This window comes from Takifugu flavidus, chromosome 3, assembly GCF_003711565.1.
Source record: "Takifugu flavidus isolate HTHZ2018 chromosome 3, ASM371156v2, whole genome shotgun sequence".
NCBI classification, from domain to species: Eukaryota; Metazoa; Chordata; class Actinopteri; order Tetraodontiformes; family Tetraodontidae; genus Takifugu; species Takifugu flavidus.
In genome coordinates, this window is record NC_079522.1 from 11,442,368 (window position 1) to 11,505,947 (window position 63,580).

At 44.5% G+C, this 63,580-nt stretch overlaps 1 protein-coding gene and 2 long non-coding RNA genes across 4 annotated transcripts; 2 read left to right on the forward strand and 1 right to left on the reverse strand.

The window, feature by feature from the left end:
- The first annotated feature begins 18,937 nt into the window (after positions 1–18,937).
- Positions 18,938–20,668, forward strand: LOC130522932 (uncharacterized). The gene is made up of 2 exons (XR_008949739.1): positions 18,938–19,011; positions 20,014–20,668. It is a non-coding gene; the product is annotated as an uncharacterized LOC130522932 (long non-coding RNA).
- A 1,231-nt stretch (positions 20,669–21,899) lies between these two features.
- Positions 21,900–44,343, reverse strand: LOC130522933 (uncharacterized). The gene is made up of 3 exons (XR_008949740.1): positions 44,234–44,343; positions 28,123–28,197; positions 21,900–22,517 (listed from the first exon to the last, which is right to left on the reverse strand). It is a non-coding gene; the product is annotated as an uncharacterized LOC130522933 (long non-coding RNA).
- LOC130522930 (prospero homeobox protein 1-like) lies at positions 35,387–56,858 on the forward strand. Of its 2 annotated transcripts, XM_057027820.1 has the most exons (8): positions 35,387–35,706; positions 37,217–37,622; positions 37,778–38,128; positions 38,171–38,389; positions 38,479–39,654; positions 42,967–43,074; positions 48,280–48,474; positions 55,256–56,858. In XM_057027820.1, the coding sequence occupies exons 2-8, from the start codon at positions 37,284–37,286 to the stop codon at positions 55,439–55,441; spliced, it is 2,574 nt and encodes an 857-aa protein (XP_056883800.1). In that variant the 5' UTR covers positions 35,387–35,706; positions 37,217–37,283; the 3' UTR covers positions 55,442–56,858. The 2 variants fall into 2 exon arrangements, with proteins under 2 accessions (XP_056883800.1, XP_056883799.1); XM_057027819.1 differs by having other exon boundaries at positions 37,778–38,389.
- Positions 56,859–63,580: the final 6,722 nt, after the last annotated feature.

Genomic DNA, 63,580 nt, shown 5'->3' on the forward strand with positions numbered 1-63,580 from the left:
CAAGTCCTTCCTGTTTGGAGCCGCTCCAGCGTGAGACAGCTTGCCTCCACACATACACCAACACACAGACAAACACATAAAGCTGAAGAAAGGTTTCGCTCTACTCGATGAACCATGAGAGAGAAAGTATCGGTGAGGGTCACGTGTGCCTTCTGCTGGCTGAAATACGTGCAGGCAAAAACTGGATTTAATTCATTTATTCTTCAATTTGATTCACTTGAAATATTGCATTACAAACTGAATTTGAATTTGTATTGGTTCATTTCAGTTACTGCATTAAAAAACAGAAACTGAAAGTAATAATTTGAAAGTGAATTTACTCGTTGGGAATGTATATATTTTTACAGTCAGCTTTTACAATTCCAGTTCTGGTTTTAAAATTCCAATTCAGTTGACTGTATCCGACGTCATTCACCATTCATCCTATAAACCATTTTTCTACAACTTCAATGAGATCAGAAACATTATATTAAGGTTGAAAAAATATATGGTGGTGCTGTGAGGTACGACTGCCTCCATGGTCCTCCTATTTTCTTTCATGACTTTATAGATGATATCATCATGAAATAACCTTCACCTCGCTGTGGCCACATGAACCCGTTTTAACTCGAAATGGTTTAGTTTCTTTTGGAGAAAGTTCAGAGCAGCACGTCAGCATCTTCCTCTTTAGAAACTCTTCCTCATCTCACCTCATAATGTATGAAAGATCAACAATAAATGAATCACGAGTCGTATGAATAAAAACAAAGACGGTGTGACCGGTGCCTCCCCGGACAAACCGCTGCCTGCACGTGCGCGTGTGTGTGTTGCCTCTGCTCACTGCGTGCTGCATGCTTATGTGAATGTGGATGTGGTAGTGGTGGTGGTGGGGTGCTGTGGTGCAGAAGCGTGCCACAACAGGGGCCCTTGCTGGGCGTTGAAGCCTGGGGCCTTGCCTGAAGGCACAGCCCGTCTGGAGGAGCCCTTGGCTGGGCAGCAGCTAAATAAAAGATGGGAGGGAAGTGTCAGTCTGGAAGGCCACTCGTGCTGGGAGGCCCCACATCTCAACGCTGAAGACAAGCAGATGTTAGATGAGACAGGAAGGACAGAAGGAAAAAAAACAGCTGAAGGATAAAAAGTAGATTTATATCATTTTATCCAGCCGCTTTACTTCAAAATGAACTTTCTGAGCTTTGTCCAGCATTTATTATATTGTGGACTAATTTTCTCCGAAGGTTGAACATGTCTGAGCCATTTTAATTCATATATTAATATTTTGCCCTGTATAAATATACAAATGGATATTTTTAACCCCACATTACTATAAATTCAGTTGTGAGATGCCCTGGTATTCCTAGATTGTAGGTTACTATTGCAGCCATTACCACAACCAAACATCTAGAAACACTAATCACTTTCATCAGTTGTTGGAGATTTTTGCCTATTCCTCCTTGCATAACTAAGCCAGATGAGCCAGGTGGAAGGGACATCTGAGATTATTGTCAAAAATTCACTATACCAGAGAACTTGTAGTTTGTTGGAAAAAATGGAGCTGTCCAGGAGCATCATTGGATACATTGATGGGTCAGCATTCATGAACACCCCCCCTCCCAGCCAGTTATGCTTGAATCTGATGTTATCAACTTCCTCTGTGATACCAATCTTGTGACTATCTAAAAGCTGCTAGTTCGGAAGCCTGCACCACGTTGGGACAGAAATGGGGAAGTTGGTGACACACCCAGCCATCAACTTTCAGTTGAAAAGCTGAAAGTTTCTCATTCTTATTAGGTCTCATTGTACCATAGCTACAAGTGAGGCCATAGAACCCAAAAGGTCGAGATGAGACCATGCACGACCATGAGACCATTTCTGAAGTAGGAGAGGAACACACACACTCTCTCTCCCTCTGCCTGTCCATCAGCATGGCTCTGAAAGAGACAGAGTCTGTGTCCAGCTAGTGAGATTTCTTTAGAGATTTCTTTCTCCACAGCCTGAGCTGAGATCCCACTTGAAACTGAATCCACCATGCAGTTGAATTTGGGTGGATGGGAGGTAAACTGCATTCTACAAGCTTTAAGAACTGTTTCCAGCACACAAGGATTGGCTGTCATTGCTTGAACCTTCTCACTTGATTGAAGATTACAGCAACGGTGCCCTGTGCTGGAGAAGAGGGTAGCCATAAAGGCGGGGGTGAGAGCCTCGATGAAGGGCTTTGATTCAGGTTTGTTTTTGGTTTTTCCTGAATGGCTTTTACTCTCCTGGTAAGGAGATTGAGAGAGGAGGGTTGGCAGTGGAGGCAGCAACAATATGTAGCCTCCTCTCCAGTGTTATCGCTAGTGATGCATGACTCGGGGTTAGTGAGGGCATTTTTGGTGGCCATACTTACGATGCAGAGTCGGTGACAGAATGACAGAAAAGATTATTGACAGAAATGGGGAAAAAAACCACACCACTGGGCAAGAGTGGGAGGGCACCTCTTTATTTTTTACCACTGCTAACACAGGCCCAAGACATCAGCCACGCTACCACAGAGGTGAGCTGTGAAGCCGACAGCCACCACTCCCAGTAGCAGGTGTAGCCCTGCCAGCAGAAGAGAAAGCTTGAGGGGCTGTCCTAGACCAAGAAGAGAAAGCTCGAGGGGCTGTTCTAGACCAATCGAAGGAAGGCTTCCCAGGGTTAAGCTACCAGTCCTTAGAAGGAGTTACCTCATCAACAAGAGGACTGTTAAGCAGGCAATGGATCCAGTTGACTGAGGTGAGCTTATGTGTAATTCATTGCCTACACTGCCTTGTATATATAGAGAGGGGGGTTCTCTAGTCATTGGTCTGTCTCTGACAGTTGGGTTGTCATTGGAGCGTCTGTATTTCAATTGCTGAGAGCACTTTCCCACAGGCTGAGATACATGCAAACATAGTTAGAATGAGAACAATCTAAAATTGAATCAAGGAGAACACATGAACTTTAAATGAACTTAAGGTAAAATGTAAATGAACGCTTGTGTTTGTGTCGCGTATTTAGGGTGGTCATTCATTCTCGCTCCTCTGTTCCTCCATCGAGCACACCTGCTTGATCTCGAGACATCACTCGAACGCCATACTTTTTTGTAGTTGCAGTACCGCGAGTGACCACTGGGAAACATAGACACGAGGTTGAGAATGGACACTGAGTTATTCTACATTTCTACTTTGATCAAATTAAAAAAAGAAAAAAATAAAAAACGAATTGTAGGTTAAAGCTTGATTTAGGTGTTTACTGTCTGATCGCCATCACTTTTCCTGATGTTAGAAAGTGTGCGAACAGATGAGAAGCTACAGTGTGTCTGTTTGCTTTGTATCTGAATGGAACTTGAAGAGCATTGTGATGTTCCAGGAACACTCTGATCTCCATTATTCTCTGACCTCTTCAGGAGCATTCACGTGTATTCATGAATGCGCCATCAGGTGTCAAAAATAACAAGGTTGCCAATTCTTTTCACACTGTTAAAAGCTAACCTGTGCTGGCGTTCATTTTGTTCACACAATGTTCAGCTGCTGTCGTGAACAACCACAACAGGAAGAATTTATAAAATGTAATGAAATCAGGAAATTTGGGGTTAATCTGCTGATAATCCTCAAAATCGTGAAATTTACTGAGTGATAACCACTAAAAAGTAAACTCCAAATGGAGGCAGGGAAGTATGGAGGGAAGCACAGCGGGAATCTCTACAGAAGACAGAAAGTGGACAATGGAACTGCATTAGTTATCTCATCCTCTCAGTGTTAGCTGAAAGAATTGAAGGGTTTAGTATATATGCAAATCATTGACACAGGCACCGGATTATCACTGCGCTCTGCCAAGAGTCCTCTCTGCCCAACCAATCTCTCCTTTACCTTTTCTCTCATCACTGAGAAATCCCTCTTTATCTACACAATCCCCCCTTTCTCATTTCTTGGGGTGTCTCTGTACATCCGTGCCCTGCCACTGTATCAATGAACACTGAAGAAGACACACGTGCAGGTTTACATCTGTACTGCAAGCTAATGACAAATGATTGGCAATCATAGTCAGAAAGCTGAATAATTAATTTAACAGGAGGTATAAAGGATGAATGTTTAAGAGAGTGAGTGAGGGATGAATTTAGAGGTGTGTGTGTGTGAGAGAGAGAGCGAGAGAGAGAGAGAGAGAGAGAGACGCCACTGTTTCCAGCACAGTGGGGGGAACAAATTCAAGCTCTGAGGTTATCTCGCTCATCCACAGTGGCTGCTGTGTAAATATTTAACTAAAGATTTCACACACACACACACACACACACACCACACACACACACACCACACACACACACACACACACACACACACACACACACACACACACACACACTCCTCTCCCTCTCTCTCTCTCTCTGTATCCGCTGTCCCAGCTGAGGCTCTGGTTTGTGGATATGAAGCCTTCAGCCAGATCCTGGATCTCTGCTGGTTGAGTGAGGACCAGGACCAGGCATCAGACGCGTTTTCTGTTTTACTGGGCAACATCTTCATCTTTGTGTTATAAACAAATATGAGGCCATTCCTCAAATCAAGCAGTCAAATCTCTCAACATTTTGAGATTTAGTGACTTGCATCAAACACCGATTTGCGAATGAATGCAAACCATCTATCAACCACAACTTTTCAAATTATGGGGGAGCTAGAGTGTCCAGTGACCCTTGGCTGAGTCCTGCCCTAGAACCGCCACTGACTCATCCCATGTAAGCAATGGTAACTAAGGGAGGAGTTACTGGCAAGCTTTCACTTCTGAAGCGAAATGTCCGATGAAAGGCATTCGCTGGCTGAATCTGTCAACATGAACAGTGAGCATCTTCAATTCTAATGTGCTCTTTGTCAACATTACTCTAAAGGATGATGTGACTATATTTCTCAAATGCAGTCCTTTCTGTCGAGTTCTCCTTGATGATTTCCAACAGAAACTTGTCATGATTTCCTTCAGAATAACTTTTATGAAAATTGCTGAGAAAGCCATGTTTACACATCCATGGGAATAAACCGGCAAAGAGAGCTTGCCAGGCCTAGCAACTGTAACCATGCAGGGGCGGGAGTTTGGACTCAATTTAGAGTTCCTGATGACTGAGGGAGGTACACAGAGAAACCCCACAGAGCCACGGGGGGGTCATGCAAATCCCTGGACTCTGAACCAGAACCCTCTTGCTATAGGAGGCAAGTAAAATTAGGAAGACTGCTACATTGTGTGCGCCTTTTTCTTTTGTATATCATATTGTTAAGTCTTTAGTGATTAACAGACATCAAGTCAAAATGGTCAGTGAAGATTCCCTGTTATAGTTTTTAGAATCCACATATGTCAAACTCAGTCCTCGAGGGCCACGATCCAACCTGGTTTTCTGTCCTACCAGGTTGAAAATGCATTCAGTGGGATGGAAAACCCGGCTGGATCGTGGCCCTCGAGGACTGAGTTTGACATGCCTGGTTGACACATTGGATAGTATGACTTTCCTCAGTCACAACACAGCTCCAGGCTATTTCAAGTCATATGGATATAAGTAATTGTACAGTAAAGAGTATTTATAAATATGTGGATAATTTTAATCCCCTTTGATTATAGGAGATGATCTAACATGCGAATGCAGGCTCAGATACTTTTGCTCGTTATTATTCCTCGCCCAGCCTCAGGCTATCGTCTCCTGCGAGACGCTACCTTAAACATCAGCCGTAATTGCCTCTGAACGATCATTTATGCACGCATAAAACAGAAAAACAAATCTTGACCTATTAATGTCTGTCTAGGTTTAATGTGTCCATCTCTGCTATGAGTTTTGGCTTCTCTCAAGGCTCAAGCATCACATGCAGATTGGCTACAACAGGATGTGTGTGTGTGTGTGTGTGTGCATTCACAGGAGTAGAAAAAGTGATTGTTAACAAGAATGAGGAATCACACTGGAACTAGTTCCCCACAAATAAAGACATCTTTACCTCCAAGATCTGCATCCAAAATGGTTTTGGTCATTGATGGTAGTTTATGGAAGTATTAATAATATATCTTGCAGTGCCAGATATATCTGGAGTCATTTTAAAAGACTCTAACCAAACGGGATGTGTTGCATCTAAGGGCACTTTTGCATGGGGATAGAATCAGTTTGATTGTGTTGCCCAAAACGAGCACTGATAAGGAAGAATGAAGCACAGAGGAAAAAAACATAGCTCATCGATCTGCAAGAACCCTAAAAAGTGAACCATTCCCCTTCACCACATCTCCCATCTTCTCTTCGATTCATTCAATAATCCCTTCGCATTCACATTACACGCTCACCGAACCAGGATTCACTTGCAACACAACAGCCACGTTTTTAGAAGGAGCAGATTTTGCTGGTTTGATCTGCACCAATGTTGGGATGAGCCTTCACGCTAAATGCCTCCTCATTATGAAAAATGAAGCAAGACACTTAGTTTGCAGAGGTTGATAACAGCATCCGATTACAAACACGTCCTGTTGCCCAGTTCATCTATTGGTAAGGCCTCAGATGATCGTCATTCTGCCAGAATATGAGTTGGAACTTAGACCTCTGGATGTGTATGTTACAGTGTTTGATGGAATTAAAGCATGACAGAGTTGATACAGGCCATTTTCATTAAGCACATTTAGCATTTTTCTGTGTGTGCGCACAATGACATAAACATGAGAAACACAAGCAAAACCACAACACTTCACTTCAAGAGTGATTTCAAAAATATGCAAACTGTAGGATGTTTTTGTCATTTCTCTGTTTGATCTAATCATTATACTGTGCATAAAAAACAGTGTGATAGAAACGCGGCTTCTGTCTCTCTCTTTCACAGCCAGGCTATGTCTCTCTCCCTCCTTGCAGATCCTGGTGTGAGGTCACAGGCAGTCGTCTTGTAGCATATGGAGCCATTTCCTTCCAAGAAAACCCGAGCCAGATGAGACCACGCAGGCATCAGAGCAGGCACACACTCCAGGATGAAGAAGAGGCACAAACACACTCACGCGGTAACAGGAGTGCTATCTGATCTCCCTAGTCGCCTTCGCTGTGACCCAGAAGGCTCAATCTACTCGACTTGGAGTAATCTTGGTGTTAGGACACACACTTGTTCAATATGCTGTTAATCCACCATAGAGCAGCTGAAGAAGAAGACGAGGAAGGAGTGTTTAAGCACACACACACAGACACACACACACACGCGCGTGCGTGCACATACACACGCTTTGACGGATCGTCGTAATCTTAAATCTTATTTCTCAAAGACACGAGTTAAATGATATTGAGTAATCTTCAGCAGGCTACAGTTTGAGCTCTTGGACACACACCCATGAGCATATGCAAGACATACACACACACACACACACACACACACACACACGCGCGTGCGTGCACATACACACGCTTTGACGGATCGTCGTAATCTTAAATCTTATTTCTCAAAGACACGAGTTAAATGATATTGAGTAATCTTCAGCAGGCTACAGTTTGAGCTCTTGGACACACACCCATGAGCATATGCAAGACATACACACACACACAAACACACACACGGAGCTGGTAATCTTCCAGCCAGCTGAAGTGTAATCAAGAAGGGGACAGCCATATGTCTGAGGGTGCTGAGCTTTGGCCTCTCCTCCTCCTCCTCCTCAGTGGCCCAGCAGCCTTTTCCTTCTCGATGAAGCTCCAGATTGTATCCATCCTCGGACATTTTACCCATTTCTGTAGCCTTTTTTTCACCCCCCCCCACCACCCCCCATTCCCCCCACCAGGATTATGCTGACAATTATGTGACGGTGAACTCAAAAGTGTGCGATTCTGCTGAGGACAAAGATGTAAAAAGTGCAGTTTGATACGTGTTGCTTTTCTTTAGCAGTGGTATCGCTCCGACCAGTTCCCTATTTCATTTTCAGGAATGCAAAATATGAACAGATTTGTCTTTTTTGAGGCCGTTTTAGGTCCTTGAAGGTTTCAAATGGGGAAATAAATAAAACAAAGGCCGTTCAATCTGGGACTGAGCAGGAGTTCCACTTTTGTTGTCATTCAAATGTATTAGGTCAACTCATAAATAGTCCCTGATTGTAAAGCTTTAGTTCAATTCGGTAAAAGCCAAGAGCCAAAATGACTTTCAGGCGTGTCCTCCGGCCTATCCCTCAATCCCCCTTTCTATCACTGTTTCTTATCATCTATTTCACCCTTTCCTCTTTCAGTCCTTTCTTAATCCTCCACCCATCCACTCCCCCCTGTCTAATGAAATGACCATATCTAATCCTCGGGTCCCCTTGGGAGAGATGTAACTGTATTAAGACACTAAATCCATGTCCTTACAACTGCTACAGATGTCTTTCTTTATTATCCCCTCTTTCTCTTTCTATCACTCTCTCCCTGGGCCTCCTCACATCTTTCCCTTAAATCTTCTAAATCTCTCCTTCCTAATCTTGCGTTTGATTTTTCTGAGCTCCTAAAATGGTACATTTATAATCTCACATTATGTTTTCGTGGATTTGCTTTGTCTTTTGTCTCTTTCCTAATTCCTTACAGTTTAAGTCTCCTGGCGATTATACGGCAAAGAGCTTTCCGGGAATAAAATATCTGCATATTAATCTCAAACATTCACACAGTTGGCCTGAGTAAACTAAACATTCTCTTTTTTTCTTCTTCAATGATTCATCAAAATGTTAGAAAGTCACCTGAAAATGCAACACCATTACTTTTCAGCCACAGATTTGATCTCTGACTGTGTTAAAGTAATGGCTGAACATGGTAGTTATGGCTTAAACATCCTGAATCCACCCAGCTAAAACCAGGTCTCTGGTTGGTGCCTCAGCCCCACCGTAACCGCCGTGTGCCAGACTGCAGTGTCACTTCTGCTGGGTTCTGTGTCACATCGGGCTCTAAATTTAGCCAATTAGTCCTGAGTTAACCTCAAGCCCCATGCAGGAGTCGTTCTTGACCAATCTAAGTACTTAGCTTGGAGCAAGGACTAGGCCTGGTGAAAGTTCCTGTATATGGCTGTTTGAGGGAGGATCCTGCACATCCCGAGACTGTAACATGACTCTGAAGTTTCTGCAGTGGAAACGCAGCTTTTCAGAACTTTAAGAGAAAGTTTGGGGTGGGGAATTTTGATGGGATTCTGCAAGGACTCTCAAAATCTTGGGTAAATGATAAAGGTTCCTTTTTTATTTGGCAGAGTGCTTAATTGTTGCACAAGCAGCTCTGGTGGATGAGGCCAAACACAACTATAGCTGGAGACGTGCTGAGATTTCGAGAGCTCGCCTGGCTGTTCATGTCTCCCTTCCATGCTTCCAAGAACACAGCAGCTACGTGCAGATGTGCCTTTTCTCCTTCATTACACATTAGTTGCTCATCCTGTTGGACACCGTGCATGTGTGTATGTGAGTGTGTGTTTCCTTTGGAGTCCTTCCAGGTGCCTCAATGCCACCCTGCTGATCAGACAAGCAGAAGAAAAGCTCGGTGTTTTTCTGCTCCAATGGCTGCAGTCGCTGTTTCACTCCTGTGAGCAGGTGCCAAAGCTCAAAGATCTGCTGTAAACCCTATTTTTCAATCTTATCGACTTATTTAAAGGCAGGAGGGATCCGTTTGATCTGTGGGCGCCGGCTTCTCAGTCTTCACCAAGCGCTACTCAAGAAAACCCATCGAATTCTCAATAACATTGAAGACTTTTTGTAGTAGCTAAATAGCGTGAAGGTTTCTTATCGTGCCGGTTGGCACGCGGCCGACGCTGCGGGACTTTCATCGCCGCAGTAACTTGGCCAGATAGATGCACCCAACAGAAGCACACGCTTGGAAGGGGCACCAGAGGTTAAACAAGGAGAAAAGAGCAGCTACTAACTTTTCACAGAGGCTTGCAGGCATGAAGACAGACAGGGAGGAGATGGAGGGCGTAAATGATGAAAGACCGCGTGCTTTCTCAAAGAAGCAGCAAGCGCCCCGTTCTCATCAGAGCATCGCGACATCCACTCAAGTTCAGAAGGTATGAACCTGCTTTCTCACTGGCCTTGTCCTCGTGCTCCCCCTTCATTGGTGTCCTCAAAATAGCCAAAACACACATCTGCTGGTCCACTTCAGGGCGCCGACACAGTCAGAATTACCAGAGAACACGGACCGAGTTAGACTGGAGAGTTTTGGTGGGGAGACATATTTTACAGCATCTCATCGGCCAGTTTCACATGCAGAAAGGAAGTGAGCGTGGCTTTGGTTGGCGCTCGCTCCCCTGCTTACAAACCATTTTAAATGATCTCTCTCTGATCTTAAGGACCCTGCCTGGAGACGCATTGACAGGAAATGGAATGACGTACAAGAACATCAGAGACAAACACAAGTTACACACACCACGAGTTAAACAGTACAGTCGGATTCCCTGGTGCTCAAGTGTTCACACCCAGGCAGCACTTCAAGAAAGACTGCCTCATCTTGGAACCACCTCCCAAACTAGTTAGCAAGTACAAACCAGACATGTTACTCTGTCAGAGTCATGTCTCCTCCAGTCTTTGGTCTTAGTTTACCAGTTTGGTTTGAGAACCTTTGTGTTTTAAGGACATCGCTCATAGAAAAAAATCTGTCAACGCTGACAATGCTGTTTCCGTTTCTAATTTGTGATGATTTTGTGCCTCAATGCTTGATAACACTGGAAACTGCTGAGGAGCTTCCTGTGGGATTGTCAAAATTCAAATGAACTCTGGTTATCCTCTGGCCTGGTGTCGGGCTGAACTGCCCTGAGCTCGCTGAGCAAAGGAAATTACGTGAGGACATGAAAGTTGGATTAGCATTTGGTTACCTGAACCACCCGACTTTTAGGTTGACGTAATCATTTGTCAAAGCTAAAACCAGCTGTGGACACTCTATCCTGGTTACTTCCTGACACAGAAGTGTATAATAGGCGCAGACAGATTTACACTTCCTGCCATTTAAGAAAATAAGAATGAGTGCCACACCTAAAGAAACGTCCACGCACACACATAGAGTCATGTACAAACCTCAGTATTTCATCCTGGAACAAGACATCTGACCTGCTAAAGTTGTGGTAATACCCCTGGGAAATATCACTTTTATTGTCCTCCAACCACTTCCTATTCAAGGTCAGACCCTGCGGTGAAGCAACATTCACTTCCTGGGTCAAAGGGCGAGGGCAGGTGGAGGACTACACTGCAGCTGCATCCACGAGGACACGGACAATCACCAGTTTGGTCTCAAGGTACGTGTGTGTGCTTTTAAATAATAACACACACACACACACACACCAGGTTGCTCACCATTTGTGACTGACTACATCTACCATCTTTGAATAGGTCACTGGAGGAAGTCCACAAGAATACATGTGAATGTTCTCAGTCATCCAGGGTGAAGAACTGTTCAGCTTGAACTGGATCAGCTGGACTTCCTTCTGCTACTACAGCACTTCAGACCTGACGATGCTTCTTGGATGAGAGGACACATGTCTTCAAAAAACCACAAGGAAGTCCAGCTGACCTATTTCAAACTACATGATAACACACACACACACACACACCACACACACACACACACACACACACACACACACACACACAGACACACACACACACACACACGCACACACAGACTCCCATTGATTGAACCAACTCAATACACTCAGACTGTGTCGGCTTGAAGCAGGAGGATACAGCCTGTGGCAAGGTGATGACAAATGCTCCGTGTGTGTGTGTGTGTGTGTGTGTGTGAGCGTGTGTGTGTGTGTGTGTATTCGCTGGCAAGATCAAATCCATCCATCCATCCATCCATCCATCCATCCATCCATCCATCCATCCATCCATCCATCCATCCATCATCCATCCATCCATCCATCCATCCATCCATCCATCCATCCATCATCCTACCATCATCCATCCATCCGTCAGTCCGTCCGTCCATCCATCCATCCATCCATCCATCCATCCATCCAACCATCATCCATCCATCCATCCATCCATCCATCCGTCAGTCCATCCAACCATCATCCATCCATCCATCCATCCATCCATCCATCCAACCATCATCCATCCATCCATCCATCCATCCGTCAGTCTATCCATCCATCCATCCATCCATCCATCCATCCATCCATCCATCCATCCATCCATCCGTCCATCCGTCCATCCATCCATCCATCCATCCATCCATCCATCCATCCATAACAACTGTGTTTCCATGAAACTATAATAAAGTTTCAAGCACATGTCTCAAGCTTTGCCACTGCTGTAGGAGGGATCGGGAAAGTTTCACTCATTTGATCTAAAAAACAAAACAACCCCAAATACAGCGCTGAGAAAATGAAATTTTAACAGGTTTTTGTGGTTATAAGAAAAACCACTGTAAAACTCAAGGGCAGGTGAAAATCAAACCATCCAAGACTTCACTGTTCTCATCAGGATCGTCATCAGTGGCGAAAGAACGGGGCTGCTGCACATCAGTTGCGGCCGTAGTGAAGCTCTGGGCAAAGGGAAGTGAAGGACACTGCTAGCTCAAGGCAAAGCCCAGCAATTAACGGCTCTTATAATACAAATAAACACACACACCAGCGTCTTCTCCCTTACACACTGGCTGCATTTCAGTTTCCATGGTTTTTTAACCATTTTTAGGGAAATTAAGCTGATTGTTGCGCCAGTCGCACAAGTGTGGCGTCTACCGCAGTCTAAATAAGAAATACATTCCAGGCCTGAACGTCTACGCTGTGCTTTACCATTTGTGTTGTTCAGTGTGGATGAACACTGCTGCAGATAACTGAGATAATTATGCTAATGCTAAACGCACTGCTAGCCTTCCTGGGTTCAGGGTGTCATGTGAACCGAGACACTGCGAAATGTCAGCCTCCGTTTTGTGTGTCTGAACGTGTGTTGAAGAGAAATGGCTCGAGATAAAGGAAAAGTGCGCATTTGCATGCCTTAACACACACACACACACACACACACACACACACACACACACACACACACACACACACACACACACACACCAAGCTCAGATATTAATTAAAGTTCATTGCTTCAGTAATTAGCAGGGAGGGATAATAAGGATATGTGACTTATTGCACCCTCAGGTTCAGCTCTTCCTCGAACTTTAATTGAATGAGCGACATTAAAAACTTCAGAGGCCATTTTCCAAGGTTGACTAAACAGTCGTAAACACTAAAGGAAACATTGGAAACACAAGCAACCGGCTTCTCTGTGTCCTCTTCACCTCCAGGGAAGTTGTAATTGATCAGAAGTTTACGTTGGAGGTTTTGGTTAATGAAGACGTTCATCTACGACCTTAAAGAACCCCCAGCACTGTGTTTAGAGGAGAATGTTTTTTGGTCATCATGGTAACGACCTTAGCTCCAATTTTTTGAACTGTGTCCGGTGTCATGGTTACCGCTGATTTTCTTCATCTGCAACATAATTACACATCTCTGACGTCCTCGGTTCAATGTCAAAATATCAATGTTGTTTTTGAAAAACAGGCCTCTCTGGTTATTTATACTTAAATATGTTTGATTCTCCATCATTCACTGCTCCCTCTCACCATTGAACAATCAATCATCATGCCGTTTGTGGTTTGGCTGTCCGAAAAACCACACACAGACACACACACACACACACACACACACAGACACACAGACACACACACACACAGACACATACAGGTTCTGCACTACCTTTGTGCTCCTTTAACCTTGAGGTCTGCAAATGCCCAACTGTGATAATCTCTTAGACTGCCTTCATTACTGGTATTGGACACACACAGACACATGCACGCACACTCACACACACATGCCTGAACACAAACACAGTCGTGGTCAGAGCTGGAACATTAAAAGCCATTTTTTCCTCACTTCTGACTTGGATCAGTATTAGGCTCATCAGATAGTCAGAGAGAAAGTGTGTGTGCACACGGGTGGTGTGGTGTGTGTGTGTGTGTGTGTGTTATTGGCTGTCCTCCCGCTAACTGGCTAGACGAACACAGCCTCCAGGAATGTCAAACCTCCAACCTGCATTCTGATGTGGGCACGAGCAGTTAGATGTACACTGTCGCCCACCGTTCAGCAGTGTGTGCAAGAGAAAGAGTGTGCACGTGCTTGTGTACTTGTGCACACTATACCCAACTTATTACACTAAGTTTGTTCACAGGCATACAGGAAAACCGGTCTGTGTTAGCTCAATTATATAAAATGCACAATAGCTTGACAAAGATCGACCCAGAGTAGTCGGATGTAGCCGGACTCCCGCTCCCATATCGATCGGTTGTGAGTCGACTTAATGTAGACATGTGGACAGCGAGCTGGCCTACGCCATCCGTGCATGTGTGGCGTTTTGCTTATGTTTTCCTGACCTGGTAGCTAAAGTGAACCAGAGGAAAGTATTTGTGGAAAGACGCTGAGACCACCGCGATGCTGATTCATGGATGAGCTGCTGACACCTAAAATCGTCCAAAGCTGCTGTTGATTTAGCTGCAGCCGTTCCCTCACAGGCTAATGTCGTTATAGAGTGCGGTGTGACGTTAAAGGTCAACCAGTGTGGCCCAACAGTAACAAAGTGAAACAGTGCTAATCGCCACCGAGCAGGAGGGGAATATGGCTCGACCCCACCTATAATCTGACAACTCATAACAGAGACTTCAGTTGCATGAATTTTTCATACCAATCCAGCCAGTCTGATTTGGATGTGCATGTAAATGATGTCTAGTTGACAGGCCCTGGGTGTCATGGCAACAGCACACGATAGAAATAAACAGAAATAAAGTGGACAGATGAGGAGGACAATATTAAGACAATATCATTAAGGTGTGTGTGTGTGTTTGCGTGCGTGTGTGTGTCCTCTCAGTGCCACTGACAGGAGTTTGGCATGCGATCTGCTCTGGCACTCAGTCACCCTGGTGTTCTGTTTTTCACTTTCATTTGCACTTTTTCCTGCCTTTCATCCCTCCATTCCCTCTGCAACACATCCTGTGGTTTTGGAGAAAGTTTTCAATGATGGACTCTTTCATCTTTTACCTCTGTGTGTGTGTGTGTGTGTGTGTGTGTGTGTGTGTGTGAGGGAGAGAGACAGAGACTCTCAATTACGTGTGTCGTGGAGTTTAAAAAAACAAAAAAACCTTGACATTTTCTCCAACTTTCAAGTTTAAATTCAGCACCGAACAAAAACATGAACCAACGCTGCAAATCACTATCAAAAATCAAAATGGAAGAAGCAACAAGGTTACGACCTGACGTGATTGTGCAGCATTAATACAAAGGTGTTAAGGCAGAGGTCTGAAGCATGGCAGAGATTTCTCTTTCTTTTTTTTTGGAATGATAATTCCACATCATAGTAAAGCCACTGCTGGATCGCTTGAGTTAAATGTGCAAGAAAGTTGACAACGGCAGCAGCAAATTTATCTTCATCGAAGTGAGGAAAAAATTAGGAAAGCAGGTAAAGGCTTGAGAAGAAAGGCCTGCCGATGCTCAGTAACCTGAACTCTAAATGAAAGCAACACCAAAGACAGAAAGAGCTAATTACAACTCGTGAGCGGGTGTTCAAATTGAAATTTTGAAGCAAAGTTGGCAAAATAAGAAATGTGCCTGCACATTTTTCTCCAGCAGAAGCTGCACCTTTTGTCTTTTATGCATCCAATATGTCTGAGGAAAATCAGCGTGCCGAAAGCCGAATAATGAATCTCCGATAAACAAAAACATTTAAAAAAAACCCCATCCAGAATGAGTGAACAGAAAATGACTACCATTTTCTCAATGCCCTTGCTGCATCCTTGGAAAGATTTCATTTTCCCTCAAGTGTCAACCTCCTGGCTCTTAGGAAACTATGTTGTCGCTTCGCCACAAGGTCCCTCCCCCACTCGGAGGAAGCATCTCTCTTCAGTCGGCGTTCAAGTGTCTAATCTTCTGTGTCTCAAGGTTGGCATTTGTGCACACTCTTAAGGTTCCAGATTTTTTTAAAAAGCCAGGGAAGAAAAATTAATCGGGGTGATGTAGGAACATTTGGACAAGTGACATGTGTGCGTGCATGTGTGTGTCTGTGTGTGTATCAGTCAGAATGCAAATGACTGTGTGTTTGTGTGACTAAGTGGAGGCAGAGCTCAGCTGCTCGAGTTCCGGACCTGAGGGGACCGAGCAAGGGATGAAAGGGACAGATAAAAAAGATGGGATGAGGAAAGGTGGAGGAGGGAGACGGATCAGTGCACAGAGAGCAACCTTGTTCCTCTGACGTGCATAAGACTAAATAAGTTTACAGGCAGATTTAAATCGGACTACATTTGTCATTTGATTAGGGGGCATAATTTATGCAACCAGACTTCTGTCTTCAAAGGACTTGACAGTAACCAGATTGTGGGTGGAGCCAAACCAGCTTCCCCCGCTAGGTGGCGACTTGTACTATTTTACCTTGTTGTTCTTGAGCCACAACAATCTTTATAGAAGTTAGCCAGCAAGGTAGCAGCGACAGCTAAATCAACAGCAGTGTTGGACACAGCTCCCATGTATTCACTTTGAAATATGTCAGATTTATAAGTATTGCAGCAGTCTCCACGTCCTTCCAGTAATGCATGGCCACATTTGGTCAGTACCGGTTGCTGTTTGTAAAGCTTCTGCTTCCAGGTCTCCAAAATATAAGCTAAATGTAGCGCATGTGCAGAACAAATAGCCCAACTGGCCGTACACGCGCTCTCGTAAGTCCACTCGCAGCCAAGTTATCTGGAGGTGAGTCCGGTTACATCCAGACTACTCTGGGCATCCTCATTCATTTACGTTACCAATCTACCACAAGAATTTTGTTAGAATTTTGTTTCCTTGTTTGCATGCAAACACACCGGATGTTTCTGTGCCTTTGACCTGGAAAACACATGAAGGCATTTGTGGAATTTTAGGAGCCAAGACTAACATCGGACCTCACTTCGTTGGGTGGTTTTCTCATGGAATCTTTTAATCTTTTCTGTCCACCGACCCCACCCGGAGTAGCATCCTGGAAATGTGCGGTAGAAATGTTGAAGCTCATAAACTATGTTTTAATGCTTTAAAAAGTGCAAATGGTGGAGACGTAGATGAAAACCTCAATTCAAATGTTTCTCCACTTTGGCTTCAGCTACATTTGCTTTGATCTTCCGCCTTTCTGCTAACGTCTGCTGAACGTTATGATCCACATTACCTAGAAACCGAACTACAAGTTCCACCAACTTGTCATTCACCAAAGTCGTTTTCTTTAATTGATATTAAAAATTAAATACCGGTTAATTGAGACCTCCTTTGTTCATCCATAATAAGGATGAAATTTTAATAAAACAGAGGTGTGGGGCGAGGCAGAACAGGAGGAGCCCTGTTTTCATCTGTCACCCGCCCCTCTCTTCCACCTCTCCACTGTTTTATCCTCTGTTCCCGTCACATCTATTATTCACCCCATTTGGCAGCCAAGTTCACACCTAAATGAACCCCCCCTTCTCATTTCATCCACAACAGTTCATGGAATCGTTCCTCTCTTCCATCCAATCCCTTGTGCTTGTTGGACATCTGAAAATAGAAGCCGATCAAACAAATGAATTTGCAGACTTTCTAACGACAGTGTTTGTATTAAAATCGTAATAAAAAACTTCACAATTTCCGATTATCTTCAAAGAAAATCTAAACACCATTGCAGTGAAAACATGCTGATCATCAGATATCAAGGTTGACGGTGTTTTAGGCACTTGGTTACCTAGACAGCAGAATCCCATGAAGCAACACTTTTTGATGCTACCCTATAGGACTGAACTGCGATGTTATCCCTGACAAACCTGCTGGCACGTCAAAGTGTCACATTCTCCACTAACACCAGGTTTTCCCACATGTGCCGACTCCAGATGGCCTCAAAGAGACAATGGGCGATGCCAACATCACATGCAGCAAAAGTGTTGCCCCACTCCCGAGACCCTTCAGACCGGGTTTCATGTGAAGATCAAAGGCAAAAACGAACAGGAAAGTGGCCGTATCAAAGGCTACAATAAGAGGAGGAACGGGGGGATGGCGGCATCAAAGAGTGACGGCACGTGCCACCTATTCAACCTGTTTCAGAGGTTTTATTGTGGAATAAATGTGATCGTTTTGTTTAGTTTGGAAGTTGGAAGACTTTTTTCGGCTCTTTGTTAGCGACATCTCTAAACATGAACTTCAACTAACAACAACAGAAGACCCGACCCATCGGCTCGGCAACGATAAGCTGCTGTGATGACAGCCATGAAGGTTGGGAGGTCTCCACTGATACCTTTCTGGTGCACCCTAGCTCTGCCTCCAAATCCTTCACCCTCGAGATGATGCAGTATTAGAAGGATCAGGATCAAAGCTTGAGCTTTTAGAGTCGTATGTTACGCTGAAGTCACTGGTGGGAATTACCAAATTTACACTTGTTACAGTAATTTGGGTGAAGGTGCGAGGTCATAGAAACAAAAGGCTATAGCAGCTCTAACGTCTTGTCAGGTAGCACTTAGCTAATAAACACCTGCCTCACCTAAATCAAAAGCAAGATTTTTACAGGAATAATTTTGCAATCATAAATATCTATTTAAAATGTTGAGATCCTGAGTAAGATTAGCATGATTTTGTTTTTTAACATCTGCACGTAAAGCCCCATCAGCTCCCATCAGTATTCAAGTTGTTTCCCCTCACAGGACTTCTGAGAAAAGGCATTTGTGGGGGTGTTGTGACCTCACCGAGCTGCTAAAGAAGAGAGAACGTTAAATGACAATTATAATTATTTCACCCTCGGTCCACTCACTCGGTCACTCCATCATCCCTCCCAACTTCCCTGCTTTCCATCACTTCTTCTAATTTTTCTCAATTACTCTCTCCTTATGCTCTGTGTGTGCAAGTGTGTGTGTGTGTGTGTGTGTGAGAGAGAGAGAGAGAGAGGGGAGAGAGACCTCCCTGAACTCTGTGGTCATTTATGGAGATTAGCTAAAGTTGGCCTCTTGCGTGACTCATTGGCATGCATTACGCGGAGAACAACAATGCGCTCGCGCATGTCCACAGGATGACCGTCTTAAATCAGAAAAATAGGCACAAATTAAAGGTAAAAGCGCTCTTGATTTTCTTCTTTTCTGTTTGACGAAAAGCCACATTCAGAGTCCCATCCCTCCTTTCTAATGGATTTTTGATTTTTACAGCGCATGCAACACCATCAGCTCATCTTTCTTTCTTTTTTATTAATGACACATTTTATCTTTTCTTTTCCCTCGCTGTTGTTTTTTTTAAACTAAATTGAAGAGGTCTTAAAAGGGCACGCTGTGCACGTTGGTTTTCCATAAAAGTATATGTGAATTTGTTTAGAGTAAAATTACACACAAATAAAGACCCGAAATCCATTTTTTTAAAACATTAGAAGTCGACATTAACAAAAACAAGCTGATAAATTTTGCTTTTGCTTCCTTTTTAGTGGAAGGTTTTATTATTGGATGTCTTATAAAGTTAACAGTCAGTAACAGTCAGAAAGTCAGAAAAGTTCATTTGGTTCAGGAGAAACTGAGTATTAGTTAGCATTAGTTAGCAATCTTACATGAAGAAGGTGTGATATCATCTCTATGAGCCTCACAGTTAATGCTAGCAGCTGCAGCAGGCGGTTTTCTAGGTTAGCTAATGAAGCTAATTGGCTAATTGGTGAGATTTAATCTTTTTCAGCTCCTCATTTGTTTGGGAGAAATGATGTGTCCTGAAGCTGTTGTCATTTTTTGCCAAATTGCATGATTTTGTTGGACCCAAACTCTGGGATGAAGGTCTGCAAACATAAATAATAACACCTGAACGTAGAAAACCCAGCGTAACGATTTATCTCGGTATGTTTTGTTTACCATTTTGTTTACCCAGAGGTTTCGAGTGCTCCCACCTGTTCCACTCTTAATGTGCTGCACCTCTCTTGGCCTTGGCTGAAGAGTTTGTCTCCGTGCAGCACTATATAATTCACCCTCCCCATCTGCTTCAGTTGTACCAGCATCTTTTGGTCCTCACGCCTTTTCCCATTTTCCTTTTCCCTCTCTTCATTGTTGCTGTCCTTCACTCCGGTTCTTTTCACCCCCAGGTGCACCTCCCTCATTCCGTCACGGGCGACATTTGACAGGCATCGAGGTGCAACGGCACAAATTAAATCAAGGGGAGATCCATCCCAGCCCAGCTGCCTGCTTCCTCGCCAAGCCAGAAAATGCCCCATACTGCTACTGTGCCATGGAAGGACTTCCAGGCACAGAAAGGCAGAGCGGCCGACGTAAAATCCCTCTCAATGACCAGATGCTCGCCTCTTCCTGACATATGCCTTTGAGTTGCAGAGGGGTGGGTGGGAATCAAAGTGAGTGTGGAAGGTGGGGAAAGGAGGGTTTTGTCTAGGAGAGGCAGGCCAACATGGAAAAAGAGCAATCTTGGTTTTCCTAAAATTATTTGGTGAAAGTCCAATTTTGCCAAGAGAAAACCCTCGACGTGCCCACAAGATCAGGTCAGACTGAGGGAGAAAAAGGCCTGGGAAATAATAATTGAACTTAAAATACAATGTGGATTGGATCTAGATAAAAATGACACTGAATGTAGGTTATGGTTGATTACAGATATTCACGTTCTCTGGGGTTCACACCTGACATCGTGTCTGATCTAAGGTGGTAAAGTTGCAGAACTGGGTTGACCGCTCCATCCATTGCGTTTATTTCCATGATACATGATTATAATAAACATTATCATAAACTCTGTTTGGGAATGAATGTCAGGAATATTTTGTCACACTGGAGTTGCATAATTGACCAAAAGAGACACATTCATGGCTGGACATGATGCAAGAGAGAAGATTTCCTATGTTCTAATGTTCTGAACAGTGCCCTACTAGGGTGGTTCTCTAGTCCTTCAGGTCCTGGTGGGTCACATCGGACACTCATACACTGATACTAACACTGATACATTAAGATGAAAGAAAACCATGAGAACCAAACCCGGAAATCATGACTCAACATACTACTAGTGAGCCACTGGCTTTTAGATTGTAAATGAATGGCAAAAAGCATCCAAACTCAATTGATTGCTCCTATTGAAGGGTTAGGTAAGGGTTAGTTTTGATAAGCTGCCAATTCTATGTGTGGAGCACATTCAATCCTCCCAATATTTTAGAACATTCAGTCAATCTCACAGCATCAAATCTACACAGTAGCTACTAATCAATGGCGACTAAAAATAATTCACATATGCAATTTTCTTTGTTCTGATAAAAAGTTCTGATCCCAAGTAAAAGTTGTACACAAATATATATTTGGTTTGGTTTTTTGTTGACATTGGAAGTGGAAGTCATCCATATTGAGATAAGGCCAGGTGCCGCAAAAAGGGGAATTATATTTTAGTTTGTATTTTTTAATTGCTTGTTGACACATAATCACAAAGCTTAGCTTTCCTTTTGTCAAGATGATCTCGTCCATCTTGTGTTATCATAAGATTTTATTTGCATCTCTCTCATATACACGCACAAACACACTACAAGTTGCTTACATAAACCCTCTCCAAAGACAGCACTGTTACAAGGTGAAATATTTTCATTAAAGCAAGCAAACAACCCCCCCCCCCCACACACACACACACACAGGGACCATAAGCAGCAATTCTAAGTCTCATTAATATGCAGAAGAATTTAATTAAAGGCTATTGATAAGGGTTGTCTGTCTTAAGGACATGTTTGTTTGTGAATATGGAGAAGTGCGTCTGTGGATCTTGAGGACACGCTCGTTATACAGTCATTATACTGCGATGTTCCTGATTCATCAAGTGAGTAGAAAGGGAACACAGACACAACTGCACACACACGCACACGTGCACGTGCACACGCACACTCTGCAGCTGCTGTGGTGGAGGATATGAACAGTGTGTGTTGACAGATTAGATGGGAGTTTTTAATCATCTTCATTAGGTCTAATTGTTATTTGTTGAATGTGTGGCATTTATGAAGTGCAGCGAAACACAAAAGCTTGTAGAGTATTAATTAAAACTCAAGAAGTGTTTTATTGCAAGAATCCGTTAAGAAGCCAGGGATGATCCACGGAGGTTGAAGAGAAGTGCGCCAGCAGATACGCAGCAGGAATTCAGTGCAATTACTACAGAAGCCGATGCTGTCATTGTCCAAAATTGTACAATACGTCACCACACATATGACAATTTTACCCTCCAAATTTGGACTGAGAGCACTTATTAATTGTGAGAACAATTTGCAGCTAATAGGCTCAAATCCAACCCCAGTAAAAAGGTTGGTACAAACTCCAACCTGTGCTTGGTTAGAATATGAGTAGCTGTCATTTGTTGCTCAAAGTGGGACGCAAACGTGACAAAAACCTTATCATTCTTGGTCAAGGTCACAACTGAAGCTTTCAGTACATGAGAGGGTGTGGAGAAAAAAAAGAAAATATTTCTTCCACCACATTATTCACAACGAGGTCTGCGGGTAACAACAGGGCCTGGACTTCACCGGTTGGGATGAGGTTTTCTTTTCTGTGGGTCTGTTTCGCTCATCAGGTGCCTCCTCTACTTTAACACAGGAAAACCTCTTTGACAGATGCCACCAAACTGGAGAAAAAGTGTGGAAATAACCCAGTTCAGATAGATTAAATACATTTTAGCTGTGAATTTTCTTTAGTAAAGCTCACTTCCTGCTCTCGTGCTGAGGTGGAAGATTCCACTCACGCTGCCACGCCCCCCCTCCTCCACACCCATCTGATCAGCTTTCATCAGTTTCACCTGTTGCTCCCTCTTGGGCACATTTATGCCACTGCTGGACATTCATGTCTTGCCAGATTGGCATTGCTCCATGCCTGATTTTCCAGCACATAGTCTGATTGGACTTCTTGGTTTTGACCCTGCCTATCTTGGACTTTTCCTCTACATCTCTGCCCTGGTGAATCTGACAACCTTCTGTTCCCGAATAAGAGTTTTGCTGTGTGTTTATTCAGACTGTTGCCCTCCCGAGACTGTGGTGTGTTTTTTCCATTCCAGGGAGGCCTGTGATTGTGTGCTGTTACCTTCAAGTATTCAATAAAGCTGTTAAAACTGTCCAGAACTGCCGTGTTGCAAGTGGATCCCACCACATACGTGTCAAGTAAACACAACCTTGCCAGCCGCTAGGCTATATTGCAAACAAGTCACTATCGAAAAATGAGTTTATTCTAAAGTGAATGTTGTGTGAAGAAAGTGTTTTTTGACTCTAGCTTCCCACAGACACACACATTTGGACTTCTATTGTGACAAAACTCAGTCCTTGTTCCAAGATGGCCTCACTTCACACAATGACCTTCCTTTATAATTCAATTCAGTTTATCTTTACTGAAATAACATTTATTACAACCAAAGTTGTGTCCATGCACTTTACAGAAACCCAGGGCCTGACCCCCAACAATCATTGAGGCAGGGAAAAACCTACTTTTAACAGGAAGAAATCTTGAGCATCACTAGGCTCATGTGGGGAATCCTCCTGCTAATGGCTGGCTGGGTAAAGAAAAAGGAGATTGGAAATGACAGAGGAAAGAGGAGGAGAGAGAGAAGAGGAATCCCTCTAGAGCTGAGTGGGTCAGTAGGATTAGTTGGCAGATCTGCGCACAACTGTGGGGTCAGCAGTACTGATAGAATGATACAGAGGGGCCGAGCAGAGGCCAGAAATGGTTACCAGGAGAGCACAGGGGAACGTGTGGACATAAACATGATATCCAGAGAAGCTAAAACCACCAGAGACCTGACAATCGAGAAAGGAAGTGGTACGAACAGGAATGTTTCTCTTTTCATAGAAAGTCAAAGAAGTGCTAGAAACAAATTGATGTTATTTAAGGCACCGACCAACTCAACTCGGCCACAAAGTTGTAACAAGCTAGACAAAGGTCGAGAGTGTTCTTTGACTTTCTGCATTTTTTGCATTACTATTCTATTCATGGTGAACTCACATTGAACATATACTGTAATTTCCGGACTATAAGCAGCTACTTTTTTCCTACACTTTAAACACTGCGGCTTATTCTACGGTGCGGCTTATTTATGTATTTTTTCTATCGGCCGCTAGGGGCGCTCGATCAGAAAAGGTAAGAGAGACCGGTGGAATATATGTGTCGAGGAAGACGCAAGTTTAATGTAACTTCGTGCTTTGTGTATGAATAAAATTAGCATAAACAGACCCTCATCATGGAAAATTGAAGAAGAAATTTTACCGGTATGTTTTTTTAACCAGCCCTGTTGGTGCTGTGTTACTGCCGCGTCACAGGCACCGTTTGAAAAGAAAAGCAAAGGTAGTGTAGCGTGTTGGGGAGGGTCAGTGTGAGAATTTCCCAGCATGCTTTGTGGCAATGTGTCTGTGGGTTCGGGTTGGTGTTAACCCTGTTTTTGTTCGTTGTAAATGTTATCTTTTGCAACTTTCAATGTTAGTGTTCTATTTATTGAGTTCTGGTTGTTGATGTATTTAATTACTGTTTTAATTACTGTTTGCACCTGCACACCATAAGACAGGTTATGTGTGTGATTGAAGACCTCCCTTTGTTGACGTGTCGTCCGTTCAGTGTTTAATAAAGTGGCTCTTTCTACAGTTGAACTGCAGAATAAGCTGGCAGAAGTCTGAGTTGTTCTGCGACCTATGTTTCAATGCGGTATAGACAGCGGCTTTTAATCAGGTGCGCTCTATAGACCAAGAAAAGTTGTTGTTTCTGGTAAGAAGACAATGAGCTTGTTAGCCACCAGTGTTACCTTCTTCTGCTTGCATGTGGCCATGGGCCAAGGTGAGCATTGCTAAATTTACAACCCTGTTCTAAGTATGATAATTAGTCTGAATGGAATAATGCTTCAAACTACAGAATTACATTTCTGAAAGAGGAAGGTTTTAAGTCTAATGTTAACAGTAGATATGGAGTCAGCCTCCCCTACCTGGACAGGGACATGACAGCTGAATGCTCTGCCAACGCTCCTCTAGATAGGATGGAGATTGTCCGCTCTTACTCTCTGAACAAAACTGTTTTAATTTGCAATTAAGGCGAAAACAAACAACCTCATCAAAGAACTCAGATATGGTGGGGAGAGCTATCGTTTAGTTTTGTCCCCAATGCCAGTTTATTTGAATGAGGAGAAAGAATAATGACTATCTAAGTGCAGCTGGTAATAGGGCTCGATGGTTTCCATGATCATGCAATTGTCATTGAAATCCCTTTGTTGGTGAACTAAAACGGAAATTTAAATTTGGTGCAGAATATCCTGGAAATTGGTGTGATTTCACTAAAGTTTTTTCCATACAAGCTCTAGAGGAATACTAGGCCCTGTGTCTGAGGAAAATTGCACGGAGGGATGCAGATTTAGGTGGCACATCCGGCATCGTTTTGGTGAACGTGCACCCCCCCCCCCCCCCCCCCCTTCCAAACGCGGTGAAGCGGCTGCTCACAGCTCCGTCCTCATCGTCAATGAAAAAAAATAAAAAAAGAAATCCGACGCCTTGTTATGTTCTGCTTAACCTTTTGCACCATGATTTCTGTTTTTTTTCCACTGACGATGTTTATCATTTATGCTTCTGCAGACTGTCATCTTCTTCTCTGTGCCACCACCTCAGTTTAGATCCCAACGAGCGAGGGGGCAACATTCATTACTTATATTTACAGTCAATTTTTTTCAATTTAATTACAAAGTGTTTGGTTAGCAAAAAGCCCACACAAGACATTGCTTTTAGAATAAATAGCAGGAAAAAATATGATGTTCCATTTGTCATTTCGCTCAAATGGGTCTATGTGGCCAGTGTTTTTGTTTCTTTTAAATTGATAGCGGATGAATTTAGATCCCTCTGGCTACTGATGCTATGCTACTCATAAGCCATGCAGACGCAAAAGCAGGGCAAACAGTTCCCAAGTGACTTTTATGTGGCAGGTAAATTATTGTTTTGTAATTCTAGCATTCTGTTGATTGAAGATGTAAACTTAATAGGGCTCTAGAGTAAGCAGCAGGGGATTGACTGGGGAACCATCTGAGTGTTGGTGTGAAGAGAACTTAAGAGAAGATATCTTTCCTTAGTGTGGGTACGTGGTGTTTCTATGTAAATGTACATACCTGGGAGCAAAAGGAAGACCTTTGAAGAATAATGTGTTTTAGGGGAGTTATCACCTTTGCCCAAAGGGTACGAAATCACTCAAATCTGTCAATGTAATCATGACAATAAGGGAGACTCAATACATGTTTACCAGGACTGCCAATTTTGGCGTGCCAAGCCAAATTTCCCCAAGAGGATGAATCTCTTGCCTTCCAGGCCAAGCATCAACAAGCCATAAATTCTGCTCATGGGACATTTTGACTGCTCATTGCCACAGGCCCTGTACAAGTCCAACAGTGTTCTAAGGACCCGGTGGTGGAGGCAAAAGCCAGGAGCTAGCTGAAAACTTCTGGTCAACCTTCATCCAACAGTACTTGCCAAGGGCTTGTTGGATGATGGTCCAGACGGCTTTCCTTCAGAATTCAAATGTGCTCAGAATGGACATTAATTTACACTGTACAAACTGTTTTTGTCCATGGATGCCAAACACAGGATAATATACAGTGCTCAGAGCAATTTTGTTTCAATGAAAAATCAATTAGCAATTTTAAAACAAACTATAGAAAGAAGCAAGATAAATGGCCTCACTGATAGCATAAGAATGGAAAGATCCACACTTCAGGGATGCCATCGATCAAAAACCCTCTTTGCACTTCATTTGTAACACAAAATAACATTCTGATGTACGTCGATGATGTTTTGCTATATATTACAACCCCCGATCTCCTTGACACATTTGGCACAAATGCAGACAATAAAGTCAATATTCAGAAAACCCAAGTAACAATGTTTTATTATAACCCTTCATCTGAACTCAAAGAATACCAAGTGATTGGTCTCAAAAAGCAACTAAACATATGGGAGTTTGGCTACCGCACTGTCGTAAAGATTTATATCAGAAAAACTATTAAACTGTAAACAAGAATAGTTGTTTCCAAATACTGGTATCTAGCTTATTCGACTAAGATACCAGACAATGCAAATGGAAATCATCACAACGCCCCACGCTGGCATATGGCCTTGCAACTAAAATCATCACTCAATATTACCATAAACACAAGGGACAGCGTGCATGTCATCTGCACAATAAGTACCGTGCACATCATATATATAAGATGAAAAAAACTGAACAAATTCCGACAAGAGAACAAAGTCCATTTTTGAGCACAGCTCACTCAAACTGTGCAAGTAAAGGTACTGACTGAGTAACTGAGGGATTAGAATATCCAACTGACAAATGGGAAGCGTGAATTTACGTGATTTTTAATTTTGGTAGGTCCGCAACAACAGTTTTGCAAAGATTAACTTTAAGTGAATCCCAATACCAACACAGTGCTCCGACAATACCTAAATCTGAGTAAACAGGAAGTGACACCATACGTTACCATGAGCAGCAGTCAGACAGGACTGGCAGGTTTCAATGCCTTCCGGTCCTCACTATGTACTATATAAAAGAATAATAATAAAAGAACACAGGCACGATACATCGTGAGGACTCAAGACATTTAACTGACTGACTGCTGCCTGTGGTAACCTGTGGTGCTTCTGTCTGGCTGCACTGGAGCAAGTTAACCAGAGCAAAAGAAGCCTTTTTTTTTTATAATTACTAATTGTATTTAGTCTATTTTAAAATAAACACAATTCCATGATTAAATTATTAGTTATCTTTTCATGAGGATGACTTTTCTTTGAGTGACAGTTCCTAACCTGACGACACATCACATAAAATATACCTGTTTCCTCCATTAGCAGGTTAGCTCATATACTGTGTCCAGGTTTCATTAGTCTCTCAGATCAATTTCCTCCTAAATTGTCTCATTTTTACCATGTTGAATGAAAAACAGCTGTTGATTTATGTTCAGACAGATGTGTAAACAGGTACGGGGGGGTGCTGTTGGTGTGCAGCTGTGCATCCGTTTGTGCAAGTTCACAGTCTCTTGGAGTTTCACGTGCTTTAACATTAACAAAACGCCTCATTAACACAAACACACACATGTTTAGCAGGTTCTCCCAGTGGAAAACACACACACACGTTTGCACAAACCTCCGGAGATCCAAAAGAAATCACAGAAGGACAGAAGATGGAAGAACGGGAGGAGGTGGGGCGTGCTGATGGGGGAGGAGACACACCTGTTATTAGCTTTTTGCAGACGTTCGGATGGAAGACGGCAGTGGAAGGAAGGAGGATGATGGCAGAAGGAGATCCTGGGAGAGAACAAGGGGTGTTGTTAGGCATGAATAATGGATGGAGGATCCTTAGAGACCTTGTTAAGACATTAATAATGGATCATACTCATCTGGAGGGATCAGAAGAGAAAAGAGGACCCTCAAGAAAGTTCTGATGATCCATTACTGATGAAGAAATCATTCATGACTATTGTGTTTTGATATGATACAGGTGGTAGGAGACACTAAAACCCTCTTTAAAGGGAACTTGGTGGAAATTTTGTCATCTCACATCTACGTGTGAAATGAGCTGTATGGAAATGACCAGAGAAAACACTTCACATTAAAATCAGATCAAAAAACCAAACGTTTCCAAAAAGTCCAGAGTTCAAGTTGAGTTTAACCGATTTAGACACCAGCAGGAAAATCAAAACTGAGCAAGATAAATAAGACAAGGAGAGAGCGGACACACACACACACACACACACACGCACACGCACATTTTGTCTCATATTTGTTTCACACACAGACCAATGAGCAACCTGTCATTTTGCAACATTTTGCATTCTCTCTCTCTCTCTCTCTCTCTCTCTCTCTCTCTCTCTCTCTCTCACACACACACACACACACACACACACACACATACACACACACACACACACACACACACACACATGCACACTCTCCGCCACACTCACACAGGCAGTATGGGTTTATAATTACACTAAATGAAGCAGGAGAGGAACAATTGCACAGGCTGCTTCTTTTTAGTTTTTTCAAATTAATAAACAGGCAAACAAACAACATGGAGGGGGGGGGGAGCAGGTCAGACCATGGCCTCAATCTGGATACACCCCCACCTCACCCCTCTTCTTCTCATTACAGATACGACAACATTTCACTTGTTTTGACACTGTGAACTGGAAATGTCTTACACGTGAATTGGCAAATTTGGGAATCAGTGGTGATTGCCGTTAGCGTTGCTAGCTAAACAGCACCTGGCTTTCTGCCTTCATCTAACATTGCTAAAATATTCACAGGGCTTTAATTTTCTGTCTTGTAAAACTATCCTTCAAAACCATCTGATTTTAACAACAAATGCCTCGCGGTGTACTTGCACTCCTTTTCGGGTTAAAAACATCTGTTCCCACCAAAATTTTAACAAGTTTTGCATGACCACCATCCACCAGCAGCACCTGAAGTGAAGCTAAATGGAGCGGAGGCTCTACTGGTGCATTTAGTGGTTTTACTGGTGCCGTGATTGCGGGGTGCAGCTCAGGCGGAAATAAGTCTAGCTTGTTTTCGAATGATCAGGCAGCAGGTGGCAAGTTAGTGCGTTGCTTCTTGACCCACATGGAGAAGAGGGGTGGACACGAACAGTGAGCTTTTACTTGTGAAACCTGTGCGGAGAACGATGACGAGAAGTTCCTGAGTCACGTGACAAATGTGTGCTTGCATAGGAGAAGGTGGCTGAATTCAGAAAATCTAGGATGTCTTCCTCTGAAAAAAGTTCTAATCACAAACTGGCTGCCCTCTTCTTCCACCTGGAGCTTTACCTCCACCCTCAGCACATTTAGCTAGAGACCATTTTTCTGACCACGGACTGAGACACAGAATCCTGCTGAAGCTTGAGAGACGCGATCATTAGCGACAGCATTAGATATGTTCCTTCCAGACATGTTTACTTCAGCTCGACTGAGCTTCAGTGTAATTTCCCTCTTACTTCAGCTCGTGTGTCTCCGGCCATGTGTTTCATACTGCCTTATTACTTGACTCTTTTTCTTACCTAAAAGTTCTTTGTCATTGGTTAAATAGGAGAACAGCTCAGCCTTCTATCTGCCCCGAGTGGCTTCTTATGTCGCAAGGGGCAGGAGGTAGAATTCTCTAATTCAATTTCAATTAAAGGAGTGAAGGTTTTAATTGATTTTGTGTTTTGTGTGTGTGTGTGTCTGCTTGGGTGTGTGTTTGGCTGACACACAGAGAGATGTCCTACTTTCTCCCGACTTATTATACTCAGCTTCTCTCTATCAGGCTGGCGTGGGGGGGGGGGGGGGGGGGGGGGGGGGGGGTTGTCAATACTGTCATATACTTGATGTGTTGGGAGAAATACAAATCCCATGTTAACAACTTTTATTTACCGTGTTAAAAAAAATGTTGTTCGATGTGATTACATAAAATCTGCTCCAAGGTTAATTCGGCTTTTATTGAATAAAACAAGTAAACAAACGGACTGTTTAGGCGACTTCCTGCATCCAAAGCTTACCCTGACACGCTCGAGGCTATCATTATAATACCCCTCGCAAATATGGCAACGTTATTACACTGATCCCCAAAGTGATGGCCGACTCAAAACGACACGGGTCAATGAGTAGACGGCAGAAAAAGGGCTAAACATAAAAGTTTGTTTTAGCTCTTTTTTTGTCTTTTTGTCCTTTGTCTGTACTTGTGCTGGGGCTTTAGACTCTGCGTCTCCTCATCCCTGGGATTCTGGGTTTTGGCTCAACTACAAGGCGCTAATGAATGTGTTTCAGGCAAACATGTTGATTTTTGTTTCCATGGGGACCCCAAAACGCCCGGTAGTGTCTCAGAGGCTTCGGTCAGCCGACTGGTGGAAAACACTGCCGCCATTCTCCCACCTTTATTGTCACTTTGTCTCTGGATTTGTGCGTCTACCTCCCTATGTCTTTGTTAGCTTGGTCTTTAAATTTTCTCCAACTGTCGTCGCCCATGACTATTTGTTTTCTGACTTTATACTGCCTGCCGCCTTTTTTCCTTTGTTGTCCTCTACATGTGAAGAGCTGCGATAAATAAAGACAAACAGAGCAGGACGCATGTTTTTGTGTGTTGAGAGATGGACGCCAGCCCTCTGATAGCATTGTTAGCCTCTCAACCTCTCCTCACTCCACTGCACATTCGGCTGAGGGCTTTCTTCTTCTGCTCTCCATCCATCCAGGCTCCTTGCCAGGAAGGCGGCATCGGGGCCAAATCGGGATGGGACAGAGGCGGCGGTGTGGGGATGTAAGGGGGCGTCAGTGCTGGACAACCGGGGATCCGGGCCAAAGCTCCGTACCCAAGACCCTTACTTGCCTGCCAGCCAGCCCACCAAAGGGCCTCGGTGGCTGGGCACAACATCAGGCCAAGAGGGGAGACAGAGGCTGGAGGTCTCAGCAGCAGTAATGGCAATGGGCAGATTAAGACCTTTTTTTAGAATCACCACAATAGAGGAGGTCTACAGCAGGGCGCACGCACGCATGCATGCACGCACGTGTGTACACGTAGACACACACAAAGACACACAAGCTCTATTCAGGTTAGTCCATCAGAGGCAGAAAAAACATGAATAAATACATGAGCAGTGTGGGGCTCTACAGGACTGATAAAAAGGAAGAAAACATAAATTACAGGGACTGAAAGAAAGAGTCACAAATTGAAAAGAAATGAACAGATGAATAATTTGGATGTTTTGTACGACAGTAATTGTAATGACAGAAAAAAAGAGCCCGATGAATTATGAAAATCCTTCAAGTCCCAGAGTTCAGGAAATGGAATAATTAGGAGAAGTTGAAGAGCCAAATTTGGAAGTAGATGAAAAAAAAGGTTTTGAAACCTTCAGTCAGTATCCAGCGAGGAGACAAAACGGAGAAACCTAGAAACACTTGAAGACTCCGGGCGGGTTCTTCTGTTCCCAAGGTTTGTTCCAGACTTACTGGTAATGTTTCTGTTCGTAGAGCTCAACTTTTTCAGCTTTTCCTGCCACATGATATCCAATAATTTGCTTAAGTCAAAACTTCCTGTTTTTGAAGCAGCAGAATGGTTGAGGACGGTCTTTGTACCGCCTGTTAGCTTTGGTGGGGGAGAATTTTTAGAAGACTGTGGTGTGTTTCATTTTTCTTTTTCTTTTTAAACACCAATAGCTTAAGAAAATAATGCAGTTGAGTCACGTTCAGTCGTAATAACTCTACAACTGGGATATTCACAATCAGGAACGCTGACACACCCTAAAGGCAACACGAATATTCAAGAGCTACTCATAAAAACAAAGAAGTCATCGACAAACCTCTTGATAAAGTAAATCTTACATTCAAAATTTCCACAAAGCACAAACAAACACAAATGAATATAAAACATGCTTGGCGACACTGTAGAGCTCCAGTTCTTGAAGAACCTGGATAATAAAAAGATATTCTGCTATTTCTGGGATTGTTTGGGTCCAATCGGGATGGAACCCAAAGACCCCTTGAGTTCATCCATTAAACACCTCCTCACTCCAGTAATGTAGGAAAATTCTCCACCTACTTGGACACATTTGCAGCTATTACAAGAGCAGCTGGAGGAAAGAGAAACTGACAAAAGCAGGGAACAATGTCAAAGTTCACAACGTATAAATGAAACCACGAGGATGGTTTGCTTCTCTTTACGTCAGCAAATGTTCGTGTTGTCGACCGCCGCGGAGAGGATCAGGGGCTAATACCTGCAATAAGACCTCTTTGCCTCCACTATATGAGGTAATCCAGGTGTGTGTGTGTGTGTGCGCGTGCATGTGTGGTGGCTCTCAGAAAGGACCCTGGGACCTTCCTCAACAGTGAGAGCTTTTAGCTCTTCGTCGCTAATGTCCTGAATAATGGCATTTTGATGGAAAGAGTAGGTAAAAAAGAGAAAGTGGGAGAAAAGAGGGGGATGGTGCAGGAAAGACGGGAAAAGAAAGCTCAATGTCCATCTATTTCTCCCTCCAGATCCCATCAGCACCATTATTCTGTCTCCACTTTTTTTTGTCTTCATTATTCCTTTTTGCTCTGTTTTCAGTCTCATGGAGAACCTTTCAGGTGACAGAAATTTCTGCCACCTCTGGTGAAGCAAAAAAAGAGGGGGAATTCTGCTTTTAGCAACATTGAAGAACACGCAGGGTCTCTCGGTTCTGCCACTAGATGGCAGCACAGCAGAAACTCCGGCAGTCGGAGAGTCATACAATAAAGTTTTTAGTTCCAGGGTCGTTCTGCTCTGATGGACGTTCCTCTTTGACTGAGACCTTCGTTCACACTATTCTAGTTGCCATTTGTGGGTTCAACCATTCATGGTTTTAGTTCCGATTCAAACCTCGATCATCAGAGCTGGAACAGCGACATCTCACCTGTTTTTGGCCTAATCTTATTTTCACTGCCCCCTGTTGGATTGGGGTTATAGTGCAGCTTTCCTTTCATTTTTACCAAGTACAGAGTTCTCTTTGTTTCAGGTCTACCTGTGGTTCTATGTGAAACTGGCATCTCCTCAAACAGCGTCAGGCTTTAGCTACAAACCAGCCAAGTGCGGCAGTTTCAAAATGGCAGCAGCAAAAGTGTACAGTCGTCAAGTGCTCTTTCTCTCCTCCTCCTCCTTTCTGAGGATGAAGAGTGTCAGCTAAATGTCAGACGTGGCTCCTGCTTGTTTGGATTTGGCTCTTTGGTTAAATCCTGTCATGTAGGCAGTGATTAAACCCTCAGTGCCGGCTAAGGGTCACTCTGGGATGAATCCTGCGGGGACAGTTCACACACACACACACACACACACACACACACACACACACACACACACACACACACACAAGCGCACACACGCAAGCTCAGGGTGAATGGCCCATCAGGCAGGCTAACACAGAACATCAACAAGTTAAACATTGATACATTTACGCCCCCCATGGTGAAAATGAGCCTGAATCTCAGAAAAAGCACATAATTATGTCAGAAACACAAATAAACCTCATTTCCAGCCTGTTTTATTCTCGCCAATGTCTGTTTTCCATGTCTTTCATCGTGTTGAAAACTAACCGCCTTCTTTCTATTTTCTGTCCATCTTAAAATAATTTAAAGTGCCGTTTTAAACAGTTTCAGTGGCCTGATGATCTAAAATCAGTGCTTGCGCCAGAATCAATTTTCTGAATATTGCGATCATCTCGGGCGGCTGCACCGGTGGGTTTTTGAAACTTTTGGAGCCAGGACCCGGGCCTCTGGCTCGGCGAGCATCCTGGGCGCAGCCACCACCTCCAGAGGAAATGTCATCACATTTCACCCTCTTCCCGGACACGCACAGCTGGAGCGCGCTCGTCATGATGCTCAGTCTGGAAGAGAGGCTGCGGTGCGTAAATCCGCGCGCGGATCCTCTCGTGTTGGAGAAATTGCGCTGATGTTTAACAGGATGAATATGGAACAAGGAAAGATGGACTGAAACAAAACCAACTCATAAAAGCAACATTTATTTATCGGCACACATCCTCGTCATTTGTTGCGCGCATATAAAAATATATATATATTAAAAAAAATACATTTTTTAGCAAAATTACGATTATCCCTGAAAGAGTTTTTGCCATATTTAGGCTGGATTTTAAACACAGAAGTCTCTGTACGCACATTTCTCTTGCACTCCTCCATTTTTATCACTTCATACATTTTTATTCGATCTCGCTGTTTGGGTGAGAGTCCTGGAGGGCCGATCCTGCCTTTTTTTAATCAAACAGGCAGTTGTGCTATTGCTGGAATGCGCCTGAACTCAGAACACCGGCACGCGCAAACCGAATCTCGGCTGATCGGAATTTTACAGACAGACAAAAGTGTTTACATGAAATATAAAATATTAACAGTCAGAATGCGTGTTTCGTCTGAGGCCGAGTGAAAATTTGAATTTAAATTCTCCCCAAATGTTTGGATTTCATTCCTCTGCTAACCCAAATACGACCACTAATAGATTATTTCTCACTTCTGATTTACTTTTTCAGCTTTAATTGATGAAAACGAGCCGGTGGGTCTAATAATCGTACCAATTAAATATTTATTCTTTTTTTACATTGTCGGATACAGGAATATAAAAAGCATTTCGGAGTTTAATAAACCGGCCGCGCTGCAGTTTAAGGCGCGCCCTCAGCAGAACAGTTTAAATCTATTTAACTGTTGGCGGTAAACTAATTTTGCTTTATCTGCTTGAAAATGGTTTCATCTGAGTTTAGCTCAAAGAGAAGAGCAGAAAGCGGCAGAAGTTGAAGTACAGCTAAAACTCGTTGTTTCCCCGGGACTCGGAAGCTTTAACTTGCACCTAACTGTCGGCTTCGCGCTCCGCTCCTGCGCGTCTCCGTCCTTATAAATTGAACCCGCCATCCGCGGCTCTTCTCCCTCATTGGTCAGGTGGGGCCGTTACCTCACTCGCGGGCCAGTGACGCAACGTCTTAGCTTGTCCTTCATGTGCGCCTCTTCTTGCACCTTAGCGAGACTCTTGTCGGCGGTCAGGAGGAGACGGTGCCGGACGGAGCGAGTGCGTTGGAAACTCAACACTTCTCATCCCGGGAGAGGAGCGGCGCACACGAGCAACGTCTATCTCTCTCTCTCGCTCTCTCTCCCTCTCTCTCTCCGTGCCTCTCTCTCTCTTTCTCTCTCTCTCTCTGACGCACGCCTTCTCCGTCTCTCTCACGCACACCCGCGTCCGCGCACTCCACGTCCGTTTCCTCTCCGTTGATCTTAACGGCGTGCTCGAATCTGCTTCTTTCTTTCTTCAGCGCGGCCACTTGGAGAAACCCTCGACGGAGAAGTAAGTCTGAACACATTGGTAGTCGAACCTCAGCCGAAACCGTTCGTGCGTGTGTGTGAGAGTGTGTGAGTGAATTGTCCCGCAACATCGTTCTGACGCGTCCAGGCGCCTGTGCTCGTTTACCGAAACTACTTTTACTTTGCGCGCACCTTTTGTCAGCATGATTTCATTTTTTGCTTGTTCTTAAACTCGAAGGTGTCATCATTGTGGGTTTTCGTTTGTTTTGCTGCTTTTCTTTGCTTTGAATTGAACTTTTCACACCTGCCACCGTGTGGGCTCCGCTCGCTGCCCACGGAGTGGCTCAGCCGAAAACATTCAGATCAAATCAAAGGATCTCAAACATGGCATCGGTTTACCGTTTTGGCCGTCCAGCTGACCCGACATCTTATCGGAAAGAACTTTAAAATCTACTTTTTGACCGTTTTGTTCTTATTGTTGCAGACTCGCAGAAATGAGATACATTTTATTTTCGTGCGTAAAAGTTGAACTTTCTTCTCTTCATCACTAAACCCTCGCAGCCTGTTTTACTTTTGTCCACGCAGTCTTTTTTAAATCGTGATTTTTTTGGGGGGGGGGAATTCCTCTTACCTGTTTCAAATCTTCCGTGAACTCGGTTTACGACACATGATTAAAAGGGAAATATGAGTGTTTTGTCACAATCACTTCTCATTTCGCTTCCTTGAACCTGCTGTCCACAGCCAGACACTCTCACATCACCTTTTCTGCGTCACCTTAGGACTTTTTTTTAGGCTGGAAAAGTTGAACAAAAATCAACCACCCGTGCGGCTGCTGGAAGCTGACCTCAGACCCGCATTTCAAAACCGTCTGCAGGATCTTTGGACCCCTTGATCTGAACCCTTGCTCTCTTTCTCTCTGTATTTGTGTGTGTGTGTGTGTGTTTTGGCCGCTAGTTGGTTCTCCGAGGTTCCCCGTTCTCTTTCCCGTCCTCTGCGTTCTCTCCGGCCCTGAAGTGTTGCGGGACGCTGCTCTAATTTGTCAGATATTTGCTTCCCTGCGCTCCGCACGCATTTGCAAAACAGATGCAAACGCGAGCGGCGGATGCTTATTTTCATGTGTGAATATATCAGCAGCTTCACGCAGGCTTTCACTGATGGCTATTTTTTTTTGTTCACATTAAAAGAAGAGGAGAAAGCGGGGCGACCCCTGAGTGGAGGGGGAGAGAGCCGAGTACAAGCGCGGCTTGTTCGACTTCTCTGTGGGAAAATATTATTTTTTATCAGAGTGAAACGCGCACGGAAGAAATATTGTCTGAAATATTAACGATATTGTGTGTAACTGATACCCATCAGATTTCTGACAAATGATTTTCTTTTTTTTGTGCTTGTGTTTTTTGGGATGAAAAATTATTTTCATCAAGCTCCAGAAAATAATTTTAATGATATTATCCTTTTTATTTAGACCAATTTAGAAAAATAAATTCCACAGAAATATATAATTTGGCATTGTCCTCGCACTTTTTATGAGTGAATGGTTAAATTTTGTCCGGCAGGTGCCTCCTCTCATCCTGAGTGTGTCTGCAAGGACCCCTGGTCATGCCCATTTAGCACCCCTGCGGGATGCCTGATCATGACAGCGCCGCCCTCCTAACCAGACAGACCAAACGCCGACGAGTCGATATAGGGGTGAAAAGGACTGTGGGTAGCGTGATATTCACCCGTGCCAGGGAGACCCTGCTGGACAGCATGAACCAATCACACAGTGTGGATCAGGACGGGGACTGCTCGCTGGTCACCCAGGGTGGCGCCAATGGGGAGAAGTCCAACGTTTTGAGGAAGCTTCTGAAGAGGGCCAACTCATATGAAGAGACCATGATGCCCTTCCCCGGCGCCACCATCATCTCCCAGCTGCTAAAGAACAACATGGGGAAGAATGGAGGGAGTGACTCAGGTTTCCAGGTACACACACCATATTCTGTTCAGTTCAGTCTCATAGAAGCTGTGACCTTTGCTGGCTGCCGCGATGACAGGAAACGTGTGATTCAGAAAACGTATGAGCACAATTATTTAACGATGACCGATCATCGTCATCATCCTCCTCTCTTGCTCTTCAGGGAAGTGGTAATCTGTCCAGTGGTGGATCAGAGATCCAGGCTGAAGATGGATGCAGCAACTCCTCCCGGGAACGCGACAGCCCATCCGACTGCCTCTCCCCCGGGCCTCCTCTTCCTCCTCCACCTTCCTCCTCATCTTTTCGTCCTCCCTCGAACCACAACTCCCACGCTGCCCCTCAGCCGCTTTCTATCTCCTCCTTTGACCTGGACAGACTCACAGATGAACACCTCCGTGCCAAGCGTGCGCGTGTCGAGAACATCATCAGAGGCATGAGTCACTCGCCCCTCGTGCGGCCCAGTGGCGCTGAGCACGGCCAGGAAGGCGGCGGCGAAAATGAAAACGGCAACGGAGGCAGCAGTGACCGCAGAGGTGACGGCAGCAGCCACGGCATCGGCAGCCATGACCACCGGCGGAGCGACGGCCCCGCCTCTCTTCTGGGGTCCCCGGGTTCACGGGGCGTCGGGGGGAACGCCGGCGAGGTTTACCGGGAGAACAAGAGGAAGCAGCGGCTGCCTCAGCAGCAGCACAGCTTCACCCAGATGGTGTGTTCAAGGCAGGAGCAGCGTCAGGAGGAGAGGCGGCAACTCAAGCTGCAGTTGGAGGACATGCAGGTAGAAACACACAGACCCGACTGTAGTGGTACAAGAATGTCTGGCCTCATCCGGTAACTTCTTCTTCTTCTTCTACTTCTCTTTTTCAGAAACAACTTCGTCAACTTCAGGAGAAGTTCTACCAAATCTACGACTCCGAAACGGAGGAAGAGGAAGATAATGGGGAGGCCGATCGAGGTCGTGACAGAGAAGAGGACGGAAACTTGTCAGAAGACAGTATCCGCTCCGATGGGCTGGAGGAGCGGCATCGAGACAGGCAGCGGAACGGCCACGACGACCTGTCAGAATTGGACCCAGGCCTGTTTCTGGACCGGGCCAGGGCCCTCCTTCGAGAACAAGCCCTGATAGACAGAGACATGGAGGATATAGACGGCAGGGAGGAGGAGGAGAGAAACGGAGAGAGGGTGATGAAGCGCAGAGGAGGAAAGCAGCTGGCAGAGACGCTGAAGCAGGAGCTGAACTGTGCCGTGTCCCAGGTCGTCGACACTGTCGTCAAAGGGTTTTCGTCCCCAAAGCAGCCTGGCATCCACCATGGCGGCTGCCACACCAGTACACCAGCTGCACCCTCCTCATCCTCCAACTCCTCTTCCTCCTGTCCGCCACCTTATGCGCCCCTCCCCTCTCTCACCCCAGACTCACGCTTTGGAAGCAGCGTGCTGGCCCTCAGTCTGAACAGTGACGGCAGTCCCACGTCCAACTACCACGCCCCCAGTCAGAGACTGCACTGCTTCGGTGACGTCATTGTCCCAAGCCCACTGGATTCCTTCAGTGGTCTGAGTGGTGTGCCAACACCCAATGACCAGACAGAGGCGCTACCCCTGGTGGTCCGCAAGAGTGGGGGAGGTGAGAACACCAACATCTCCTCCTCTCTCCCTCCTCCTCCTCCACCTCCTCACCACCCTTCCCTCCATCCTCCCCTCGCAGCCTCGCTTGGCTTTAGCCCCCCATCCTTTCGACATCCGTTCCCCCTCCCCCTCATGGGTTACCCCTTTCAGAACCCCCTGGGTGGAGGAGATGGCTACTCTGCAGGGCCCAAGGACCACCATCGTTCTTCTCCCGACTGCATGGACATGACCCGGGAAACTGTGAGCCTCCGAACCAAGATGGCGTCCCTCAATGGGGGTCACCTCATGCACCATCACCACCACCACAGACAGAGCTCTCCGAATCAGCACGGACCAGACGGTTTGTCTCTGTCCCACATCAAGTCTGAGTGCGGAGACCTGCAAGACATGTCCGACATATCACCCTACTCCAGCAACACTGTATCCTTCCACCGTTAACCATATTTAGTGTCTAGTGCAAGCACTGTGAGTTGTTGTTGCTGACAAGTTTCCTAAAACAACAGCTTGTCAGTTTCAACATGTAGTTGCCATCCATTTTTAAAAAAAAACTTATTTCCTGTTGTCCAGCTAGCTCCAGCATCTGCCCAATTTTTAAATCTAGTCTTATCTCGATGTCTGTCTTTGCTGTCGATGACAAAAGTCATAATTATTTAATTCGGTAATTGAATATTTGCTGCGTTCCACTTGTGCACAACACTGCCCTCATAGTCGCCAGAGGGAAAATGTGCCAACAGACACAAAATATAGCTCAATAGCATTATTTCTAATGCCATCAATCACATCAGGGCCACTCACATGCACCAGCACCAAGCAGTGGCCCTTTGATATCGATTAATCTGCATTAATTGTCTCCTCGTCCGACCCCTTTGTTTCTGACCCAAGTGGGGACACATGAAACGGCGCGCAAAAGGGGGAAGATTAAACAGGTTGCACGCTGTTCTCTCAAGTTCTTTTAAGTCTGTGCAGCAGGTCGTGGTGTGTAAAGGTGTAGAGAAGTGGGTCAGAGAGCTCTCACTTTAACACACACGCACACACACACACACACACACACACAGACGGACAGGGACACGTGCTGGTAGCTTCTCTTTCATCACAAAGACTTTGTACATAAATGCTCAAAGCAAATCATATTTACCTGTGTGTGTGTGTGTGTGTGTGTGAAGAGTAGGACCTCACACATAGTAGCTCAAAGCTAATCATGTTTCAAAGAGCTGACTGATGAAGCTCTCGTGTATCTCAGGGTTTTTTTAATGTCCACGAGCTCTTCTTTAAGGTTCTCCGGTTGTCTTCATTTGTTGGCCTTCGCCCTCAGTTGCTTGGCAGCAACTGTGTGTGCTTTGCTACCTTTCATATCTCTCCCTCTCACACCCACACACACACACACACACACACACACACACATATATATATATATATACACACACACACACACTTTTCACAGGTGTTTGCAGGTACCTGTTTATCTTCTTACGTTCCTAACCTTTTCATATGAAGAGGGCTTCTCCCAGATACACACTTTGACTGGCAAACAAATCGGCATGAACAACAAAGTAAAGGGAAAAATAAGACTTTGAACCTGGCAGCTCGGAACTCCTTGCAGCTGCATTGGTCGTGATCACAGTGTTGCCTTCAAAGCCAATTTAAATGTAAAAGAAAAGAAGGAAATATTTGACACGCCTCTTGATCCCGCTGAGCCGTTTCATTCCGAAATGCTTTTCCATTCATCCAAAGAAGAAAACAAGTCTTTGAAATGGAACATTAGTATTTCAAAGATACTGATCAGCCTTCAACCCCCCCCCCCCCCACCACTGTCGCTCTATAATGGCTAATTAAGTGTGAGAAATTGTTGTTTTCTCATAGAAAATTTGTAGTTTAATAAGAAGAATTTTTAAAAATCCAGCATTTCTAATTAAATTTATAATGTTTCAGTTCACAAACACAAGTGACTGTGACAAAATGCTAACCCTGAACTGCTGCCTAGCATTAAAATTTTAATTTACCGCACTTTATTGTCACACTTGCCGCACGCTAAAGGCGGGGTGTGTTTCATTTGGAAATTGGATTAGTTAGATGTTTTGTCCAGGCGGTTCCTGTCTATTTTAGCGAGCTCAATCAGGACTGACACAAACATCTCCAGTGGAAGAACATAAAAATGGAGGTTCACTTCTGGCATTTGCTCTCCAACGTTTAAGGCAGGGCGCTAAAACGAGGGCGATGCCTTCGCTGGTCTGCAGGTGACACCACAGGGGCCCTTTATTTATGGAACCACGGTCACTGATTTTATCTGTAAAGTCTAGACCCGCCATCAGCCATTTTCCTGCCGGTCCTGCAGGTTCAGCTAAATTGAGCAGAAACTGAGCAGATTAGACAAATCAGATATTTTTTTATATGCAAATAAAACAATTGAACATCACAAATGACGGGAAATATTCAAATTTGACTGTCAACAGTTCGCCGTTGTGATTTATGATTTTCTGTGGTGTATAAATGGTGAAGCACTGTTACTAGATTAGGACAGACCAGGGTTTTTATCATTTACACACACACACAGATACACACACACACACACCCTCTGCTTTAGGTCTGTGTATCTTTAATCCTTTGTACAAAGCTGAGCAGATGTCCCCCATTCATTTATGAATTTATCCCCCCCCCACATCCCAATCTATTCGCGTGCACATGTATGCACGCACGCACACATACAGACGCACATTAACACATACACACACCTGGTAGCAAGGTCAAGTTACGGCTGATACAGTGCACCCTCCATGAAACGCACACGCGCACACACACACACACACACACAACTGTGGTCACAGATGTTGAACAGGATGAACACACTGTGACAGGAAAAAGAGAGGAGTGGAAAAGTTACTTTGTTTATTCACTGACTCATTAGTTACTACAACACACACACGCGCGCACACACACACACACACACAGGCAGGCAGTGACAGGTTGCTATGAATGTTAAGCAGTCGATGGTGTTGTTGCGGTGGCCCTGAGGTACCGGCCGCTGCCAACCGATAAATAGCCGATAAATAATACACAACGACCGCCACTTCATGTTTCAGCCCCCAGAAGAACAAACCTGTGATTGTGGCCTCAGCGATCAGCCGCAGCCAATAATCAGATCACTTCTTATAACTGAACCTACTTCTACTACTTCCTGACTTGTTCTGATGGTCTTCACTGCTGTTTCCAGTGTGTGTGTGTGTGTGTGTGTGTTTTGTTTGCCTGCGCACTAATTGACCTTGCAGGGGGTTTCATTGATTGCTTCATCTTCTCCAATAGATTACAGGGCTGGTAATGTGGTGAGGAAATGGCAGCATGGTGGGGCACAGCTGCTGTCACACACACACAGCCACAGCCATAGACATAGACACACGCGCGCACGCACACACATGCACACACAGACACATAAGCACAGTATTTGGGATTTGATCCAACGCTAGCAGGTGCTTGTATTCTTGCTCCAGGTGTAAAACACACCTGCTTTGCTCTGATTTCCTGTCATTCCAACATTTTGATTTCCTGTCATTGTGCTCCCTTCGACCACCATCTCTGGTACGAGACACTTTTATCGAGGTGGATTTTAAATCAATCGCAAATCATGAAACAATGATTTGAACAGATTAGCAATCATTGAGGAAACCAAGGTTGGGCTAAATGGTGCTATTGTCACTAAAATTGATCCCAGATCTGCTTCCTTAATACTCTTCCCATCAGATTCAGGAGGGTTTGTCTCCCAACCACCTGAAGAAGGCCAAGCTGATGTTCTTTTACACCCGCTACCCGTCCTCCAACATGCTCAAAATGTTCTTCTCCGATGTCAAGGTAAGACCTTTCTGCGTATTAGGTGATGCACCTGGCTGATGTATATTGCAATGGGCCTGCGGAGGATACAGTCGCTCCGCAGTTATCAAAAACAAATCCTACCGGGTCACTACCGGAAAGCTTCCGCTTCCAATTCAGTGAAATGTAGGAGAAATGGAGCACATGCACAGAGTGTATAGGCCAGCTTCTGATCCGCATCTGGTCACATTTCATGTGATCAAACTATTGCAGGAATTTGGTATTATTGTGTGCATGTAAACACACTTAATGAATGGGTGGCTGTCCATGCCCACTCTCCCTCTCACACACCCGTCCACACACACCCACCAACCTCCATCTCCCTTTCACCCAAAACACACACACACACACGCACTCACATACACACACACACATGCAAACTGCTTCTTTCTCTTCTCTCAGCCTGTCGGGGCTTTATTTTTATTTTAAATGCAGGAGCTTAAATCAGCAGGTAGGAGGAAAATGAAACCAGAACAATACGGCGTGGATGGTGCGTGCGCATGTGTCGGGAGTAGATGACAGAGGGAGCGAGGGGAGGGGAAGACAAACAAGTGACAACAGAACAACAGATTTGAAACAAAGACACTGATTGTTTTGTGCTTTACAGGCTGTTTGCAAAGGAGCATACGGCTCCTCTGCGGATTCAGGACGCTGTATCCAAATGAGCAGTGCACACACACACACACACACACACACACACACACACACACACACACACACACACCAGCTGCCCTTTCTGGTCTGTGGTGACCACTTCCTCGTACCAGCGCCACATCCTCATCACCGACTGCAGGCAAATGCATGTTGCCATGCCGACCTGCTCCCAGCATGGGCTGGACTGATCCAGTTCTCAAGGTGGTAAAAATGGAGGTCGTGACCCCAGTAATTTACTATAGACAAAAAGATTAAGTCTATCCTGAAGAATACATATTTTAAATCGATACAAATAATGAAGAAAGTTTCAGTAAAATATTCATCAGCCAGGAGAAAAGATTTTTTCTGGAGCTCTTTTTTCCTGTTGCTTAAGGAAAATGATTAAAAAACCTCTTCAGCAGGTTTGTTCACTAGCATTTTGGCTAATGACTGTGCTCATTTCGGACTAATAGACTGAGAGTGTGCACGCGGCAGAGACTGACATTACCTTTTAGCTGAATCTGTGGCTTTATCTTGGTGAATTAGGTTTAGGAGACAAGGCATGTGGAGAGTTTGGAACCTCACTTTCCAAGACAGATGGACAGATGCACATGTCCGTCTGTAACGGAGGCCAGAAAAACAGGTTTAATTTGAAGTCAACAGCGTTTTCTGATAAAGAAAAGCATAACTCGTACAATGGAAATTCTGTCCAAATCAGCGTTGATTGTGGCTAATTTAGCTCAGCGCACTAACTCTAAATGGAGATTTTAATGTTAGCTTTACAGTGATCACAAACTGAAACGCTAATTCAATCAATTAAGTCCAGTAAGCTCTGCTATCACCAGTAAAACAAGCAGTTAAATCAACAACTGATCCCCAACTAAAATGACACCACCTAGTGGTCAGCAGTCCCAACTTAGCTACTCCTCAGTGGCTCCGAAGTTTTGAACCTACTTTCCAATCTTAACACAGTAGTTTGGCTACTTTATTGCCTGTTGTTATCAGGAAAACTGGATATTTTATTTGGTTTCCTGGTAAACAAAACAAGAAACAAGAACAAATAAAGCAACAATAAAAACAATTCCCAACCAAACATTCGGCTCAAAATGGGACAAATTGAACTATTTTATTCTGTGGACGAATACACATTTGTTGCTTTATTATTTCCAGAAAGAGGGGAAATTATTATTGGAAAATATCAGCCATTGTAACGCCATCCCGCAGTGTTGTGGACAGTGTTGCTGGGGCCACCAAGCAAGGCGACACCTCTGGAAATGTGACAGCATCCTCCAAGAACAAAACTCCTCATTATCCGCGTCTCATGCTAACAGTTGTTTACACAAATTTTCGTGAATATTGCATGGTAATCCCACCTAATCCAGCATATTCAAGCAACTGCTGATATTATGGGGCTTAATGAATCGTGGGTAATCCTGTTTGTGATGAGTGCTGATGCTGTCTGTCTCTGGATGTGTGCGTCTCACTGTCCCGCCGCATTCATTACCGTCATCATTACCATATTTCCGAAATCCGGGTCAGCGCCCGCCCCCACAATAAGTAGCATGTGTTAGGAGGATCAGGGATATTCACTGTAAGGGAATTAGGTCCCTAATTGGGCTTGAATGGACTCTGTCTACAAGAAAACTGGTTCTTAAGGATGGGCCTCTTACCCGTGTGGGAAGTGGGTTGAGCTGATGACTGTTTTAGATGCACACACACACACACACACACACACACACACACACCACACACACACACACACACACACACAGCGCTCTTGCCTTCTGACCAGACACTCATCCGTTAGCGTGTTGCTCAGCGGCCCCTGCGCTCTCGTCTTGAGAGAGTCAGTGGGAGTAATTAAGACCTCGTTAAGACTGGAGCAGTGAGAATTAATTAGACGGTCCCCAGCTCAGGGAGTTCCTTCTGACGTGCACTCGCTCGCTGCCAGCTGATGTTCTTTTTTTCCTGCGCGGAAATATTTATCAGGGAAAGCCTGAAGATTCCGCCTAATCGCCGCCGCGATCGTCTCAGCGGGAATCAATTAGCTTTCGAGCTGCCTCTGACCCTCCTCGTCAATTACAGCTACACTGCCAATTTCGCCACGGCGGGAAGAAGCAGCGGTGCCTCCACCCTGCCTAGAAATCCAGAACAACTCCAAGCTAACCTGTAGTCATGCACACGGGCTAAACTTTCCAACCCCTGAAAGCCTGGAAACGGCTCAAAAACTCCGCCTAAGCAACTTTCCTGCCGCGTTTTCTGTCGAGTGAGGCAGAAACGGGACGTCTATCCTTCCTGGACCCACAGGAAACTTTCACTCATTCAACTGGTAGATTTGTGTCGATGGTGCACATTTACAATGTGCAAACTGCAACGATTGCGGCTGGAGTGGGCAGACTCTTCAAGGATGTGGCTGCCCTTCCGACATGGCCTGGGGGCGCTGACAACACCCGGGAAAAAGGGAGAGTGGGGGGAGGGGGGGGGGGGCACACTGTCTGATGCCTCTTTGGTTCTAAACACAAAATGGCATTCCTCGAGCTCAGCATTCCCCCCACCCCCACGTCATTCTCTTTTACTCTTTTGTCTCATGTTTTTTCGCGTGTGTGCTGATTCTGATGAGCTGGACAGGACGGTGTCGAGCGCTGCGGGAGGAGCGCGCACACGGCTATGACGCCAGTGCTGAAATGCCCCCCCTTGAAAATGAGCCGATCAAGTCGACGTGAACATGGGATCGTAGGCGGCGGAATTGGACAGATTTGTGCTGAAAATTTCAGACTTTTCAAGAGTTTTTGACGTTGTAAATCTGCATGTCCCGTTGGCCGCCTAGTGGCCATCGCTGGTATGACACCAGACGGGAGCTGCCTCGTAACTTAGCCCTCGTTCACCAGTTTACACCAAGCAGGTCTTTCCTGGCAAAGACATGAGTAACACATATAAAAACCTCAAATCAGCACATGCTGAAATAAGACAGCGCCTGTTAATAAGACATTAAAAAGCGTTACGTTGTTGCACCGTCGAAGGTTCGGAGAAAACAACCAGCAAAAGTTGAAATCTTCCCACGTCCACTTGGTGTCATCTGCATGTTCTCGTTGTGTCCTAATTATTAGGGTTCCATTTTGATAATGTGTGCTTTAATTGCCAGGTTGTCGTGTTTTGTGGGTCATTTATCCCCCTCCCCCACACAAACACACACACACACACACACACTTTCCCTGCTGTCACTGTGCTTTGAGTCCCACTCCCCTTCCTTCTGCTGCAGTCTCAACCACCCTCCCTCCTAATTATGCTCCATTATGTCACCCCCTCTGACAGCCGCTGACAAAAGCTTTCGCTCTCCACTGTCCTCCACTCTCTCTCTCTCTCCCTCTCTCTCTCCCTCCCTCTATCATTCCTCGTTCGTGAGAGACAATGTCTTGTAACAATGGCGAGCTTAATCTCCGTATCAAAGCCGTTTTTCCTCTTCGCTGAACACACACACTTTCACTGAGCTGTCCGCCGTGGGCTTTTTTTTAAAGCAGAGAGGGAAATTGAAAGTAGCAGATATGAAGTTGCCAGCTCTCCTAAACTAAACCATCACGTCTGAAATTTAGCTTAAAATGTTTCCCGGGCTGTCTTCGCCATCCTCGGCCCACAGGGGCAGCTCTGACGTTTGAACACAGTTGTTTTATGTCGGCTTGGCTCCCTACGAAAGGACTCGATGGCATTAACAATAAGATAATATTTGGGTCACTCTTGTTTGATTTAAAAGGTTTCTGGGGGGCGATTTTCCCGTCTTTTCAATGAGGACCCTGAAGGTGTAGGCAGCATTTTAGCAGCTAATGAGGTGGATAAATGAAAAATTAATTAGTTTGTGCATGTGTGTGTGCTTGTGTGTGTTACTTCAGGTTTATTGGAATGCATTCAGTCACCCATGTGGAGTGTTTTATATCCATATTCCCCTGAAAACAGACATTCACATTCATTAGAAAAGTTTGTTTGCCCGACTGATGTTGGCACGGACAGAATCAGAGGCGCCTCTCACGTCCTCACTTTAGCTGTTAAGCTAGTTTAATTTTAATATTGACGCTCAACAATGTTAACAATGCTGCCTAACCAACAAAGATTTTTCCCAAAATTAGGTGCAACATGAGGACAATATTTGCATTTTCCAGACTTTACAAGAGATAGATCCACAGATGTCACGTAAACTTGATCATTTCTTCTAACTTAACTCAGACCCTTCAGACTCAGCATTAAAATCTTAACATGGATGCTATTGCTAATCCTATACTGGTCTATACTGGACATCACGTAGTCCGGCAACAGCAGCAGCATGGCAGAAAGTATGGACAGACGTAATCCGGATGTACACAAGTCCTTTCTGCGTACTTATAATACACAATAATTCCTACAATGTGCAACGGCCACACCTGTGCTTCACGGCAGGACCAGGTGGACCAGGTGGACCAGGTGGACCAGGTGGCTCACGTGCACAGCATAGCTTTAGCGATCTGCTAATGTAAGGTGTAGCCACAAAAGGGTGCTCATCAAATGTTGAACTTTTCTCTACTGCAGTTCAACCGCTGCATCACCTCCCAGCTTATCAAGTGGTTCAGCAACTTCCGAGAGTTCTACTACATCCAGATGGAGAAGTTCGCCCGGCAGGCCATCAACGAGGGCGTGACGTCCGCGGAGGAGCTGGCAGTGGGTCGCGATGCCGAGCTCTTCAGGGCGCTAAACATGCACTACAACAAGGCCAACGACTTCGAGGTAAGATGAGCCGGGCACGAACACACACACACACACACACACCACACACACACCACACACATACACACACACACACACGTCTCTTCTGCTCGACCAACTCAGCTGTTCCAAACCCAACAGTCACCTCACGATTCTGCTGAGGTGTGTATGTCTCAGTAAAAGTGTGTGTGTTCGATGAGGCGAAACAGGACGCTGCTCCCTTCGTGGGCGTCCTTGTCAAAGCGATTTGCAGAAGTCACATTCCCTCCCTCTCTTTTCCGCTCTCCCAATATTGGTCTACGGGGATCAGAAACATTTAGATGTCCATTAGCATACACCTCGATTATCTTGCTGTGTGTGTGTGTGTGTGTGTGTGTGAGACAAGGACATGTTTTGCATGTTTTGCGTGACGAGAGTAAGGTAGTCTTTCGCAGGTGTGCGTCTAAAGAGGTTGCGCTGGCACATGCAAATCACACAATTTGCGTGTGCGCTTTATTTGGCTCTGAGCTGGAGTCAATTGGGGGGTCAAGAGTGGAACTGTGCTGACAACTACACATGTTTGGTTTGAACTCCATCAGTGTCGGTTCTTTGTTTTTACGTTTATGTTTGTGGAAGTTTCCGTTCATTTAAAAATGAAAATTGTCTCAAAGACACATGAAACCAGAAAGTCAGATTAGTCAAAAAACAACTTTTTCTAAAGCCGAGGTTTAAATATAATGTTGCATTTACATATGTTTATGTAAATATGCAGCTAAGCTTTGAAAATAATTTGAAAACGTGACTCATGGAAGCGTTTTATGCAGATAAACTGAGCCAGTAGGTTTATGGAGTAAGAAAAGTGCAATAAAAGATGGAGGCCGAATTTTAAACCATGTAACGTTAAACATTTGCATGTCAATAACATTTTTGTACATTTTTAAAAGGAGGAGAAGATGATGGACAGATTTATAAGCAAAATAATGAAATGTAGTAATTTGATAAAAGTTGCATTTTGATCAACATTACGTCTCAAATTTCATATTCTGCACGTCGATGCTGATTAACTAGAACAGGCTAACATCTAATGCTAGCGCCGACTGAACCGACATGTTGGAACATGTAGAAACAGTCGGTAGCGACAGCTAAAATTTATGAAGAACAATTTCATTGACGTACAAGTGTTTAACTTGCCAAACACGAACTGTTTCTCAGAACCTTTAAGTCAAGAAAAGTCAGCTCGCTCCCAACGTGCTGCACCAATCAGAGCCCAGATGGTGCTCTGATGTTGTCAGAAGCTGCAGCAAACAAGAGTGTGTGTGTGTGTGTGTGTGTGTGTGTGTGTGTTTCACGCAACCCAGCAATGGTGTGTTTGCAAAGGTGGCTGTAAATTCTGCTCCCTCCACCCTGAGGGAACATTAGCGGCGAGGGACCCTCCCTCTCTCTCCTCCTCTGTCAAACTCGGAGGCGTGAAACTGGAACCGCGGCCGATTCAGCAAGTCTCCTGACACACACACACACACACACACACACACACACACACACACACACACACACACACACACACACACACACATCTTCTGCTTTTGCCAAATTTAGCCCCGGAGTTCCACCTTGGCTTGTCCCCCATCACTTCCCCTCCTCCTCTGCTCTCCTTCGAGTCCTATGTCACCTTCTCTCCTTCTCCTCTATTGTCCTTCCCTCCTCTCACCTGTCTTCTTCCTCGCCTTTCTCCGTCTTTGCAGGTAAAAATCAACATTTTTTTGAATCAGGATTTCCCTCGAGTTGCACTCTTAAACCCGGCTTTGTTTCGTCTGTCACATTTGAGACGGAGGTTGTGGCTGCAGAAAGGTGAAGTTATTTGTCTTGTGTGCCGCAGAAATTGGCATAAACAGGCAGCAGTAATTATAGCAGCATCATTAATTACTTCCTCCTCCTCTTCAGCCATGTTCTTTTAACTCCTCTTTCTTGTTTACCTCTCTGTCTTCATCCTGACTCCTTTACCCACCCCCCAAAAATGAAAACTATTCTGCCCTAATTGCAACTCTGCCCACTAACTAATGAGGAAGGCAAAGGAAAGAAGGAAGCAGGAGAGGAGGAGATGAGCAGCCATCTTCAAAACAAACAAACCCACAGATTTTCCCTGCCAGGACACTCAGGGAAAGGTGTCAGCTTCCACCTTCTGCCAAGAGGAAGAGAAACATTTCCTCTTTTTCTGCTTTCTCTGTATTGGGAACAGATTGACGAGCGGTGGCGTGCCAGCAGCAGCGGCCGCGCCGCTCACAAGCGAGCGTTTCAAACTTTCCACAGTTTGAGGAATCCCCAGAATAACTCTGTCCCTCTGGGGAATACAGGCTCTCTATGGCACTGCTGTGGCCAGAAATACTGACCTGTCTGACAAGAAAACCTACTGGGATCTGTAGTTTATTAACACAAACTAAATGTTGCCGTTAACTTTAGTCATATTAATATTAAAATAAGGCTTCAGATTCTAAAGATGAACAAAAATGGAGAAAACAACTGTAACAAATGAAAATCAAAATATGTCTGGTTGGTTGTTGGTTGGGAGGGGGGCAATAAGCTTGTTTTCAGCGGACACACACACACACACACACACACACACACACACACACTCACACACACACTCACTTGGGGGCCCACAGACTCACATTTCAGGGCTCTCTGGTTTCTCCATCAAAGACTGAGCTTTTTGTTTCTTTCTCCCACATTTGCGACACTTTGTCCTCTTTTGTGTCTCCGTTTTCATCCTTTCACTCATCTTCTGCTTCATCTTCATCACAGTCTGCTGGAGGTGGGGAAGGATGGAGGGATCTTGAGAATCGATTGTCAGATTGCTATTTCCTGAAGCTCTACTTCAGTTATGTCTCCCTTTTAGTCCTTCGGTATTTTTAACTCAATTTTTCCTTGTCCCAACCTTTTCTAACCTTCCCAGAAGGGGCTCGTCTGTCCTGCTTCCTTTCTATGTCCTCCATCTTTTTTCTTTTTTTTTAACGCTGACCTCTAAGAAACAGTGGCCCCTATGAGCCCCCTGTTAACATCTTTTACCTTTACTCTCCAAACCACCAAAGAGTAGCCTTTTGTTTGGTTTAAATTGTGTGTATTTGGACCATTCCTCCAGTTATCCCAGTAAAACCAGCACAGGAAGTCAGGACTGATAGCAATGATGAACAAAAACCAGTAGAAATCATTACCAGTGGAATCATAGCACAATAATTAGAGGTAAAAATAGAGAATTAGCGACACTAAAAGTTTTTACTTTTATCTAAACACACTTCAGAATGCACACACACACACTCTTAGTCGAAGTGAACACACACCGCTGTGTCATTAAGCCAGTCGGAGCCACTTAAGCAACCGCAAACCGTGTCGCCGCCTAACAAGGAGCGGTATGCAACACACAATGCCACCTGCCAGTCTCCCTCACTATAATTATAGCTATCTTCTCCCAGTGTGTGTGTGTGTGTGCCTGTGTGTGTGTGTGTGTCCCAGCTGTCTTCTGAGCTTTAACAATAGGTCTGGTAACAAAGACGTGGCCTTCAGTCTCCGTCATGTGATTCCGGCGGTCCGCAGCCCCTCGGTCAGATGACCCGGGCTATTGTCCTCTCCGGGTGACACACACTTGCACACGAGTGGACACGGAACACTGAAGAAGCGCTACAACATGCACAGACACACACAGATGCGAAGATAGCCAGGAGAATGGTAATCAGAGGACGCAGGCCTTTCCTCTCAGTCTCACTGACACTCGACCCATCAACACACACACGCACACACACACTTCTGTCCGTAAACATAACAGGTCAGTTCTGGAGTGTCCTCCCACAGCTCCGCCGTCATGTTACCGTCTGACCTCAGGTCAGGATTGAGGACTAATCAAATCCTGACAGTCCTGGAAAGGTTTAAAGAGTTTTGAAATGTTCTAGCCAGACATTCAAGGCCATTTAAGGCTCGGATCAGTGTTTTTCCTGCATTATTTCAGACAGTTAGAGAGTTTTATGCCTTTTTCCGGGAAAAAGTTGTTGAGATTCCTAAAAAAAAACAACTAATTTTTAAATCCAGCAATGTGATAGAGATAACGACATGATGTTCTTTTAAAAGAAGTGTCTTTATGTGTGTGTCAGAGAGAGAGAGAGAGAGAGAGATTGAGGGAGAGAGAGAGGGAGAGAGAGAGAGGGAGAGATTGAATTCAGGGCAAATGAGGAGGAAAAAGGAAGCAGATGCTTCTGTGTTGGCACAAAAATGATGTGTTCATTCTCTCTCTCTCTCTCTCACACACACACACACACACACACAGACACACACACATTAAAGCAGCACTACATTGAATTGGTTGCAGTCCTGTGATCACCTGACACGAACAAAGCAACACCTTGCAAACGCACCACCGATCCTTAGAAAAGGTGCTGGGGAGTTAAACGCTGATCACATGAGCCACATCAACAAATAATGCAGAACATATTGATGCACGTGCATAAACACACTGTTACACTCTGTATGTCCGCAGTGTTAAGAAAAACAGCAAACACACTATGTTTGCACACCTTGAGAGTCAGACATATGGTGTTTGCACAGTGATGTCTTGAGAACCTGGTGTGTGTGTGTGCACGTGTGTGTGTGCCTGCATGTGTGTACAGAGGGCAGGTGTATGAAGGTGAAGTCAGCTGAGGACACCCAATCTAGAAGATAAAAGTATTTTCCTGTAGACCTTAATAACCTTAAATTCTGTTTGATTCTTGCATATAAAGTTCTCAAATGTAAAAAAAAAAGGTGTTTGTTTTTGTTTGTTTTTGTTGTTTTTGCACCCTAATAACTGTCTATGTACATTTGCTGAACCAGTTGTTTTACTGTGGGATTGTCCATATTTTTTAACGTTATTATTGATTGTGAATCATTTGTTCAAATATTCAAATGTTTCCATTTAAACATTTTCATGGTCGTAAACTTCCACTCATTATTAAACATTCTCCATGCAAATGAGAAAGTGACACCGAAACGCAAACAGTGAAAGCTAAAGCTAGAGTTGAACGCATTTGCACATGCAAACACACCGTGACTGGCATGAAAAGCGTGCGGACCAACGACATCTCCGTGAAAAACATGAAACTTCTGTTGACGTTCGTGGAACGAAGGAGAAGGGAGGGCCCAAGGTGTTAGCTCATCCAGCTAACGGTGCCAACTCTGCCTACTGGTCCACCACCTCACCCTCCTGGCACCAGGCCCCATATCAACACCCAGGCCAGGAATCTCTCTCTCACACACACACACACAACACACACACACACACACACACACACACACCCAGGAAACAGGCCCATCTGCATTGATGGCTTAATTTAGGTCTCTTTATTGGGCTGATTCACAAGGACCAGACTGATCTGAGCATCTGGGCCCACGTGTGCATCTGCACGTGTTTGTCCAGTCAGTCTTCCGTCCTTCCATCCTGCTCCCTCTGGCTATTGTGTCCTTTTCTCTCGTCTGTTGTCGGCTCTTCCTAAGACGCGATGAAAACGCATGCCGGCTGGCTGAATGAGTCGAGGTCACCCAAATGTTTGTTCATGTTCTGATTCATTAGGAAACAAATGATGATGAGATGCAGATGTATTTGAGACTGATTTAAATCAGATTTTGACTCTGATTTTAGTTTTATCCTAACCTGTCACAGCTAACACGATGGAGAGATGTTCACTGGCATTAGATTCCCACAATACTGTTTTGATTTCTTATCATTTACATTCACATCCAGATAATTGAAACCTGGATTCAATTTTTGCTATAATCTGAAATCCAAACAATTAGTTCAACAAAAAACAGAAGAACTTTACTGCTCAATTCTATGCTAAATCTACTGCATCTCCCATCATAGTTCAAATGTTGACATGTTTGTGTGCACATGCATGCTTCCGCAAGTACATGTGTGGGCGTATGTGTGTGTGTGTGGAGGGGTCTAAATCACGACAAAGACAGAGGACCTCATTGAAATAACAGCAGTCTGGGGGGGCTCGCTGAAAAGAGAGAGAGGCTACGTGAGGAAACAGAGTACATCAGAGTCCAGGGAATCATTTGGTGTGTGTGAATGTAATTCATTCATTCTGGTGGCAGCTAACCTTGGTATGTCCTGCCATGCATAACAGGGGTTATACCCAAACAGCACTCGCTGTCCTGTGTGTGTGTGTGTGTGTGTGTGTGTGTGTGTATGAGAGAGAGAGAGAGAGAGAGAGAGATGGAGAGCAGAGTTGGTCTGCTGTCAAACATCGACACACTGCTAAATCTACAAACAGGTTTCCAATTACACACACACACACACACACACACACACCACACACACACACTGAGAAAAGGAACTCAAACACACACACCTGGGAGCTGTTGAGAAAGCAGAAGTAGATTTGTGGGAAGTTCAGCGCTTAATAAGAACTTTCATACAGGAAGAGTCATACATACACACCTGAAACACACACACACACACACACACACACACACTACAAAACCGCGACAAAGAAGTTTTATATTTTCACATGTTTGATGATGGAACTGTGACATTTACAAATGTAACTTTACGCTAAAAGGTTTTCCTAGAAGCTCTATTTTATTTTGGAGAACCACAAGTTGGACACAACACAAGGCGACTAAAATCTTCAACACAAACTTAATCTTCAAATTGTCATTGAAGAATAAGTCTAATCTGTCTTTTCCCATCAAGAAATCGTGTCTGATTTAGAATTCTCGTAGATTTACATTTTTCTGGGATGTTAATTTGTTCCTCATCATTTGTGGTTTGTGTTTTCTTCGTGGTCCTTCTCCACAGGTACCGGATCGGTTCCTGGAGGTGGCCCAGGTGACTCTCCGAGAGTTCTTTAACGCCATCGTGGCTGGAAAGGATGCAGACCCATCATGGAAGAAGGCCATCTACAAAGTTATTTGCAAGCTGGACAGTGAAGTCCCTGAGATCTTCAAGTCTCCCAATTGTCTGCAAGAACTCCTCCACGACTGACTGGTGCGACGAGGAGGGAAGGCTCCGAGAGTGTCGGGAGGAACCAGTAACCATGCAGTTTGACCACGGGTTGAGATTCTGGTTTTCAGTCCACGATGAGACATCAGAAATAAAATGCAAAACTGGGGGAAAAAAAACTGAACCTGTTTGCACTCACAGAAAAGCTCCTCTGGACTGAGAAACTCTGCCAGCTCCTCCTCATCTGGCTCCTCCGGGCTGAAGGTGAGGAGGAGCGTGGCCGCACCTCTGGAAGGAGCTGTCAGAAAATGATGATATATGAAAATCTTTTTACCGTGGATGTTTTTAATTTGCAGAGACTGTTTTTAAAAAAAAAAAAAAATCAAACTGATGTTTCAGTTTTTTTCTCCAGAAACCTACAGTCGCACACGTGCACACCCACGTACCCAGATACACACCTCCTTCATAGGAAAAGCACAGTAGCATTCCCAAACCTCACCTGAACCATGGGAAAGTGGGTGTTTAGCTGTTTTCTTTTTCTTGTACTGAGATGTACTCAGTGTGTTTGACTGTGTTGACCCCCCCCTCCCCCCCCCCCCCCCCCCCCAGCCCCATGAGACCCCTGTGCTGCCCGGCTCGGTCAATCACACAGCCAGAGTTTACAAAAGAACAGACAATTCAGCATCAATCTAACCAGTTATTAAATAATGCCTCCAGCTGTTCCTGTCTGTTTCTGCATCTGCTGGTCTGTAATTCTGCGTGTAGCCCTGATGCTAACAGCTGATCCACAGGTGAAACCGATTCTTCTGTTCATAACCTCTACTGGTAGGCTACGGTACAAGGATGAGCCCCACCCCCGGCATTTTACATTGGGTCAAAAATTAGAATTAAATTTAAATGATTGATCCCCAGAACGAAACACGAGGCTCCACCAGCGTGCTCAGTGGCTCCATTGTTGCATAATGGTAGGTAGTAGCAATGTGCTATCATTGTTGTTGCTGTTGATGCAGTCACTCTTTGCTTTTTTGGGATTGGTTCACCATTCCAGTGATATAAAGTAAAAACACAGGTGACTCTGCCCAACAACTTGCCAGATAATTTAGGTAAACTGGCAAAACAAAATTTGCACAGCTTTAAACAGTGTCCATTAAAATCCCAAATATTTTTGGTTTGTTGTTGCTCCTGGTGGCCAACAGGGGGCGGATGCACTGGCAGGATCATGTTTTTCAGATTTTAACAGCAGTAGAAGACCTTTGAGACAGAAAGGCTGAATATTTGTAGCTTGTATAGATGTAATAATTTCACTGATCATTCTGATAATGTTATTTATAATTGAATAAATATTGATATTAATGTTATTCCAATGATTATTAGTGCTCGCTACAGATTTGACCAGGTTTACTAATTGTTTATCCATCAAGCTGCAACATGAAATAAATTATTCTTTAAAAAAACAAAAGTGTGTGATTTCACTTGTGAGGCCTCGCATGTGTCAGCTCTAAAGCATCGTCCAGGTGCTGCTAGTGGCACCAGAATAGTGATCGTAGGTGATCGTAGGTGAGCCACTAGAAAACCTCTCTCTCTCTCTCCTCTCTCTCTCTCTCTCTCTCTCTACCCAGCCCCCCACCAGCAAGAGGGTCCCCCTACATGAGCCTGGTCCTGCTCCAGGTTTCTTCCTGTTAAAGGGGAGTTTTTCCTTGCCACTGATGCTTGTTTGGGGTCAGGCCCTGGGATTCTGGAAAGCGCCTAGAAACAATTTTGATTGTAAAGACGCTATATAAATAAAGATTGATTTGATTTGATTTGAGTTATTAAAAATAAGGGTTCCCCTTCCTCTCCATGTCGGTGCTTCTCTGTGGCAGACAGGACATTTACATGCAGTTTAAATTAGCTATGCTCAAAATTTGACTTCGACGATGTCACTTTTGAGTTTGGTCTTTGTCCCAGTTTCCATGCAACGGATAAAATCAAATTACTGACGGTAACCCAGGTAATACACTGGATGCGTCTGCGTTGCAGAACGGTTTTGATCCGCTGCATCCTCAGTGCACAGCATGGTGCGCCTCCGACAGGCAATGAAAACATATCCACGTATGATCGTGCAGTATTACCACTATGTAGAGTATGAAACGAACCACAAAAGACCATTTTTTTTTTCCCTCCAAGAGTAGGAGGAACAGCCCCTGTTTTTCCTTTGGATTTTGGGAACGCGACCATGGCTAAACCCATCCTTTTCACTCGAATGTGGAATTGCTGATTCTTCGGGTGATTAGATTTTTTTTTTTCAAACAAATTTATTTTGAAAGTCCTTTCTGTGCAGTTAAAACTGATCTGTCATAAAAGAGGGATTCAGTTTTTGAAATTTTGCCTGAGGTTGTATTTTTGTTTTAATGATTTATATGAAAACAAGACGCTTTGCCATGTGGATGTTTCATATAAGCCAGTAACTACTGCCTGTGTGTCTCACTGAGCTTGCTCGAAAAACTTGTGCGCCAACATCATTCATTTCCATGGATCGACTTCTGGTCCTGATGCAGCCTGTGGGCAGGCTGAAGGGTCCACACATGGGGCACAAGTCACTGATTCTCTGAGAAGCTCTCCCTCAGGTTGCTTACAGAGGTTATTGACATGACATTGTCAAACCAGGAACTCTGCATTGTGCCACACAGTTAAATGGAAATGAGAAAATGGGATTGTGACTGAGATGAGCCATCGTAAATACGGTTGCTGTTATTCATCAAAAACTCCACAATGTGTAGGATTGGAACTGGCCACCGGCAGACGTTTAAAGGAATCCTGGTGCCCAGTCGATGAGATAAGTGGATTTCTGCAATCAGATGCAAGGAGTGTCCCCTACACAAGACTATGTAGTGAAAGAACAAATTTCAAAAGTCACTAAGGTAAATATCATGTGCACTTTATTGCTTGTGCAATTTTCCCATCTTGATGCCCTTATTTTGCGTATGTGCATGGCCTCTAGACCAGGCATGGGCAAACTACGGCCCAGGGGCCACACGCGGCCCGTTACACGTTTTAATCCGGCCCGCCAAACTTGAAAAATTAAATGAATAAACCTTGTTAATGTTAAATTTTCACTGCAATTCTGGTGTTTTCCCACTAGAAAAAAGACAGTCAGGAGGAGAGCGATGGTGATATCCTGAAGGATAACAGAACTTTCAGTGCTTTAAAATAGAAATGGTTATTAATTTTTTTTTAAAAGGCACATTTTATTCATTGGATTTTAAGTGTTTTAAGACTCATTCCAAAGTCAGATATTTTGTTGTAATGCTTCTCTTCATTTTCATTTGAAATTAAAGCACATGTTTTCTCCATATCCCAAGATGTGTATTTTTTCTCCAATGAGGTGAGGTTACCAAAGCACTCCATCCATCCATCTGCTCCTGGTCCGGCCCCTTTGTCAAATGTTAGAACCCATTGTGGCCCACGCATCAAAATGTTTGCCCACCCCTGCTCTAGACGCATGAACGGTTGAGTGGATGTGCATAGACCTTGGCAGTTTAACTCTGCTATGGGATGGATAATCGTCCCCGTTGTGAAGGGACCGATCAACTAGGGTGCCGATACCTGTGACGTCCCGAAGGGGAATGTTTATTGTAGAACTTCCTGGCCAACCCGGTAGGTGGGTGCTGGAGTGCAACGTTGATTGGCTGAGGCTGCATAATGGTTGACAGATCAAGTCTGGAGCAAGTCTGACCGGAGGTTTGGTGCACTGGCAACGGAGGGCTTGAGAGGCAACCTTCTGATAGAGACCAGGAGCAACTTACAGAGGAGCCGCTGAATCTGACAAGGGGACAGCACCAGAATCCCCTCAATCCTGATTGTATTGACACGTCTGGAGACAGGACCCAAAGGCAGCACACAAAAATGTGTGTGCAACATTTGTGTGGCTGAAGAAAAACTTTCTTACAGAATAAACAGTTTCAAGAAGCATAGTGTCTTGCTGCAACAGGTAAATCCAAAATGGGAAATAATTCACAAAATATTTCCCCCAAGAAAGTACTCCAACTCGTAATGATCCACAGAGTAAACGAATCTGGGATCAAGAAATTGGGCACACAAAAACAGAAAAGTGCAGGTGTTAGAGAGAAAATGAGGTGGTTGTCTGGGGCAAAGGTCAGACAAGAAAATCAGGAAAAGGCGGGGTCGAGTTCAGGGTTGAGTTCTTTATCCGCACGGTTCTGATCATTCTTGGCCAGACTAGGTCACTACCGGTTGCTGTTTCCAGGTCAACAAAATGCAGTGCAATGTGCAGATTAGCAAAGGCCGGCTCACCGTCCACGTGCTCCCGGTCCACTCTCAACCAAGCTATCGGGGGGGTAGCCCACCTACATTCGGAGTCTTGATCCATTCCAGTCGAGCTACAGTGCGTTTAATGTAATTGAATGACTGCACGAACTTCCTTGTTTCCATGTAAAGGCACTTATTGAGTATATTGTGTTCCTTATCTACTGAATCACTTATGAAGGCTGAAAGCCTCACAAATACCCTCATTGGGTCTTAGCCTGTAACTCTGGCCACTTTTGACAGGTTTGTACTGATTTACATTTGAACAATCAACTACTGGAACAACCAATGTTCTCTTGATGTTTTAGAGCGGAGCCGGCTGGGCCATTTGGAGGGCCGGCTTGGTCCGGCAGAGGTTGGTTTCAAAAGATTTGGGTTGTGAAAAAGCCAGTTTTTGGAAATTTGTGCTTCTCATGCTTTAATTATTTATATTGTATTTCATACTATAAATATTTTTTGATTTTATTAATTTGGAAATACCAAAATTTGCCACTTTAACCAGCCGTGCCCTCCTGACCCCCCCGATTCTGTACAGAGGACATGTGATACCTCACACTTGTTGCTGATTAATACAAAAGAGTAGCACTATGTGATTATTGTCAGCACAAAAGCCTCAAAAAGCTGCTGACGCTCAGATTAGCCGCTACAAAGACACAGGGATGCACACATGCACCCACACGTGCACACACACACACAAAGCCTTGTAGGCCTCGTTGACTATCTCCGGCCTCAGTCCCAGTCATCTTTCTCTGAAATTGGGTTAAAGTTTGGGTTAGGACACACACACACACACACACACAACACACACACACACACACACACACACACACACACACACACACACACACAAAAGTACCTAAATACAAGGTTCCTAAATAAGTATTTTGTATAAATATGTATTTTTGATGCTAGTATTCAACATTCTTTTCAGCTCTTTTACTTCACCTCATGTCAGTTTGAGAGTAATGGGAGATTTGACAGGCGAAAGTTTATCATTAACTACAGAAATGTGTTGTGTTTAAAAGAGAGAAAAAGGTCAAATTTGTCTTTTTAATGCATCTCTCAAGACCAAAAGAAACATGCATCCTTAGGCGAGCTGCATTTCCATTTTGTAATGGAGTAAATGAGTAAATGTGCAGCGAGTTGACTTTTTGTGGGTGATATCTGTGATATTCCACTTATTCTATCGGCAGGAAATGAGAATTATTATTTCTATTTTACTTTTAAACACAAACAAAATGCATTCATTCACACCACCTGTCCCTCTGTAGGGGATGCTAAAATAAATGAAAAGGTAGATGAGTCAGTAAAAGAGTATAACAGTGCACGTGAGAGAGTCTGATAGTGTGTGTGTGGGTATATTAATGTGTGTAAGGGTATAGTTGTGCATGTGTGAGTGATGTTATGTGTGAAACGAAGAATGATTTTGTGCTCAAATGGCCTCCTATACTCTTTGTTCATGTCTCTCTCTCTCTCTCTCTCTCCTCTCTCTCTCCTCTCTCTCTCTCTCTCTCTCTCTCTCTCTCTCTCTCACACACACACACACACACCACACACACACACACACACACACCCTGTCTGCTTATGAAAGCACATCTGAGCTGTTCAACAATAAAACAGCTGTGTTTGTGTTGGACTACTGATGGTTTAATTCACCCTGTCGTACACACAGACGCACACTCAACTGTCCGCAGAGATGGCTTGATCCTGATGCATCCTGGGTAATGGCTGCTGCTGCCATGGAGAAGGGAGCGAGTTTATAATGGCCGCCGATCTCTCCTCAGCATATTCTTAATGCCTTTAACCGTCTTCCCTGCAGACTGCTGCGTGTGTTCAGACGATCCTCAATCATCTTCATACACAAGCACAATAAAGAATAAAGAACGTCGCTTGTGACGCTGTGGCTTTGTTGATCAAAATAGAGCTTTTCAGCATAAATAGAGCTTTCCAGAAGGATGTTGAGCCTCCACATGCTGGTCTGCTTCGTGGCGTTTGGGCTCTGCCCAGAAATTGACCAGCAGAAAAACTGCGTATGTGATTTCAGGATGGAAACGAACGAACCCAGACGGAGAGAACGTGAGGGATTATGTGACCTCAGCCTGACCCGAAAACTTGATTGCGGCTCATTTCAAACACTTGCTCAGATGAAGGAGCGATTGAATCAGAGCCGCTCTGGCTTGGACCATCCCTGTCAGCTCTGTGTGCAGACTTTAATCAGCCGGCGCTGCAGGTTTATTTCCAGCAGTTCTTTAAGATGGCCCCCCAGTGAACACAGCTAATTGCTGTTTGGAAAAGCTTTCCTGAATGAGATTCCACTTAACCCTCGCAGCAGGCTCGGCGTCCCGGCATCAGACGATTCCGCCGCCGAAATAAAACGACGGAAATGTTCTCCTCTCGAATTTGCCGCTAAATTTATTTGTTTTCATTTTACGACTGATGTTTGAAGATCTCATCTCCTCCGCCACGTCCACTTTCTTCCTGCTCCCTCCATCGTTCCTTCCATTAACGAGCTGCTCTCTAATCAAACACCATCTGTCCCTCCATCGCCGACCTGTCAGGAGCAGCTGCCGCGGACGGCGTCCTCCATGTCCTGGCACCTGCCGCCAGCCCGACGCTGCTCCGCCGGAGCGGGTCGGGGGGTTGCATGTTTGCGACCCAGTGCATGATAATAGAGCAGGGAAGAATTGATGAAGGAGAAAGGAAACATAAAAACTTCAGTGGCCTCATGTTGAACCCGAGCGGTACCAACAGGAAGTAATGAAATTATACTGGAAAAAAAAAAGGGATTAACCAGCTAGCGCAAGAAAATAAACAGAGATAAAAACAAAGAGACGCCGCTCCGTGATCTAAACAGTGATCAGGGGAAGAATCAGCCGCCTGCTCAGGAAAAGGATTTTGAGCTAATGGAAGGGAAGTAATGGCTCCCAAAGCTTCCACATAAGATTACAGTTTCGCTCAGCAGCCCTGAATAATCACCGCCAGCACGCTGGTGTAAGAACACGATCAAGAATCAGAGTCACATTTACGCGACGCGCACCACAAATGCAATCGCTCTGCGCTCGTTGCGCCGCTGCGAACCTGCCAAGACATTTTCAAGTGTTATATCCTGAGGAACTTCCCCAACCAATCTCGGACAGATTGGCCAGATGTTCCAACGCAGCGTTGCGCTGGCATGCGGTCCGACACTGGCTGGCAGTGCCGACGCGGCCTCCCTTTACACTTATGAGCATTTTATACCAGCCTGAATTGCCAATACCACACTTTTTTTTATCACATTAAACGCAAACGGGCATAAAAAGAACATAGGAGGTGGGGAAAACATACAGAGAACACCATGTGACCTGAGATGGTTCAGGGGGAGACCAGCATTTGACCACCGAGCTGCGGTTTGGCACTATAAATCAAGCCATAAAAGCATTGCTAATAGGTGACTAACCACCATGCTAGCAACAATCTTCCCTAATTGCACACCGGCAATGCTAAAATAATCACTGAAAAACAAGGATTTCAAAAGGTCACTTTAAAGTTTAAGAAGGGGGCTGCTTATGTTCGTTTTGGGCGCGATGGTTTTTGCATTCACTGAATCGTGGACTTAATTTTAACACGAACAGCACTGAATTTGAATAATTTGACTGAAATATGCTGTTTTCATGTGGAAGAGGAGACCCCTGTGTCTAAAGTCCACAGGAGGAGGCAAATATGGGTGGCAAAACCTGTATTGGTCCACCTGAGCAGGTTTAAAAGCTCATTAGCAGGAACACTTTTGAAAGTGCTGTAAAAAATTCTATGTGACTTGTGTGAATTTTACTCATTTACATTTAAAACACTATTTTTGGAAGTGAAATAAGAGAAAATTAATTTTTAAAAAACAAAATT

What these genes read in the sequence shown, in the direction of transcription:
- LOC130522930 (XM_057027819.1), top strand. Translation starts at nt 37,284, where the DNA reads ATGCCTGATCATGACAGCGCCGCCCTCCTAACCAGACAGACCAAACGC. An exon ending in GGAGTGACTCAGGTTTCCAG is followed by an intron (nt 37,623 to 37,777) that starts GTACACACACCA and finishes CTTGCTCTTCAG; the next exon opens with GGAAGTGGTAATCTGTCCAG. An exon ending in TGTTCTTCTCCGATGTCAAG is followed by an intron (nt 43,075 to 48,279) that starts GTAAGACCTTTC and finishes TCTCTACTGCAG; the next exon opens with TTCAACCGCTGCATCACCTC.